This window comes from Phoenix dactylifera, chromosome 11 (genome assembly GCF_051530095.1).
Source record: "Phoenix dactylifera cultivar Ajwa chromosome 11, Ajwa_hap1_PhDact_Kaust_v1.1, whole genome shotgun sequence".
In the NCBI taxonomy this organism is placed as follows: domain Eukaryota; kingdom Viridiplantae; phylum Streptophyta; class Magnoliopsida; order Arecales; family Arecaceae; genus Phoenix; species Phoenix dactylifera.
The window spans coordinates 18,460,463-18,519,259 of record NC_143200.1 but is presented as its reverse complement, the minus strand read 5'-3'; the positions used below and the strand labels follow the sequence as shown (position 1 = coordinate 18,519,259).

Sequence of the window (58,797 nt, the reverse complement as noted above, 5' to 3'; positions counted from 1 at the left end):
TTTTTATTTAAATATATTTGCTCGACCTTGTGAGAAAAAGAAAAAAAAAAGAAAGGAAGCACAACCGAAAATAATATTTAAGTTCTACAAAACAGTAGTAGGAGATGCAAGCTGTGAGGCCTGGGGCCAAGGTGTATCTCTGGGGACTGCCATGTAACATCACTGGATGTCTTCTTTCTTAGGCTGGCCAAGAGGGGAGCGGCTGGGGATAAAGAGAGGCGCGACGCGGGACGTACGTCCGCGGCCTGGCCGGGCGGTTGGTCCGAAAGCGACACCTGAGCGGGGCTAACCTTATCCTCGTGGTCCTCCGGTGCCCACGCTGCGCTCTCCAATTCGCCCGTCACCCAATCATTACTCGCAGCCCTCGTACTACCGATACATACCACCTCGCACAAAGAACGATGATGACGAGAATTTCCATAATTTAGGCTTTACATGTACATCTAACGTGTGATAGCCGGGGGATAATGATTTACCGAGGCCACTGTAATTTTAGATATGACCATCAAAAACTACTTTCACAATCATCTTGGTGCTTGAAACAATAAATATATGGATCCAAAAATTGCTTTATTTTGACCTGGACGAAATACTAGAGAAATCTAAGGTGATCAAAATATCCGAGAAATTCATATAGTAACTAATAAAGAACAAGAACGGTTGTTCATTATTAGAAGAATTAATTTTAATATCTAGAACTAAGAAACTTGGTAAAAGAAAAAAAAAATCCCATGGAATTATCTGTGTAAAATATATCGATTCCAAAATCAAGGTTAAGATCATAACTAAAAGTGATAAATAGTGCTATCATTAGTACATAGGTCTTTGTCGTGGCGTAGATGCATGCTATCTAAATCCTTCTCCTACCGTAATAAATTTGCCGGATCAAGAACCCTAAAGCCGTTCGTGTCAAGGAAGATAACGTATCGAAATGGGGTGCGATGGAGGAAGTCAAGAGCTAAACCTGTCTGGCTTCATTGGGATGAAAGCGTGCCCCATGCGTGCATGTCTGCAAGAAAAATTATTGGTTGGACTAGAAGTACCATTAACATGATAGAAAAAAAAAAAAAAGGGATGATATACATGTATTTGTCAGTATTATTTTATGAATGAACTAGTTTACCAACTCAACACCGAACTTGATCGAATAAAAAATTTCACTCTATAGAGAGGATATAGCCGATCCGTAAGTATGGGTCTATTTCAAATGTATCCCCCGTTCCAAATGACTATTTCTACGTCTCATGATTGCAAAAAAACTTCTCACGCAATTTAACAACCAAAAAGAATTTCCTTCCCTTCCATGCTTCTTCTCCCTCCTAAAAAACTTATTTATATATTTTAAAAATTTTGCATTCTGGATGCATTATTATATATATCCTTGTAATATGGTATGACTCGGTGAGGTTAGACATATATTGTCATGATACATACATTTTGGGACGTACCTTGATTGATGAGCTCTTTCTCCCCTTTGTTTTTTTTATTTTTTATTTTACTACGTTTTTGCTAACCTACCTTCCTTTATTTATTATTTTCTATACTCCCATACTAGCGAAGATGTAATTGTTGGTAGGCATCACTTTCCATTTCATCACACATCCCTCTCTTTCACCCCACCTGGTCATTTAATCCATAGAAACCATTGTCAAAATGAAGTTGCAAGAAGGCATATATAAGTAGGAAATTGAAAAGAAACAATAATTGAGTGGAAACTAGGACCATAAGAATCATAAGTATTAAAATAACAGAGATTTGTGAACCGGGGCTTATCCTGATGATCACACCTCTTTGCTGAGCAACCAAAGATTACTTCCTCTTTAAATGATTACTTGACCTATATACCTCTATAATTACATCAGGGATTCTTATTATTGTTTTTTCACCCTCTTACAAGAGGATAACTAGATTGGTTCCCTATTGTTGTGAAAGGTAATCTAAGTATTATTGATAAAATTTAGGGTAGGTTCTAATGTGGCTTAGTCTCTCCCATGTTTGTCTACAAGTAACATAGCAGCAGCTTCCATCCAAGTTGCAGCGCTTTTTTTTCGGAGGTACAATTTGAAGAAAAGTCCAGATTCCAATTTTCCTAATATGCTAAATGCAGCCTAAACCAACTAGTAGAGCTATTAGTCTATTATTGGTTCTCCCGACACATGACGGAAAACATAGACAGATAGATCGATGGGTGGATAGATGGACATATCGATAATTTGTGCCGCATAACCTATATTGCCCATAGGGACTTAAATGACATGATTATGGTGCAGAAAAGACCCAACTTAGAGCTCGTTAGATTGAGGTTCGGATTTGTATTAGAGGGTAAGTAAGGAAGTAATACTATTGACAATGTTAACAATATCCTATATAAAAAGTAGAATTTTTTGCATGAATACCCTCCTAACTATCAGATTTTGCATGAATACTTTTTCAAAATTGATATTTGCATGTATACCCTCGTAAAACACTTGTTTTGTCATTCTACCCTTTTTTATTTTTGTTTTTGCATATATAGCCGTGCTATCTAACGATGTTAAAAAATTAACGGTTTCAAATTAAAATGACTAAAATACCCTTAATGAATAGACATGCAAATAGATCGTGATCCCGAGAGCAGGAGAAGAAGACACGGACAATAACGTAATTTTAATATTTTATTTTATTTTTAATTAATCTAAATATGATTTTTTTTAATACCTTTAGAACAACCGTTATATTACGGGCATTTGTATAGTAACAGAGTTTTACGAAAGTATACATGCAAATATCAATTTTAAAAGGGTATTCATGCAAAATTTGATATTTAGAAGGGTATTCATGTAAAAAATTTTAAACAGTACGATGAGGGTTTTGAACAAGCTAAGCTTTTGTTGCCTGAAGGTAATCGACAATAACAATATGTTTCCACTAGGATTGTTGGATGACCATTAGGCTTGTATATGGGACTAACTAGTGTTATAGGGATTGGTGGTTGGTCATCATCAACTTATTTAACCGAGTTTGGAGCGTAGAGAAACACACTGCATGGCAGAAGGTTGACGTGTCCCTCACGATAAGGTATTTTGTACTCCTCTTCAGATAGCCACAGAATGTGGAGCTGCGGATATAAATTTTGATGCGCCATTTGGCCAGTTTCTATCATTCCATTTGACTCATTCCCCGGGGCTGCTCGCATGGTGCCAGAGCCCCTCAGCCAGCATCTAACAAAACAAACCACGAAAATTTTTGGTTCGCGAAAAGTATTTTTTATTATAAAAATATGGTTCTTAGAAAACAAATTTCTAAAAAGAATATACCTAGAAAAGTATTTTTGGCATATTTGGTTGATCATAAAAAAGTGACAGATTTCCAAAATACTTATATTTGGTTGACCATCCACTTTCCTGAAAAAAATATATATAATTCCTATTATACCCTTAATAAAAATTAGGTTTTTAATACCTCTTTAATACTTCTTTAATGTTGAAAGATTTTTTTGGGAAAAAAATAAAAATAGAGTGATTTCCGCCTCATGGGAAAGTAACTTTTCCATTTTTCTCATGGGAAAGACTTTTCCATGAAATATGGGAATCATATTTCCGTGGGAATACAACTTTCTCATCTCTCTACTTTGAAAACTCCAACCAAACAAGAGGCATCTCATTTCTTTCCCATTGACCACACTTTTCCTCCTTCTTTTCCCGCGAACCAAATGAACCCTAAATTTCTCCCATGTCAATATCTAAACACTAGATGTAGCAAAGATTTATTGATTATCTACAGTCAAACCACTCGTTTCTCAAAAAAGTGATGCAAAAAAAAATTGGCTCAAATTAATTATATCAGTATATATAATCTAACTTTATTGATCTTAAAATCGATTACAAATATTTAAAATCAAAGGTCTCTACTATTGATCATGATTTATATCACTGAGAAAACATTTATGTCACTAAAAATGCTTGGAAATTGGAAATTACATATTTTAGTGATCTCCAATATTGGCACAAATCAATGTAAAAAGTAAAGGATTAAAATGATAAGAGAACATCTTTTGTCATGATTGAAATGTTAAAATTTATTGATTTTCATTCTGTACCTGTTGTAATGTATATAGATAAGATCAATTGAATAGGTGATGTATGTAGATTATACACCACTAAAATGTATAGATTCTTTGATTTTGAGACATTTTTAATGATATAGATTATGATCAACAGTATCGATCTTCGATTTGAATGTTCTATTATTAATTTTAGAATCAAGAGGAATAGATAACTTCTTCTCCGGATCCAAACCTCCCAGTCCTCACTAATGCGACAAAGACACGACATGCAGAATTAAGATCAGATTCAGTCAATTAAATTCCTCAATTTAGGAAGTATAATGTGTACATACTGAGTCGCAATTCGGGCCAAATGCAAAATACCAATCAAATGATTAATCTTTCACGGAGTTGTTGTGATCATGGGGCATCTGATTTCATTGTTGTTGCATCATGACAGCATTGTGCTTTCCCCCTTAATTGGCTCACATACTGATCTGAGTGATGACATTAACTATAAGAAAGGTTTAAGAACAAGGGACTGACAACTAATGTAGCCTTTTGTCTCTCACGACCATCCTGATAGATTTTTCAGTTACCAAAGATCAGTTCATTCAAAGAAATGTGGGGCTGTTTAGCTGCAACTAGGAGGCAACAAGTCACTTCATCAGGATAGATAGTCACCACTAAGACATAGGATGAGAATCTAAATTAAGCAAAGATGATACCCCAATGATATTATAATTCTACAACCTACTCGGGCGATGCGACATCGGTAATCTTGATTCTAAGTACAATGATTTTAGTATCTGATAAACAACCAACCTTGAAGGGCATATATTAGGATGCAATCCTTTTGATGATATTTTGAGCATTAAGAGAAGGAAATAGTATGCATTACCTGAAAGCTGTTTGAGCATGATGATTAACTACCCCGGAGTGTGCACTCACTCCCACTGGTGAGACAAACTGTTTGACAGAAACATTGTGCTGGGAGGAAGATATAGAAAGAAGTGCAATGAAAAGAATTCAGTTGGATAAGGCACTTCCAAGAAGCTTTCTTAAAAATAGTGATTTCCTCTTTTATAGGTGCAGAAGGACTCTTGAAAATTCTATCCTCAGATTACAATACTCAACTCAAATGTGATATAAAATTGCACTTCTCAATCACCTGTAATCAAGAATCCACATTCAAAAAAATGAAGTGTAGAACGAGAGCTTTGAGAGAAGGAAAGTATAAACTGGAAAGTCACAATAGGAAAGCAAGTTGTTAGTCTCGGTTTCTTATGTTCCGATAATTTATAAGAGTCCAAAGATTGCATATGTCCGAAGTGATGCAACTTTTTGGAGTCTGAACATTGCGTACGTTCCTTTTTAGAAAAGATGCAACACTATCGAATTTTTTACTACAGTAATGTTCTTTCTTATACTGGACCTGTTATTCATTTGCTTGCTTCAGTAGTTCTCTTTCCTACTGGGCTTAGATTAGTCAGTACTCGTCAGCAGGAGCATAGCTTGATAAATCATGTAAAGAGGGAACAAGTAATAAGAATTCAATTTTATGTGCTCTTTCTTTATATAATTCCACCATCATGTGCTAAATCTTGTAATCGAAGGTTTTCTTGGCTGAGGCTTATCAATGGTTACCTTCAAAAGTTCTAAACACATTCCAAGTTTCCTTTCATCATTTTTTCCATGCAAAATTTATTTGTTGCACTCGGAGACATATATACTTGTCCATTACTGTAAGTTCAGTTCTTCATTCAAATAAATGGCAATTGGGGTACGAAAGCCTCCTTGGGCTTATTGGGAGCAATCTCCCAACTTTTCTCTAATTCGGTTTCAGGAAATTCCAGTGAGAAAATGCCGGAGAAACATCATCTATCTCTGCCAATTTCAGATTCGGATGCCTCTGCTTCTTCTCGTTCAGAGTTAAAGACCAACATCTCATGGATTTTCTAAAGAATTCAAAACCTTGATTATAATACAAAAATGTGTGATTCAAACCCACAAAGCAAACACACATAATAAAATTCTAAGTTCACTAACTTTTAGAGCCCATGTTTCAAATATTTATTCATTGGTTATGAACCAGAACAGCAAAGCAGTAAAAGCACATGAACTGTATTGAGGAAATTATGACGCAAGACCTTAGGAAAATCTTAAAAGAGGATATTAGAAAGGATACACTCAGGCTAGGAAGCAGATGCATAGATTAAGTTTCCTCTCTTGATGATAGATGCATAGGTTAAGTTTCACAATCGGAAGGGAGAACAGTTGAATCCTCTCGGTCCTAGAAAAAGAGAACCAGTTTGGAAGCTCAGAAGACCCCAAAATGACCAGGTTAGCAGATGAATCTTATATCTTATTCTTTGAGTCATCAAGACAAATGAATTTGCATGGCTGTGTAACAATACATACTAATAAACCCTGTTAATGAAACCAACTTGTAATTTTAATAGAATTGTTTTCCTGCATGAAACCTGTTATGGTTAGGTTAATATATACATCATGTACCTACTATTGTATGTCTGTGACTCCTTTTGGAGAAGGGACTCCTTTTGGTGGGGTGGTTAACTGCTAAACTTTTACGGCACGTGATATTAACCCTTTTCGGGGGTTTATGTGTAAAACATTTTGGATTCATTTGGTTTGCAGAAAAAAAAAATTCTCACTGAATTTTTTTTTCTGAAAAGTTAATTCCTGAAAATATAATGCCTGGAAAATTTTTTTTGGCCTATTTAGTTGACCATATAAAATTGGTACATTCCAAAGTGGCATATATTTGATTGAGTATGAAAAATTGTATGAAATATCTATTATACCTTTAATAAAGATATAGATTTTATCAATGAATTTTGATGGGTTAAGAATAGTTTTGAAAAAAAAAAATCTCAATTTCTAATCTGAATGAAAGCAGCTTTTTCATGTTTCCCATAAGTTTTTATTTTTTATGAAACATAAAAACCTTATTTCTATGGAAATACTACTTTTTCATCACTTTTTTTTTAAAAAAACTCTAACCAAATAAAAAGTTTTTCTTTCTTTTTTATTAACCATATACTTTTTCTCTTCTTTTTCCGCGAACCAAATAAGTTCTTTGTATTTCGTATTTGACCTAATCCCGGCATTGCAGATGCCGGGACTTGTTGGCACTTTTTATCCCCTGGATTATGTAGATGTTGCCATTAAGATAGAGTTTGCAAAAATTCGACTGCTCGACCAGGCTCAAACTTTTAGATGGAATATAGCAAATTAAATTTTCACTCTATGCTGTTGAGGTGGAGCTTTTATCAAGGAAGAATAAAATAATGCTAACGATGAAATTTTATATAAAAATCTAGGTTGGTTTGAGCAATTGATTCAATTTAACATTTCAACATATTCACCACCCATCTAAATTGCATCAAGAGCTATGCTACAGTAATGTAATCCAAGTGAACCATGGCTCCACCTTCTTGATACTATGAATCATTATAATGTAGAAACATTTCTTGGGTTCTATTTGATCACAGCCTTCTTTTCTTTTCTTTTTTTCCTTTTTTTTGGGCAAAAAGACAGACATACCACTTATATTAGTTTACAGCATAGAAACTAGAAATATTACGCCAAACAAGTTGCATGTTTTCATATATCTATCATGAAAACTACTCCTTATATTGGCGCAATGCAACCATTGCAATATCGAATAATTCTAAAAAAGATTAATTATATCAAAAACTCTGAGCTGTTTAGACGTTTTCAATTTCCTCCTGGGCTTCAATTTAGTACAATTATGTGATCAAAATTTCAAATTTTTTTTTTAATTCTGACCCTAGCTATTAATTTCATTTGGCTTCTGTGACAAAATGGTCACGTGCTATCATGCGACTTACTAAAAATTGTTGATCAATCTTTTCCTTAGGTAATGTAGAAGAAAAGTCCGAAATTCCTTCTTCCCTCTTTTTTTCCCTTTTCAACTAGGATTTCACTTTCCAATTCGATCCCTCCTTCTCATCCTGTAAGAGGAGATCCATGATGGCCACAAGGCGAGCAGGAAGAGTGAGAAAGAGAGAGAAGAGTTGGAAGAAAAATATGACACTTATAACAGTCTAACCTAGACCATCTCCAAGGCCACAATCTAGCCTTTAATACTATCACTATCCTTATAAGTCAGTAAGAATTAAAAAGAAGGAAAGGATAAGCAAAAGATTAATTTTTATAGTATCCTTGATCCCTACAAACTGAAATGCTTCTTCCTTTCTCATCCCAAAGGACCCAAACATGAACAATAGAATCAAAAAATCAAGAAACAAAAAAAACAAAAGCAGAGAAATATGACAACGGTTCCAATCTGTTACCTAGGGGCTCTTGAAAGCTAACTCTTTTTTTTTGACTTGACAATTTGTATGACAATATTCAGATCATAGGAAACAGTAACTCGATACAAACATTTTGAAATTCCAACAAAGGCTACCAGTAAATTTAATACTTGTTGCTGGAAATTGGACCCGGGGGCGACCGTCGGCCGAAAGGGGGAGGCTTCGCCGCCTGAGTGGTGGGTGGCAGTCCGTCGGCGGGTGGCGCCTTCCTGGAGACCTGCAAGAAGCCGGTGGCCGGGTTCTCCGGCGCCGGCCCTCCGATGCCTAAGTCAGAACAGGGGCAATATGTGGAGAAAAATGGACCGAGAGAGAGGAAGAGAGAGAGGATTCCAGTCGGAGAAAAGCCCCCCTTTTGAGTGGAGCAATACTCCTTTTATGGGGAGGGCTAGTTCACCTGTGATGTGACAGAATCTGTCGTACGATCAATCTTTTAATGCCCTATCATGAAAGTCAATGCCATCATTGCAGGAGATTAGGCCGGAGCCCAAGTCGTCATGGAGCCATGCCGTCATTTATAGGCATGTGAGTTTGCCGTGAAAGGCTTGGTGTCCGTAAGCGATGGAAGCCATACGCCTTAATTGTTGAGTAAGCTGGGGGCCTGCGAGTGCCATACGCTTTGATTGTTGAGTGAAACGAGAGTCTGTACGACTCGTATTCATCGGCTGTTGGTGAAGTCAACACGTGATCTCCCGACTAAGCTGCGGGAGGACGTGGCCTCAGGACGTGGTTTGGGCGTTCTTGGGTTGGCCAGGCTAAGTATTGCTTGGTCGGTCCCCGCCTAGAGGGTCCGCTCGGCTGGTCCCTCCTCAGAGGAACATGCTCAGCCGGCTCCTGCTCGGAGGAACGCGCTCGGGCGGTTCCCGCTCGGAGGGAGGCGCTCGGCCGGCTCCCGCGCGGGGGTTTGCTTGAGCGGCTCAGCCTGCTCGGCTGGCCTCTGCTCGGCGGAACGCGCTCCTGCTCGAGGAATGCGCTCGGCCGAGGACGCGGCAACACTTCCCCCAACACTACCCCCCGACTTCCAAGCTCGAGCTACTCGGGAGTTCGAGCGCGGGAAGTAGTTTCGACTGTGTTAATTGTGGCTTAGGGGGATTTTCGAATTTCCGCGCGCTCCAAGGCGCTAATAATGGGCAGTCGCTTCGTCAGCCCCTTTTCGCTTCTCGAAGCGTCCTCGCGTCGTGGGCTCATGATGAGACCACACGATCCGACGCGACGCTCCCGTACTCGAGGTGACGGTTCGGGTTGGATGCGGCGTCTTAATTGCTAGGGTTGACACGTGTCACGATCTGGTCGGTGGGCAGCGCTCGGTCCCGCGGATCCGGGCCGTTGGAGGGGTATATATATAAGTCTTCCTCGAGTTTCTTCCTACCTCCTTTCTTCTTCTTCTTGCTTTCTTCTCAGTCCGGAGTGACCGATTTCCGGCGAACTTCCGACAGGTCCTTTTCTTCTTTTTTCTTTTTTCGTCCGGAGTCTCCTTCCTTCTTCCCCTCCTTTCCAATGGGTTCTGGTCCAAATGACGTTGCGTCCGTCATGAGCGAGGTGGAGGTCGAGATGGTCGAGGAGTGGTTCTTCCCTCTGCACGGGTTCCGTTTGGAACCCGCCAGGCCGGGGGACCGTGTCACGAATCCCCCGGTAGGCCGGATCGGAGTGTATTTGGAGGCACTCTGGGCCGGCCTACGGTTCCCGCTCCATGGGTTTGTGAACGAGCTGCTCACGGAGTACCAGTTGGTCCCGGCGCAACTCGCTCCAAATGCATGGAGGACCATCATCGGGTTCCTGTCGCTATGTCTGGCGTACGGGGTCCCGTCTTCTGTGAACGTCTTCCGGCGACTTTTTATGTTAAAGTCGAATCCGGGAGACGGGGAGTGGCTCTACATCGCCCTTCGGGCGGGTCGGCCACTCTTCCAGGGCGCTCCGTCGTCCATTCATGATTGGAAGAAGAAATTTTTCTTTTTGGGCTCGGAGCGGTCGTGTGGGTTCGACCCTAGGTGGAGGCCGAGCCGACTCAGGAGCGCCAATAAAATTCCCAAGCTTACCACGCGCGAGCAGGGGATCCTTGATGACGTTCGCAGTCTTGGGGACGGCATCCTCCTAAGCGGCCTCATAAGCGAGGACGCTTTGGTGAATGTAGGCCTGAGCTCGGCGCGGCCTCATGTTAAGGATAATAGTAGGAGGTTTGTTTTTTTTTGTTTTTTTTTTGTCCAACTCATCCTGCTCGCCCTTGCAGACATCGCAAAAATGGTGACAAAGAGTGAGGTCATATACGCTCGGTTCCGCAAGAGGGCCGCCGAGCTCTCGGGGGAGCCACTGGAGCCAAAGAAGAAGGCGAAGATCGCCGCTCCCCGAGACGGCCCTCCCAAAGGCGCGAGGGGGGGTCGGAGCTCCGAGCTCGGAGGCTCGGGGAGTAAGACCTTGGCGCTGGCGTGTCCTGCGCCTATTTCACAATTATCGGGCCGGCCTGCAACCCGGCCCGGGAGCTCGGCACCTGAGCCGAGCAGCAGCGGAGGAGCTGCGAGGCCGCCTTCCCCGGTGGCGGCGAGGCCCGGCCCCCCTGCCCCGCCAGAGGAGGAAGAACAAGGGGAGCGGACCTACACAGTCGAGTGGCGGCTGTCCGAGAGTGACTCCGCTCTCGAGAACATTGAGACGGCGCGGCAACTCTTCCGCGTCGCGATCCTGCCTGCCGATAGGGCGAAGATTCAGGCTATGAGCCTGAATCAATTTCTTGATTCGGCTCGTCTCTCGGCTGTCCGGGTAAGTTTTCCTTTAGCGTTTCCATATTCCTAGTCCTTGTCTTCGGCCTGACCCCTGTTTTGCCTGCAGCATCTTCTCGAAGTCGACACTCTGATCACTCTGGGTGCCGATTACAAGGAACGGGCTCGCCGGTGCATGCGAGCCCAAGAAGAGGCCGAGAAGAAGGCAAGAGGACTAGAGCTCCAGAAGGAGGAGCTCTTGCTCAGAGTGGGCGCCGCCGAAGATGAAGCCAAGCTCCTGACGATGGGGCTTGACGAGGAGAAGGCTGCCCATTCCCCGGCCAGGTCGGAACTGCGAGCCTCCGAGGCTCGCCTGGCCGAGGCGCGGTCCTTGCTCACCATGCGTGAGCAGGCAATAAGAGAAGCGGAGCTCAAGATCAAGGAGCTCCAGGCTCAGCTCGGAGCCCGGGAGGAGGAGGCCCAGAAGCGGGCCTCAGACGCTGTCCGGCTCTTCAAAGAGTCGGAGGAGTTCCAAGAGCTACTGGAGGAGGAAGCTGTCAATGGCCTTGTCCAAGGGTTCGACGACTTCCGCAACCAGCTGCGCCGGCTCTGCCCCGAGTTCGATCTAGATCTGCTCCAGCCTGGAGCTGGAGTCGAGGGCCTCGAGACGGAGCCTGCCGAGGCGGCTCCGGAAGCCCCCGAAGAAGAGGAAGCTCGGGAATCCGCCCCCGAGATTGCGCCCGAAGGCAACGAGGTCGGCGAGCTCGGAGCTACCGCCGAGAGAGCCGAGGCCGAGGGCGCTGAAGTCGAGCCCGGGGAGATCCCGCAGGCCGTGCCCTAACTTGGATATTTTTTCCTTTTTCTTTTGTAACTCGGGGTCGGCCCGCATCTGTCGCACGGCCGACCCCCAATTTTGTACTTTGGCCTCTGGGCTTTTTTAACGAATATACTTCTTCCAATCTTCCGGCTCCTTAGACGCTTTAGTCTAAGCCACTAAGGCATTTTAGATCGGACTCGGACCTACCGAGCCCCTGAGCTTTGATGCAGTTTCACAATCGTAGTTAGGGAGCGCCTTGCTCTAATCACCGAGCCCCGAGCTCAGGACCAAACCTTAGTGGGCGGCCGTAGAACCGAGCTAAGGTTTAAGTAGATGCATTCGACCAATACTTTAGGCCGGAGACCCCGATATCAGTCGGTATTTATCAGGAACATGAAAATGTATGGAGCATATGTATCGAATAGGGCGGGCGCTATCAGGGCGTACCTTTTCGGGGCTGTGCGCCCCGCGCCGCGAATGTCCATAGAGGGCGGCCCCGAGCCTAGCCCGAGGCACGGTGGCGTAGCTTTTGGGCTCGCGCACGGAGCAACCACAAGACTCGGGACCCCGAGTCTGACATCGGGACCAAAGTGTCGATGGCCGACAAGGATGAACTGAGCCCGAAGGCTGATGGAGAGAGACGAGCTCGATGGTCGATGGAGATCGAGCCGAGCTCGATAGGTGATGGAGATCGTGCTGAGCACGATGGTCGATGGAGATCGAGCCGAGCTCGATGCCTGATGGAGATCGAGCCGAGCTCGATGCCTGATGGAGATCGAGTCGAGCTCGATGGTCGATGGAGATCGAGCCGAGCTCGATGGTCGATGGAGATCGCGATCATGTTTTCGGGGGAGACCACGTAGGTACTGCCCCGTCATCCCGAAGCATCGGGGCATCCCGACCGTGGTCGAGGTATCTGATGGAGGTCGATCGTCGATGGAGATCGAGCCGAGCTCGATGCCTGATGGAGATCGAGCCGAGCTCGATGGTCGATGGAGATCGAGCCGAGCTCGATGGTCGATGGAGATCGAGCCGAGCTCGATGGTCGATGGAGATCGCGATCATGTTTCCGGGGGAGACCACGTAGGTACTGCCCCGTCATCCCGAAGCATCGGGGCATCCCGACCGTGGTCGAGGTATCTGATGGAGGTCGATCGTCGATGGAGATCGAGCCGAGCTCGATGCCTGATGGAGATCGAGCCGAGCTCGATGGTCGATGGAGATCGAGCCGAGCTCGATGCCTGATGGAGATCGAGCCGAGCTCGATGGTCGATGGAGATCGAGCCGAGCTCGTTGGTCAGTGGAGATCGATAGAGGTATCGGCGTTCCGGGTTTTTCGCTGCGGCGCCCGGCTTTGCCCGGTTCTATTTGCATCCGAGCAGGGTCGTATATACGAGCTGGGCCGGGTCATCTGGAAGTATGTAGACACCAGGAGAAATTTAGCAGAGTTAAAACAATTGCAAATGAGATTTACAATTGGTACGGAGGACCCCTCGGGGCATTATTGGTAGTACACCCGAAGGTTTTTGGAGCTCCAACTCCGTGGAATGGGAGTCCCGTCAAGAGATTTTAGCTTGTAGGCTCCGGGTCGCTGGACACGCGCGATCCGGTAGGGTCCTTCCCAGTTCGGGGTCAGCTTCCCTTGCTCGGTTGGCTGGGAGGCTTCCGCCTTTCTGAGAACGAGGTCCCCCTCTTTGAAGGATTTGATCTTGACTCTGGCGTTGTAGCACTACGTCGTCCTTTGCTGGTACTTTGCCATGCGAACTCGGGCGGCTTCTCTTACTTCCTCGACTAAGTCAAGATTATTTCTGAGCTGCGAGGAGCTGGAGCTGGCATCAAAATGTTCTACCCTCGAAGAAGGGAGCCCGATCTCCAGGGGAATGACGGCTTCTGTCCCGTACGTCAAATTGAAAGGAGTTTCGCCGGTGGGCACCCGGAATGTGGTCCGGTAGGCCCACAGGACGTTGTACAGGTCTTCGACCCACCGTCCTTTGGACCGATCGAGCCTAGCCTTGAGCCCCTGCAAGATGGTTCGATTTGTTACCTCGATTTCTCCATTTGTCTGTGGATGCGCGACCGAGGTGAAGAGGTGGTCGATGCCAAGTTCGGAGCAGAATTCCCTGAAACGGGTGTTGTCGAACTGTCGACCGTTATCTGATATGAGGATGCGGGGGAGCCCAAATCTGCAAATAATCGACTTCCAGACGAAGTTCCGCATCTTCTGCTCGGTGATCCGAGCAAGCGTTTCGGCCTCCACCCACTTCGTAAAATAGTCGATGGCGACAACTATAAATTTCCTTTGTCCCGTTGCCAAAGAAAACGGTCCCAAGATGTCAATCCCCCACTGGGCAAATGGCTAGGGGGAACTGATCGAGGTCAGCAGGGCCGAGGGTCGTCGTTGGATGTTGGCGTTCTTCTGACACCGGTCGCACCTCTGGACGAAGTCCAGGGTATCTTTCTGGAGCGTCGGCCAGTAGTATCCTTGGCGTAGAATCTTGTGCGCCAACGCTCGTCCCCCCAGATGGCTTCCACAAATCCCCTCGTGGACTTCGCGCATTGCATAATCCGCCTCGGACGGGCGGAGGCACCTGAGGAGGGGAGAGGTAAAAGATCTCCAATAGAGTTTACCTTCGTACAATATGTACCGAGCAGCCAAGCGCTTGACTCGGCGAGCCTCGCGTTCATCGCTGGGGAGGACTTCATCCCGCAAGTAGCTGATGAGCTCGTCCATCCAGCTCGGCTCAATTTCAATGCAAAGAGCCGGCTCGGGCTCTTCTGTGCTGGGTATTTGGAGGTACTCCAGCGCTGCTGCTTTCGGGAGCTCGCTCATGCGGGAGGACGCCAACTTCGATAGTTGATCCGCTCGGAGGTTCTCCGTCCGGGCGATGTGTTGGATGTGGAAGGAGCTCAGGGTCGAGGTGAGATCCCGCACTTTTCGGAGATACTCCTGCATCGTGGGTTCTTTGGCTTCAAAATCACCCAGGACTTGGTTCACGACCAGCTGGGAATCACTAAAGGCCCTCAGGTCCCTTACTCCCAGCTCGCCGGCCAATTTGAGCCCGGCGATGAGAGCTTCATACTCCGCCGCATTGTTGGAGGCGGAGAACTCGAAGCGTAGGGCCTGCTCGGCGACCACTCCATCTGGGCTGGTGAGGATTAGGCCCGCTCCGCTACCCCCCGAGTTCGAGGAGCCATCGACATGTAAAGTCCAGATCGGACTCGGGGTCTGCTCCACTGGAGCTGGCCTGGCTTCGGGCTCGTCCGGCACTGTGCACTCGACTATGAAGTCGGCGAGCGCCTGCGCCTTGATTGCTGGCCTGGGTCGGTACTCGATGTCGAACTCCCCGAGTTCGATGGCCCACTTCGTAATTTGACCGGCGCGATCTGATCGCTGCAGGATCTGCTTCACCGGTTGGTCGGTCAGCACGGCCACTGTGTGAGCTTGAAAGTACGGCCGGAGCCTTCAAGCTGAGACGACCAGGGCATAAGCGGTCTTTTCTAGCTTAGAGTACCGGGTCTCGGCGTCCCTCAAGACCCGGCTCGTGTAATATACCGGCTTTTGGAGCTTGCTCTCCTCCCGGACCAGGACCGAGCTCACTGCTACGGGAGAGACAGCCAGGTACAAGTAGAGGAGCTCGCCTTGCTGAGGCTTCGTGAGCAGCGGGGGAGAGGCGAGAAGGCGTTTGAGCTCCTCGAAGGCTTGCTGACATTCGGCCGACCATAAGAAGTCCTTTGGCTTCTTGAGGGCCGCAAAGAACGGAAGGCAGCGCTCGGCCGATCGGGAGACGAACCTTCCGAGAGCTGCAACTCGGCCCGTAAGCCGCTGCACTTCCTTGATTGTCCTCGGAGGCATCATTTCCTGGAGCGCTCGGATCTTCTCGGGATTGGCTTCGATTCCCCGCTATGTGATTACGAAGCCAAGGAACTTGCCCGAGGTGACTCCGAACGCACATTTAGCTGGATTAAGCTTCATCCGGTACCTCCGAAGTGTAGAGAATGCTTCATTGAGGTCGGCCACATGATCTTGTGCCATCTGGCTTTTCACCAGCATGTCATCAACATAGACCTCCATGTTTCGACCTATCTGATCTTTAAAGATCCGGCTGACCAGCCTCTGATAAGTTGCTCCGGCGTTCTTCAAGCCGAAAGGCATCACCTTATAGCAGTAAGTACCTCCGTCGGTGATGAAGGCCGTCTTCTCTTCATCTTCTAGCGCCATCCGTATCTGATTGTATCCGGAGAAGGCGTCCATGAACGTCAGCAGCTCGTGCCCCGAAGTGGAGTCCGCGAGTTGATCAATGCTGGGGAGGGGGAAGCTGTCCTTTGGGCAGGCCTTGTTCAGGTCGGTGTAGTCCACGCACATGCGCCATTTTCCGCTAGCCTTTTTGACGAGGACCACGTTGGCGAGCCACTCCGGATAAGATATTTTCCGGATGAAGCCGGCTTCGAGGAGTTTATTAACTTCCTCAGCTATCGCCCGTTGCCGCTCTGGGGCGGCGTTCCGCTTCTTCTGTCGCACAGGCTTGCAAGGTTTCACCTGGAGTCGGTGGACCGCGACCTCCGGGTCTATCCCTGGCATGTCTGCGGGCGACCAAGCGAAGACATCCATATTGTCCCGCAGGAAGCTGACGAGGCGATCTCTCTCGCGGGCGCCGAGGCCAGAGCCGACCTGCACGGTTAGCTCGGGAGAATTTTCTCGTAAAGGAACTTGGATGAGTAGCTCACCAGGCTCTACCCGATTTTTCTGAGGGCCGACCCGTGACTCCAAGGCCTCGGCCGAGAGCTTTTTGTCTGCTGTCGGTTGCTTCGCCTCACGGGTTGCCATGTAGCATCGTCTCGCTACCGTTTGGTCTCCTCGAACCTCGCCGACCCCTTGGCTGGTGGGGAACCGCATAAGCAAGTGGCGTGTCGAGACCACAGCTCGGAGGACGTTGAGGCCTGGTCGTCCAAGGATGGCGTTGTAAACCGAGGGCAGGCGCACCACAAGGAAACTCATCTTCACGGTGCTCTCTTGGGGGGCGAGGCCGACCGTGACCAGGAGGTCGACCTCGCCCTCTACTGGGACCGAGTCCCCAGTAAAGCCAACCAACGGGGCGTTCATCCTCCGCAGTTGTTTTTCCGCCATCCCCATTCTGGAATAGGCATCGAAATACAAAATGTTCGCCGAGCTTCCATTATCAATCAAAACACGCTTTACATCAAATTTGTTCACGACCATAGAGACGACCACAGCATCGTCATGGGGAGTTTCAATTCCCTTCAGGTCCTCATCTGAAAATGAGATGGCCTCCGAGGCGCGCAAGCGCTTTGAGGTGGTTCCTTCCTCTGGAGCTCCTCCGGCCGAGGGCCCGCCTCGGATGGTGTTGATAGTGCCGACGATGGGCCTGTTGGCATTTGGATCTTCGGGCTGCGAGGGATTCTCCACCGGCCTTCCAGTGGGTTGGTTCCGCACGAACCGATCAAGCACTCCTCGGCGAATGAGCGCTTCGATCTCGTCCCGAAGCTGGAAGCACTCCTCTGTATCATGGCCGTGGTCTCGGTGAAAGCGGCAATACTTCCGGGGGTTACGCCTAGCCCCAGGGTCTCGTCTCGGGGGTGGGGGCCGGAAGTAGTCTCGACCCTCGATCTCCATAAGGATTTCGGCCCGAGGAGCGGTAAGGGGAGTGTAGTTTTCATACCTCCCGTTGGATGTGCGGGCTTGTGGAGACCTCGGGCGAGGCGGGGACCTCTGGCGAGGTGGCCTCCGCAGCCGGGGTGGACTCTTCAGGCGGGTCGGATTCTTGGCTCGGCGCGGGGACGGGCTCCTGGGATGGCCACGCTCCTCGCGGCGCCTTTTCTGCTTCTTGGAGGCCTGCTCGGCCCCGCCCCGTTTGGAAGCGACGGCTTCTTCGGCCTTCGCATACTTTCGCGCCCGAACCAGCATCTCGGTCAGATCAGCAGGGAAACTCTTCTCGATGGAGAAGAGAAATCTGTAGGACCGGGCTCCAGTCTTTAACGCTGACATGGCGATTGACTGGTCAAGTTCCTGGACCTCCCATGTTGCGGTGGTAAATCGGTCTAGGTACTCTCTGAGAGACTCTCCCTCCTTTTGTTTTATATCGAGGAGGGAGTCAGAGGTCCGCCGCTGGGGTCGGCTAGCAGTAAAGTTGCTGGCGAACTGCCTGCCGAGCTGCTCAAAGGATGAGACGGTACTAGGCTTCAGCCCGGTAAACCAGAGCCGGGCTGCTCCTCGGAGTGTTGCTGGGAAGGCTTTACAAAGCAGAGCCTCCGAGGCTCCCTGCAGGGCCATTAAAGCCCGATAGCTTTCCAGGTGGTCGAGAGGGTCGGTCCTGCCATTGTAGGGCTCCACCTGGAGCATCTTGAACCTTGGCGGGACCGGCTCATCCTCGATTTGCTGGGAGAAGGGGGATCTCGTGGTGAACTCGAAGTCACCATCGCGTCCCGTCTTCCTGCCGCGGAGCGCCTCAATCTGACGTTCCAGGTTCTCGACCTTTTTGTCGAGCTCATCACTCGGAGGGACCACCGCAGCGGTCCGCCCCGGCGCAAGTTGTCCTGGGACTGGCTCGACTTCTGACGGCTGTGGCCAGTCTCCAGGACCCCTCACCGGGTGTTCCCCCCAGGGGGAGGCCGGAACACGGTGATCTTGACCTGGGAGAGGCGGTCCACTCTCAGGGGGCGCCAGTTGAACTGGGGCCGAAGGGGGCGGCACCATCGGGACGCCCCTGGGTTGCAGGCCCTGGATAGCAGCGGCCAAAGCCTGAACCTGCTGCACCAGGGCATCGAACTGCTCCGGCCGGACTTGAGGAGTCGAGTCTTCCGGAGGCGGCGAGTTCTGGACAGAGCGTCCGGGGCTTGGTGGAGGACGTCGGGAGGCGTTGGAAGCTCCCTTGCTTCTCAGTTTCATGGTCGCGACTCGGGCCCTTCCTCTAGCGCCAACTGTTGCTGGAAATTGGACCCGGGGGCGACCGTCGGCCGAAAGGGGGAGGCTCCGCCGCCTGAGTGGTGGGTGGCAGTCCGTCGGCGGGTGGCGCCTTCCTGGAGACCTGCAAGAAGCCGGTGGCCGGGCTCTCCGGCGCCGGCCCTCCGATGCCTAAATCAGAACAGGGGCAATATGTGGAGAAAAATGGACCGAGAGAGAGGAAGAGAGAGAGGATTCCAGTCGGAGAAAAGCCCCCCTTTTGAGTGGAGAAATACTCCTTTTATGGGGAGGGCTAGTTCACCTGTGATGTGACAGAATCTGTCGTACGATCAATCTTTTAATGCCCTATCATGAAAGTCAATGCCATCATTGCAGGAGATTAGGCCGGAGCCCAAGTCGTCATGGAGCCATGCCGTCATTTATAGGCATGTGAGTTTGCCGTGAAAGGCTTGGTGTCCGTAAGCGATGGAAGCCATACGCCTTAATTGTTGAGTAAGCTAGGGGCCTGCGAGTGCCATACGCTTTGATTGTTGAGTGAAACGGGAGTCTGTACGACTCGTATTCATCGGCTGTTGGTGAAGTCAACACGTGATCTCCCGACTAAGCTGCGGGAGGACGTGGCCTCAGGACGTGGTTTGGGCGTTCTTGGGTTGGCCAGGCTAAGTATTGCTTGGTCGGTCCCCGCCCAGAGGGTCCGCTCGGCTGGTCCCTCCTCAGAGGAACATGCTCAGCCGGCTCCTGCTCGGAGGAACGCGCTCGGGCGGTTCCCGCTCGGAGGGAGGCGCTCGGCCGGCTCCCGCGCGGGGGTTTGCTTGAGCGGCTCAGCCTGCTCGGCGGAACGCGCTCCTGCTCGGGGAATGCGCTCGGCCGAGGACGCGGCAACACTTCCCCCAACACTAATCATCAGACAATTTCCGATTATAATACAGAGGATGAAGAACCCCAAAAAGTAAACCCAAGAAAACCTTACACCTTAATCCATATCAATATAACTTCTTGAGGGAGAAAGTGAAAGGAAAGAAAGAAAATAACTAATAGTTAAACATGTGCCGTTCCTCTAAATCAAAATCATTCAATCGTTCACCCTAAAATCACAAGCTGTGACATCGAGAAACCAAGAAATAAAGACAGAAAAAAATTTAAAAAAATACTGAGATCCAATCACTTGAACACTGTCATCCTTATTAATGAACAATGTTTTCTTATCTAATCTGTCTCTTTATTTTTTTTTCTTCTATTGTCAATTGATCATTGCTTGTCGCTGAAGGGAAATACCATTACACTCATAGCTATTTTTAGCATGAAGAGATTGGATTTGGATAGAAATCAAAACCAAGATCCTAACAGAAGAGGGACACTAATAGGGGACAAAAATTTGTCCACATTAGTCTCTTCGATCAAGGCAGGTAAAAATAAAAATTTTTAAGTAATTCAAGCATTTTGGCGCCATCTCGTTTTGGTCTGTCATGTTCGATTGGACGGTTCTGATCTGTTCCCAGATTTAATGATTCCCTTTCACTTAGCGCATGCCCCCATTTTCCTTGGAGAGCGTCATCTCACTCTCTCTTAAAATACGCCTGTGGATCATCCAACCGTGGTCAAGGTCCTCGTTGATCCCCCTTTCGAATTTCGATATAATTCTTTTTCCCTTCCTTCAAATCCAATCCTCGCATCCCGTCGTTCTTTTTTGTTCCTCTCTCTCTGGACGGAGCCGACGAAGGAAGACGACGGCGATGGATCTATGGGAGAAGGCTAGGGTATTCGCCGGGGAGGCGGCGAAGCGGTCGCAGGAGCTGACAATTGGGGCCGCCAAGTTCTCCCAGGAGTTCGTCTCCGAGACCGCCAAGAAGTCCAAGGAGCTCGCTGCTGAGGCCACCAAGAAGGCCGACCTCATCCGCTCAGAGGCCTTCAGGGCCGCCGACCAGATCAAGACCCTCGCCGTCGACCTCCCTAGCCTCCCCATCTCCCCCCTCGTGCCGGGCGGATCCGCCGTGCTGGACCCGGCCTGGGATCTCGAGCGGTTCGGCATCACCGAGGAGCTCAGGGAGTTCGTCAAGGGCATCACCCTCAGCACTTTCCGTGATTTCCCCATGGAAGGTACGTCTATTGAATGAATCTTTTTTATGCTATCTACTCGCTTTCTTCGTTGACCTTTTCTATTTTATGTAAAACATGCCCCCTCTTTTTTTTTCTATATATATATATATAGATTGTAGGTGATGTTTCTTATTACTTGAAATTCTCTGCCGGAGGGATGCTGAAGAAAGAGACAATTTTTGATCAGTTATCATGTTAAAGTCAATGTTTTTTTACATTTTTAGAATGTAATGGATCTATGAGATACGTTCATTTTGCTTGGATTTATGTGATTAATTTGCATAATTTCTGGGTTATTTGAAGTTTTGCAGCAGTGGTAATCTTATAAGGTCTTGTAAGTTATGAATTGTGAAGTGAACTGCTTTAGGTGTTCCTTCTGTTTGTTGTTCTTCTGTTATAGCTTTTGGGAATTGGCTTCTAATATAAACAGCGTCTGTTTTGGTCCTTTCTTCGTTCTTTTGATTTTGGATGGATAATCATTCAGTCTTTTGATATGCTTTGTGTATAGATGAACCAGAAATGTCGGAGGTTCCCACAGTGTCAAATGTTAGGCAGGATCTTAATGAGTGGCAAGCGAGACATGCTACACTTGTTCTCTCAACAGTTAAGGTACTTGGTCTTTTGTTACCTTTTACTTTATAGAATTCATAGTTCTATTTTATTTATTTTTTTCATTTTATTTTATCCCTTTTTTGGGGGGTCGGGATGGGTTGCTCAATTGATGCTTTTTTTGTGTGATGATTCAAAATGAATGGAGATATGAATTTTTTCCTGACTAGCTATGATAGTCTCGTTGCATTTTTGGTCAAAACTTAAACAAAGTTATATTGCAAAAGACATAATCAACCTATACTAATCATTAGAGGTCAATATATCTGACTCATAAAAAATTTAATACGAGGACCAGCTGCATGAAACCACTAGAGGGCACTTAGATTGGCATGTTCATGTTCCACTTTGGTGGCAATATCTATAACCAGAGTGTCTGATATCTTACTATTGATTAACTTTTCTGATATCAGAATGAGCATAAAGCAACTTCACAGTTATGTAATGATGAATGTTTCCACCAGTTTTCAAGATACTATAGCCCTACTAGCTGCTCCTATTCATATCGAGTAAGTCTGTGTTTAATCCATATTGCTCATTTTGAAGATATTGAGACATTTATAAATCATTATGAAACCCATGCTCTTAATTAAGATGGGATGCAATACACTGATTGTCCCTATTGGAAAGTATTATGAGGACTAATGAGGCTGAGCCTGATTAGTCATTAGCATTTTAAGTTTGCAGCTAGGTTATAAAAACTGGCTTGAGTGCAAGTTAATCTGTGTAATACTTTGTAAATTGAAAGAATGCTGTTGGTGCACCTTGGTCACATAGGAGAGAAAGCAGATTTTAGTGATATCTTACAGAGAATTTTTTAGGTCACATAATGCCATGGTATAGTGGTTTTAATGAGATATGGAATTTGTGCACTTGTAATGAAATTGTTGGTTGAATCTCTTGGTGTGTTGGAAGAGGGAAGAAGTAGGAGAAGAATTGATGGCCTGCTACTATTAAGTTGGATGACAGCCTTTACTTGTCAGTTAACTGGATTGGATGCGGGTGTTAGAGTGGATCAGGATTGCCAGAATGGTAAAAATATAGATCATAAAAGATTATGGTACACATGTGGTCAGAAAGCTATAATGTTTATATTATATATTTGCTAAATTTATTTATTTAGTGATTGCATTTTTAGTAAAATGCATGACATGAAAATCCAATAATAAATAAACTAGTGAAGGCGCATATCTTATTTTATCAAGATTGTTTTTGATAAAGTTAACAATAGAGATAATGATACTTCTATCAAGATGTCTTGGAGTCCTAGGGATCAGGTATGGAATGAGAGTGAGGTTTAGAGTGTATTAATCAAGTCGAAGATTCTAGTTTATGCGGAATTGTTAAGCTAGTAGAACTTGGCCTTTTAATTTTGAAATTGGTTTTGATGAATGGCATGGGTCAATCACTCATGAGATCAACTTGCATACTTAGATTAGGTTATCAGCTTTTTCCTTCCTTTTCCCCTTTTTCGTTATAAGGGTTGTGGGAGTGCAAGCATCTTTTACACAGTAAAATGAGGCAAGATTTATCTCCTCTATTTACATGCTGACCTTAAGATTAAGTGTTTGCATTGTGCTTTTCATTCTTGTGGTTTCATTTATATTTGACATTATATGAATTGAGCAGATAAATGACTTCTGTATTTCAGGAAATCTCCAAGTTTCGATATGATCTATGCCCACGCTATATGAAAGAGAGAAAATTCTGGCGAATATATTTTATGCTTGTAAACAATTATGTGGCTCCGTAAGTATCTTGCCTTTCTGTGTCTTCCATCTGATAGCTTTATATTTTTTTTTTTTATTTTTTTTTTGAACCCATTTTTTATCAACATTTCAGGTTTAATGTCTGCCTCACTGATACCGAAAAAATGGATATTTAGGCATTCCAAAATTTGTCTTTGCTTAGGCATAAAACAAAAATAAATTGCCATAAAAAAATTTCTTTTTGGCTCCCCCGGTTGAAAAGGACTCTCCTTAAGCACCCGTGTCACTCATCTCTATTTATTTGACCCTGCACCTCTTCCTCAGGCTGAAATCAGGAATCACGCACAAATATATGTTGCATCGAATACAATTCTTGCTTGTGTTTTTATGTATATATATAGTATATGTGTGTGCGTGCGCATGTATACACATACATATGTATATATACTTACATACATAGATACATACATATATATGTGTGTATATGTAGATACATAAAAATGTACATACCTTGTACCGCTGTCGCCATCTAAATAGCTTGTTTTGCTAATTGAAGAATAATGCAGTTCTCAGATGTAGATATATGTTAAGATGTAGCATCAATTCTCTGCACGTTATACCAGATCTGGTGGAAAGGTAGCGGTGTTAGAAAAGATTTAGGGCATTTCTAACTTTCACTGTGCGAATGAGGAAAAACATGCAGTCATTGTTAATGGGAATGCTGCTACGCTATCTAGATGAAGAGAGTTAAGGAAACTGTCTAAATAACATGAAAGGTTTACATGAAGCTTCTAATGAAACCTCAAATGTAAAGCGGGGGTGCTGTATAGCTTGAAGTGAATATTGAAGAGTGTAATGTTCTGATGCAACAGCTTACTCTTTAGCAAATGCATATTCTGTAGGATGACTTTTGCTCCAGCTTGTTGAACAATTTCTCATATCATGTTTTTCACATTTTGCTTTCTTGATAGTTTACACTTTAAGCTTGCTGAACAACCTAGTATCTTTTGAATTAGGTATTCTTCAAGATAAATTCTGTTATGATGTTCTAAATGCCCCTTTCCATTTGGTTTTAAAATTTACATCTTCATAACACATCCATGTTGGTATTACTTAGTTGTAGCCACACATTTTGCCACTATTTGTTCTTTACTGTTCTGGTGTATGATTTCAATGATTTAAAATAGCAAACTTACATTTACTTAACACATTAGGTGTCTTTGACATCAAGCCAAAGCTTGGAAGCTTTAACAAATGCATGCCAATTTATTGTTAGGAAGAATTTTTGCTTTTTATAGTATAACCATGCTACGGTTTTCTTTTTTTTAAAAAAAATGCAGTTACCTAACTGAATTTAATTCTGTGTGGATCCTATTAGTTATGAGAAAAAATATATGGAGGAATTAAAAACAAAGGTGGAACAGAAGCAAAAAGATAGTGATAAGGAGAATACAACTGCTCCACCAGCTACTACAGCAGGAGCAAAAGAAACAAAGTCGCAAAATAAGACTTCCACCTCATCAAATACAGAGCATGATTTGGATATGTTTCTTCTGGGGGACCTTGGAAGTGATGATGATGGTCCAGGTAGGCGATTTACAATTTCATACGTGTTGTCACTCATTCATCATAAGAATAAGAAATGTAAGCAGTAGTTATACTTGCACTTTATTTTTGACTAGGTGTGCATGAAATTGTCATTAGAAACTGCTGGAGGAAATCATTGAGTAGTATAATTTGTAGTTAAAAGTTTTTGAGATAATACATGATATGCTACATTTTTCAGATGATGGTGCTGACAGTTTTGATGACGATTTTGATAAGATTGGAAGCAACTCGGTAAGATAACTCATTCAATATCTTTTGGAATTTCCATTTCAACTCCTTGAATTCCCCGTGTCATGCATGTACTTCACATTGCAGCAACGGTTTGTGAGATTCTCACTGTGTGATACAGCAAGATTGTTCTCTTGGAGAAAGTAAGCAATAGTAGCTTGCTTAATCTTTTAGGAATAAATGTGATAATATACTAAATCTGGATAGTGATATGCAACCTATATGTGTATTATCTCTTTGATTGATGCTTGAACAATTATTCATGATATGCTTACTGTATCAAACTACTTTTAGTATACTATTACTTCTCTTCTGTATCATAACCACAGCAACAAGCAAGCAAGCTAGCCCCAAAATTCAGGGATCTGTTGCATATGTTGTTTCACTATTTTTTCCTATCTAAGACCACCCAGCACTATTTCAATTTTCAAAGAGGTAACTAATTCCATTCATATCTTCCATCTTCCAATAGAATGTATGTACCTAAAAAATTTTCCCTTCCCCAATTCTGTCATGATCTTTGTTGAGTTTGACAAAGCATTCTTGCATATTATGTTTGGTGATATTGAGGTTCAGTGTTTTAAAAGGTAGTTGTGGTATGAAGCTGGTCATAGTGCATATGCAGTATATGGGCTGCATATGTGGGTGAACAGTTAGTATTTTTAAAATATTTAGAAATAAATAGAATATATAAAAGAAGTCTAGGGAGCGATGTTTGGCTTCCTGTGTCCCACGTCCACACCTTAAGCAACTGACATGTCCTGCTTTTCTTCAAGATAGTTTTTTATTTCCAAAAATACCTTCTGCTATCCAAGTCATCCTAGGCATCCATCTTGTGCAAACATCCTTTAATTTCCTCTGCCCTTCTCCTAACACATCATCCCTAATCTAGCTAGGCATAGAAATACTAGTTTTATATGATTCACACCTCTATTTTCACTGACTGTTATTTATTTATTTTTTTCTTTTTCCTGGTTAGTTTTTGATTAAGTACCGTGCCTGAAATGAGAGTAGTTCTTCAAGAAAGGAGACATGCTCATTTTGAATCTGGTACCAAAGGTTGGAAATATTGGGAAGCCTGCTGTTTGGAATACCTTAGAGCCCTTCCCAACACACACACACACACACACACACGAAGGAAGAAAAAAAATAGAAAAGAAAAATATCCCTGTTTTGTGATTCATTTACTCTTATTGGATATCAGATTTTTTTTTGAAGTCAAGATCTTTTCTTGCTTTGAGTGTTTTGAATTTGAGATTCTTATTTCTGATGGATTTTTGAGTTTTTCTGGTGGCCTGGTTTTTGTTGTTGCTTTTCTCCCTGGGCCTCATGGGCCTAGAAGAGAGGGAGAGGAAAAGGGGTAGAAGGAGATAAAAGGAAAAGGTAAAGAGGAGAGCTGCTCGAAGAATTAGGGCTAGCATCCATCTCACAAGTGGAATCAATACACATTCTTTTCTCCCTTTTAATTTTCTTTGTTTTTTTATTGCTAGGTTCTTCCAATATTTGTGTGCCCCTTGTAGATGCGTAAATTTGATGAAAGTTGTTTAACCAGAAGCCCCATACATTGTTTGTACCAGTCTAAGTTGCAGCATACATTCAAATGCTGACGCTATCTTGTATACAGCCACCCATACACAGACCCATACAGAACATGCATACATAATGAAGGCAGATGCTGAATCATTATAAACACTAGTTTTGACATTTATACTCTTTGATTTTTCATACTTCCCCTTTGTTTTCCCCACTCTGAGCATTAGTTATTGTATTACAAAACTCCTGTTTTGACTTGATTTCCTTGAAGCATTTGACAAATTATCAACTTTTGTTTCAAAATTACAAATTGAAACATGCATTGCAAAAAAATGTTGTGTTTGCCAGGGCTTAGATAGCGGCGATGATGAGAGAAAATCCAAAGCAATCAAGTAAGGCAGCCAATGCAGCAGAGCAGCAAACATCTGTTCGATGGGAAGGAAACCTCAGCTCCGGTGGCTCAAGAATTCTTGCCTGGCGACTAGCAGTGCCTCACCGGTGAGAAGCCTGCGGTCCTGTGTATATCTCATTTCATTAGTTTATTGCTTCACTTCACGTGGAATTCAAATTTATGCCTGTAGACCATGTACCTATTGTTTCGCACCTTTATGGGCCAATTGTAATCTGGCAGAATGGCAAGACTACGTCGTATTGTTGATTGGTGATAGATTAGGACTTAATTTCTTGTACCAGTCTTTCCAAGTAAAAGATTTCTCATGTGGTTTTGTTTTCTCGTTGATCTTGCAATGACCATCTCGCAACCATAGCCCCAGTTTGCTGAGAACGGTTTGAGCTGTGGTCTGGTCCAATATATACCCGATGTCTGATGACAATTTGATCTATTTTGGCTTGACAGCTGAAGTTGAAATGGGTGAAGTGGAAGGAAGCTATTTGCCTCTCCGACGCCCCCGCGTTGTATGGATGGTTAATCATCTCTGCCTTTCTGCACCTCCTCGGTGCTTTTTAGGTGGCCTTGACACGCTGCACTTTTAAGTCACACCACATTCTATTGCATTCCCATCCATGGCACTGTGTAGCCTTTCGAAGCATGCAGCTTCTGCCAAAATAAGGCATTGCAGGTAGGGGGCCTTGAGATATGATTCACCTCACAAAAGATGAGGCTTGGTTGTGCCTGATGTTCCTCTGCCTCATATAGGCGTGGAAAGATGAACTCCAAATGAATAGAAATCACTCTGCTCGCTCGCTGACAATCTTACCTCGACTCATGTTGGTTGGCCCATTTGCAATTGACGCTGGGGAGGTTCTACAGTAGGTTGGCATGACCTATAATTAACAACATTATATAACTCTTGAGCAGGTTGGTGAGCTGAGCGAGCCAATCATGTACAACTCTCACAAATTATGTCGGCTCAACGTCTCGATAGCGATACGTACTGCACCCATTGGTCTGTTTTTTTGGAGGGTAAAAAACTTATCCAAAAATAAGTATTTTTTTAGATAAAATTATTTTTCAGACAATATTTTAAAAAAATCAATTTACTTATATACTTTTATGTATTGAAAAATAGTTTCGGAATCTGTTATTTATATTTTTTTACATTGCTACTTTTTCGGATAAGTTGCAAAGTTCCATCTGTATTTTTCATAATATCCTATATTATATAAATATTATTATATATAACAATAATTAATATGTTATATTATATTATATTATTAGATTATTATATTATTGTATTATACTTTTATTATAGGGTTAGGGGTATTTTAGGAATGAAATAAAAAGATTATTTTATTTTTTGGCTTGCGGAAAAATGGCTTACCCATCTTTTAAATGGGTAAGACTTTTACTCTATTTTATGAATAAATACTGTCCATGAAAAAATAACTTACCTACTTATGAAAAAATTGACCAACATTTCCGCAAAATTTACCTATCAAAGAATGGCCCTGAAAGATGGGCATGGCTTGCATAGCCAATTAACCCTCTTCTATGCTATTGTATTGCCGACTCTTTTTCCTACTCTTGCTCTTCCTTTCGATGTGGAACCATTTTTCGGATACTTCCACCTTCTCTCTCGTATCTCTCCTTTTTGCTTCCTAATTTGTATTCCTCTTCTACTGACTACTGACCCGCCATGCATACGTATCTATATGTCTGCATATGTATGTATGGATGTATGTACGTACACTGTATTCCTGGCATTCTTCAACATCTGGTCCTTGGAAACCTCTTTGACTTGTGCTGCTTCAATGTTCTGTATTTTATCTACCATTTATACGCTGAACTTCTTGGAGTGCTAGTTGATTATGTCCTGTTCCTTTTAACTATTAGCTGATATAGATAAAGTCTCAAATTTTGATCTGCTAAATACAATGCATGATGAGATGGTGTCAAAATATATAAACCCAATTTAATTTCAAGTGCTATCATTGCCAATACAATGTATACTATCATTTTATCATGGAGGTGGAGGAGATTTTCTTGACATCAGGCTGGCACCAGATAATGCAGGTTAAACCCGACTAATGATTTTGCTGCAGGTGGCGTGGACCTTGTCAATGAAGGTTCTGTTTATAAAAATCGGCTTGGTGCCATTGGCCTTGTGTTTGGTGCAGCTATCAATATGTAAGCCTGACTTGTTTTGTGCTGCCAATTTGAAGGTAATTGTTGTTTTAGTCCACAATCATATCCATTCGTTCAAAAGACAGTGAGCTCATGCATTTCCTAAGATTCTTTAATTCTACGATCAGCTGCGTCTTTCTGTGGTATTCTTGCAGTGACACTGGAGAGGAGACATGAGATATGCACACAAGAAGAGAAGATATGGCAAACTGAAATGATTTATATTAAGTCAACGGTGACAGTGTTTGATTTATTTTTCTAGAGAAGATGGTGGAAGAAAATAAGAAATTAATGGTGGTTCTTTGCACTAGGATTTATGTTGCATCTTCTGACCATCCTATTTCTTTGTTCAGGCGGCAGAATGAGTAAATAAAACCATGGCTTCTTTAATTTTTTGGAAGAATATGTACTTTGAAAATGTTGACCATATTCCTATTGGTAAAACAAAGAAAAAAAACCGGGATTTTTAAAATAAATTTCATTTGTAGCAATTTTCTTGCTAAGACTGAAGGTAAATGAAAAAGGTTGATGGAGAATAATAGGATTTTAAAATCTATGAAATATTACCAATTCTCGTCTTTGGAATTTTCATAATGTTTGTGGCATACTCGAAAGTTCATTTTAATAAATATATATACCTTCTTTTTCAGAAAACAGCAAAGCCACTATAGTGACTTAATTTTTGTTGGATCATTCTTTTTTTAAAAATATTTCTAAAATGTTTCTTTCCTTTTGCATAGAGATCATTATTTACATGGAAAAATGCATAGCCTGTGACATGTATGATGGTATTGTGATGAGTTACAACTAGCCTCTCTTTGGTTGTGACTTGATGCAGGTCCATTTCTTAATATCTGCAACACAATGATGGATGGCGCCATGGCGGTTTACCTCTCACCACTATGGACTACGATGAGTTTGGTGAGCCTAGAAACCAAGGTGACTATGAGCTCCATTCACAGGTATTCTCCATATGATAACATATCTCCATGGCTTTGCTATCCTTCAGTGCATGCTAGTTACAGCATCTTTTCATGACTCATAAGGTTTCCCAAGTTTTCATTCCCTTCAGATCCCTTTACTGTTTTCAAAGGTATTTTTTGGTTTATTTTTCTTTATTTTTTAACTAATAACTGTTGATTAAGTCAAATGATAAATTGCGAATATTTTTCCAACTTGACCTGGTTTTAGGAAGAGATCGAAATAATAATATAATATCAATTTTCTTCAATGCTCCCTTGTAGGTTCTTTCAAGTATTTAGCTAAGATGGATACATGTAAACAACATGCTGCAATTTTGGACCCCATATCCATGTTAGCACTGTCTCAAACAATGTCAGATGATCATGCAGTCTAAGCATACTAGGTCCCTCCAGGGAAATAAAAACAGATGATGAGTAAAGGAAGAAAAGAAGATGGGGGAGAGAGGAAAGAAGGTCACCCAGGGGAATTAACAACAAAGGAGAAAAAGGGAAGAGAGAAGGGAGACGTGTTCCCATGATTTAATCTATGTGGCATCTCTTCCTCAGGCAATGTCTTTAGGCAATCACCTGCGAGGTCAAAAAAATATCAGTCCGTTAAATGGTTGATCTCCCATACACTATTTTTACATCCGAATGCAAGTTGGAATGCATATATATCTCCCATATGCCCAACTTTGAATCGATAGACTCATTCCAAGAATATTTATGGTGCTTCATTATGATGTCTTATTTGATTTTCTGAGTCTGCCAAATCCTTGCTTTCATTCTGAAAAATAACAATTTACCTGTTTCTCGATTTTCTTTCACCTTTCCATTTATTTCCTTCTCCCTTTTTCCTGCAGTCAGCACTTATTGATGAGAGTTTTTACTTTTCAGATTGTTTTCTTATTAACATTATTCAGTAAAACGATTGTTATTCTCCTAGTCCACTTTGATTTTAGATATCACCTCAAGCTTGTAATGTCGTGCTTCTTCTGTTTGCTTTTTGTTCTTCAGGGTAGGAGAAGGTGCTAACTGATGGCAAAAGTGAGAGCTAGGACATGCTCCACTTGTTCGCGGTTGGTCATTCTGAAGACAAACATGAGCAGTGGGCATTTTCTGAGGGTGGCCGTTTCATACATTGTGAGTATGCATTTCTAATTAAAGCAACGAGAGTGCTTGATGATGAGAAGCAAGCTTGAGTCCTCAAGAGAAACCTGTGTAATTTCTTATTATCGGAAAGATGGTGTTCAGGCTACTGAAACTAAAAGTGCCTGCTCAACTCCTTTGTTTTTTTTTTCCATGCTTGATCCATCTTCATCTGAAAGAAATTATCGCCCCTTTAGTGAAACATATGTGCTTATTCGATCCCTACATGGGACATCTAGAGCCATAAAGTATGCCACATTTGGATGTTTTAAATGTAAAAACTTAATGTCCATGCGACTCACTTGGCTGCAGGGGCTCTCTCTCTCTCTCTCTCTCTCTCATAGAGTGTGTGTTGGAGTGTGGGAGTTAGGAGGCAGAAGGGCTTTAGTACCGTTACTGTAAAATGTACTGTACTACATTTCCATGCATAAATAAGCCTCTCATATTTCCTGTACTAAATTAAAGAGTCTTTGAATGTCATCCATCATATATTAAGTCCATTTTAACCACTAGGTCACACCTTGAGATCTTCTCTTTGCTCTTTCTTCATGTGTCTTCGAGTTAGTATCAACTCTAATTCTTGTCCATTGTTGTCTGTCAGTTTGTTCAGTTTTCCCTCGGCTTTATTGTTAATCTTCTGAGGGACTATAATTGTGTCAAGACTGTACTCCATATTTTTTGGTCGAGCAATATTGTCTTTGGTAGATATTGATAGTTATCTTAGTTCTTTATGTTTTTCAATCATTCTAGTTATTTCTTGTAGCTGAATGAGGAATCTTGTGAGTGCTGTAAGCCAGTAACGTGTCCGATTCTGTAGGCATTGCTTCCCCACTGCCATATTCTCTTCTTATATTGTGTTACTGTGGTTGTTTTTCTGAAAAATACAAGAAGGATTTAATTGGACATCAATGAGTAAAGGATTGATGTGACCGTTATCGATGATACGTCCTATATTGTCCGGCAGTATAGTTAGGGGCCCGGCCCACTTCCAGCCCGAACTCTGCCCGAGCCCGGCCCAAAATTTTTTTTGGGCTTCGGCTGGACTTAGGCCCAAAAAAAAAAGGAAAACTCATGCCCAGCAGCTCAAGCTTGGCTCGAGCCCAATTGGGCCAGCCCAATGGGAAGAGAACATGCTCGAGTCCGGCGCGAGCTCAAATGGGTTGGGGGTTCTCGTGGGAAGGGGAAGGTCCTGGAAAGATGGCGTTTTGTGGGGGAGTCGGGGAGATGTATAGCTTGGAGGAGCTGCTGAAGGCGTCGACAAAGATGCTGGGGAGCACATACAAGGCCGTGATGGAATCCCAGTTCATTGTGACGGTGAAGCAGCTCAAAGACTTGACCTGACCGGGGGTGGAGGAGCTCTAGCGGCGGGTGGAGGAGCTCGGTTGCCTCCGCCACCCCTACCTGGTGCCCCTCTAAGCGTACTTCCAAGCTGGGGTTGGGGGAGTTCCAGTGGTGGATGGAGGAGCTCGACCAACTCCACGATCTCAACATAGAAGGTGGTGTGCTATCGACAAGCGGCAGAGGAGGCGTGCCGTCGTCGTGCGGGACAAGGTCCCGCGGGTTGAGGAGGAGAACCCCACAACAAAGCTCCGGTGGAATGAAATCTCACCACTGTTGTCCTCGTCCAAGACCAAGACCGGCTTCACCGCCTTGTTCAAGAACTCGGGCCTGTATTCGGGCTCAATTGGGCCTCATCTAGGCTCGGGCCCGGGCCGTGCCAATAATATACTCGGTCCGAAAAATAAATTGGCTCTGTAATTAAACTCGAACCAGTCTTGATTTTTTTAGGCTTAGCCCATAGCTCGGCCTGGCCCGATGGGCTTCGAACCAGCCCAAGCCCATTTCCAGCACCAATTATAGTTCTTTTTCTAAGAAATTTGTGAGAACTGAGAATTAGTTTTTTGTCTTTGTAACAAAACAGGATCTCATCCAAAATATTGGCCGGAAGATATTTTTTAGGTTGCTTAGTCATATATAAGTATCAAAAATCTTTCTGATGAATAACGGATGTAGAACTAAATACACTTCCACATGAATCTTCATAGTCTTACTGTACTTTAAAATGTGCAGTAAGTTTTGGTCCCTTGTGTCAAAATTTTGTTCCTCAGCTACCTCTAGCAGTCTTGTATAACTTGCATAGGATCAGGAGCAGCTGTGCTTGCTTATTCTTGCAGCAAACTAAACATTATCCATCCATTCTCTATGGACATACTCCTGAGAGCATCCCTTTGCCACTCTCTGGCAATTTGGATCTGGTTCTATGTCAACTGAATGATAGATCGTCATGCCTTCTATATCTTGTTTTAGAAAAAGATAAACATGATTGAATAATTTAAGACGGAACGGATGCAGTCATTAACTACCTTGACGAGGTCGCTGTGTTCTTTTCTCAATACATTCCTTTAGCTCTCTACTAATGTTTCTGACAGGTATATCGGTTATCCGATGCTGTGTTCTTTTCTCAATACATTCCTTTAGCTCTCTAATAATGTTTCTGACAGATATATCGGTTATCCGATGGAAGTCGAAATTTATTTATAAATTCACTTGAATAGGGAAATTTAAGTCCAAAATTTTCTGGTATATGAGATTAATTTATCCATCAAATATTTTCTTGAATTCAGTAAATCAAGTAACCGATGATGGGACAGTATCCTAGTCCTCCATCAAACGTTCCTTTGTTTATCACATGCATTGCATCACTGTACTTTACATCATTCTATTAGTGACATATGGTCAATTTTTATGAATCAAACTGTGATCCATGAGTTTGGCGATAGTTTGTTCTCAGCATGATAGTACATTTCTTAAAAAAAATAATAATAAATAATTGATATAGGATTAAATATATGCATACACGAATCCTCACATATTCCTTTCATTTAAGCTTCAACGTTTTCATCGGAGTAAGAGTCAAAATTCATTCAAATCTAATCACCAACATCACGACTAGCCCATGATTAGCCTTAATGAGTAGATGTTGCAGTGTTTCCTAATCCACATGAATCATGGACCGGGTCTATTTTGATACCATTTGTCACAGCCCATGATGACCTCAATTCAAAAATATTAGCCGAAAGATATTTTTTGAATTTCTCTTAGTTCTTTATAAGTACCTAATATATTTCCGACATAAATATATATAGAATTAAATATATGCCGGCACACGCCTCAAATGTTAGTTTTCAAGCTCAGAGAGCCCTAGGTAGATAAGAGACCTACTTTAGTTTTGGACTTGCACTCCCCCATTTTAATATCAGGCCATGATCTCAATCTTCCATCCACACGATCCAGCACAGCATGCACACAATCCAAGTAAGGTTCATTCCATTCACCATCAATGAACAGCATGGGTCACAGATAGGAAGATGGACCATTGAACCTATCTCTATGGATCTGCAAACCATTAAATACTTGTGGAACAAAGTGCATTCAGTGTGAATGCATGCACCAGATTTTTGGTGAGTGCCGACCCCTGTGCGTGTTAATTTCCTCGCATTTAATCCCCTCATCAATGCTGAGAACCACAAGAAACAGCAACAGATGCCTTGTGGTGCCTTCTTTCTGCTCCTCTTTCCACTCATTCTTCTTTTTCTTCTCTTCTGATTCTCTGAAGATGGATGGGTTGCAGTAAAATATCGGACGAATCCAAATATTAGACTCAGAGAAATGTAATCTTTTGGTTCAGAAAAGTATATATATGTGCAGCCAACCAAAACGGTCCCGCCATCGATGCCGGCGGTCGGCTTCTTATGTTATTATTCGGCAGCTTGAGCAACGGCTAGCTTGCTTGTATTCAACTCATTTATGTACTTAACCATGTCTTATAGCTAAGAGAATTCGATCATTAGGCAGGCATCCAACCACTTGGACGGGTGCAGCACGACATGGCATGAGACCATACTGGCCCCAATACATCCAAGTTGATCGATCAAACGACAATGATATTTTAATATGATACCAGATGTGGGGTATTTTATCAAGTGGATGGAATTTTATCTGATGAAATGATTGCGAGTACGATGAATGTTACAAATATATATATATATATATATATATATATATATATATATATATATATATATATATATATATATATATATATATATATATGTTTGAGGCAATTCCATTAAGGAGCTGGTGCCAAGAAGCAACTCAAGTCCTCTTGGTAAGCTTGACCTAATGTTTGGTACTCTTCAAGCTTGTGGTAAAACCTAATTACCCTGTAGGTTATACCAAGTAAAGTTGCTATGCAATTCTATGGCGGTATATTTTTCAGACTTAATTCTCATGGATGTTAAAATTCTTGTTTTACGTATATTTTAAACAATCATGTGTATATGACAACAACTTAGTTGCAACTTATGTCCGAGACTATTCTAAATTGACGTGTTATGTGTTAAAATTCTAATAAGAAATAATGGAAGTGTATTTTGGAGCCCTTATGTCCAGGTTTATCGATCAAACAACTAATATGCTAAAATGAAGACAGGGTTATGAGATTGCGTGAAATGAGTGAGGTGATGAATTGTTATGAGTAGCTTCATACTAAGTCAGATTTGAAACTTGTTTTGATTCAATGATAAGCTGTTAATTTTAAGGTTTAAAGCTATATAGTGAGCTGGGTGCTTTCACAAGCCTCTGCTTAATAAGTGGTGGTCCTTGGTATGAGGACCGAGCGATGTATTTCCAACCACTTGCAATTGGCTAATTATAAGGCATGAGGAGTCTTTCTCCTTTTTCCTCTCTCTTTAAATGTTGCATGATAATGAAAATATGAAGTTCATGTGAAAGATATCCTTGGACATTGAAAGACTAAAAGGAAAATTATAAATAAAATCATAGATGAGATCTTGAAACCTATCTACTAATGGTTGAGTCAAAGCCAGAAGGGACAATCCGAGGTGCCTTTGGTAATGGGTAGGACAAGGGAAAGGAACTAGTGGTGCCCATGCATCCGACCAAACAACTAATATCCTAATATGAAGACAGCAGTGGGCTAGATTGCTCAATGAACCGAATGGAATACCTAACAAAAAGTTTGTAAGCAGCTTGTATTTGACTTGCTTGCTATTTAGATTTTTTTTTTTTTTAGAAATATGATGTGAATGTCCTCATTCAAACTCGGAACATGAAACTTCTCCTCGGCAAAGGAGTTAACCAACAAAATATTTAGAGAGATTGACCTAATTACTACTTTTGGCAAATGTCCAGCTTCCCTTCCTCTCAGGATTTCTAATCACCTTGTGACAAGCGAATCATACTATCCATATATATACTTATATGAGAGAAAAAACAAATGTGGATATATTTAAATTGATTTACACTCAGATCTAGTCAAATCTAGATTTGATGCTCGTAGGCAGAAGAATGGCTGCGTCCCTCGCAAGATATTGTTCGCTTTGGGAAGAGGTTTCATAGTCTCTTTCCCCCCTCACGATTTTGCCCCACAAAGAGTGCCTTGCAAGGGAAAGGATTCTCCCATCCATTTAAGGCACAGACCTTTCCGCTACCTAGCCGATGTGGGACTAAGTTCGAGATCCTTTATTTTCACAACAGATACAATTTACTATACCAAAAAACACATGATATAGGAGACTTCTAGCATTAATCATGTTGTCAAATTACTTCATGTTAGTTAAACTAATTACTTGATTCATGGATTAGAATGCTTTTAAATCACATAATTTTTTTGTACATTACCAATTTAGAGGTAAGAGATTGCATCCAATTGCGCACACCCATTGACATAGGATATTGCCAAATCTAGCTTTGATCGGATTTAAGTAGAGATCAACTCAAGCGTGACCGAGTCGTTAGGATCCAGTACCATGCTATCCAAATGATTTGAGATTGATGCCGTGCATTTAAAAAAATAATCTGTCTGATGCGAATCATCCTCGATCATCGAATGAATCGAAAGGAATTACTAAAAATGAGTGGCGGACGATATCTTGATTGGTGCCCATCCACCAACCAGTAGCTGGGTCAAACCCAGAGAAAAAGAAACAGAAGGGATGCTCACGTGTTAAAGAATGGATACCAGGCTCGGGCTGGTGACGGAAGGGCCGCGCCAATGGGAAGGAAAAGGGGAAAGCGAGACGTCGTCCGCATCTTATTTCTCTCTCTGTGAGCCTGACGCGTCACCGCATCATGGGAACTTCCTTCCCCCGACGTTGGCGGACCACCTTACAGTCTCCTCTATTTGTCTCTCTCTGGATGGGGTCCCACCGCAGGCTCACGAGCACCCACAAAACGGCCCCACGGAAGCTCGCCGGGTCCGTTTGGGTCCTTTTCGAACGTTAGATAATGATTTTGTCGGTACTCTAATCCCTCAATTCCCCCGCTAGCTCCTAATGATGGAGTCAATGCTTCCCCAGGATTTATGGCAGCTACTAAAATCTCTGAAGCTTGAAGAGATCGGATGAGCTTCTTCTTCTTTTTTTTTTTTTTTTTTTTTTTTTTTTTTTTTTTTTTTGATGAAAAAAAGGGAGCAGGGGGAGGAAGGAACAAGCCCAACCCCGCGTAGCAGCCCCCACTGGGCCTCCCACCCCGCCAGAAGAATGTTCGATGCGGGCAAACCGGATCGTGTGTTGGGCACGCCGACCTATTTTACTTATACCCTCCCCACCCGTGAGCCGGCTCGGTTACCCGACCCGACCCTCCGTGTGAGTACGTTACACCTGGCACCACCCAGGCTATCAGCCGACCAGTAGCACTTCTAGACCCCGTGTCCAGGCGTGGAGCATTCGGTCCCCAAATTTAATCGACGCCCGCGCGTTTCGAACCTGGAACCACTTGGTTGGAAGTAAACGCCCCGTTCCAACTGAGCTACCACCTTGGTGGTGATCGGATGAGCTTCGAGCTGAAAAAAATGAGCTGATAAAAGCTATGGACAGTAATTATGCTCCGAGAAAAGAAAAAAAAAAAAGAGTTGATGTTAACTATCTAACCTAAAAATAAGGAGAAAAAAACAAGATACCTAAGTTAAATAAAAATTTTGAAAAAATAATGGAGATTTGAATAAGAATAGCAGAGTGAGTGCATAAGAGAGCATACCTGAAAATCTTATGAGCACTATTTATATAGGATGAGAGTTGGCGTATGTTGCCAAATAAGGCGGACATGTGCCTTAACTATTTAGTAACCACCTGCATATAACATATTACGCACGTTAGGGAGTTTAACTGCGGGAGATCATGAGCTTAGCAGTAACCATCGCCCATTGGAGAAGATTTTAAGAGCTGCCATTAGTCGACTCAGATGATATTAGTAAAGGTCGAATCCGACGTATATGAAAATTAATTGTTTACTATTATGTGATTATTTTCTATAAAAAGGGCAAAAAATCCTAAAATAACACTAAATTAAAGATGTTTTCCATTATTAAAATCCTATAGTTACCGGGTACACCACTTTTAAATGTGAGGTGAACTTGTATTTGCTATTTATAAATTATCACTTGGGGGTTGCCAACAACTGGTAGGTTAGTTGATTAGCACCTTAAGTACGAACGAAGGTGAATAATTGTTATATAATCAGAAAACTACTATTATTTATCTAATAATTTTTTAATTATTTAGAAGCAACATAAAAAGGAGGATAATTATTTATCCTTCTAGGAATAATTCTACCGCAACTAATTTCTACTTCACAATAAATATTTAAGAGTCTATGGACCAGATCAAGTCCAAGGGCCCAACATATTATAGCATAAATGATGAACCACTTCTTTGAATGTCTTGAATGTCTCGAATGCCTCTAATAGTTGAAATACTTTCCTAACCATTTGATAAGGATGTTTATTATATAAATCATACTTTTTTATTCGGGCTATAATTTTAAAAATAAAAAAAATTATTTATTATAAGCTAAATGTAATCTTGTTCATAAAACAACCAAAAATCAAGTTATTCTATCTCTTACTTTAAATAGTTATTCTAGAAATAATCAGGTGTGACCGGAATAATTATTTTTAAAAAAATCAGAACCAAGTAAAGCTTGTACGAGCCTAAAAGCGCGGTCAGAATTGACCAACGACGAGTCAGTCGTTGTTTTATGCTGGCGATTCCAATTTCGGATATGGACTCTTCAATCTGTGGTCCTCCGACGCGTATTGATCATACGAATCACTAGAAGATCCGACGGTTGTTGGCACGGGGAACGTCGTGATCAGGCTCCATCCAGGGATCTGCCGTGTTAAGTCGTGCGTCCCATTTCTGTGGCTTTCCGTATGTCCCAGTCACGACCATTAGATCGGAACAGGGCCCCACATGATGGGAATGGGCCATTGGCTGCCCGATTCCAAGTCAGTAACGGAGTGTAAGTCCTTCCCACCAATGAGTTTTTTTTTTTTTCCATGTCTCAATTCTTTTTATCTATTTGCCTTATTTATCAGAAAAGGGAGTGATGACTTTCCTTAATTTCATAATAAAAACATTTTTTATTGTCAAATGTGTAGGGAAAACCTATTTAGTTATTGATTTCGAAAAAAAAATGAAGTTGTTTTATGATGGATACATATTTAGTAGGTTTTCGATGATTTCTGTATTCCGCTCTAAATATAATACAAATACATAATTTTAAAAGCACCAAATCTTATTCATTAAATATTAATACATATATCTATTAAATATTGGATATATATTTGTTTAGATTGTCATGTATTTTCAAGTAAGATTTAGGAGCCAAATCAAATCTTTACATATGTATAATTTTAGGAAAGAATAAAAAAACAACAATCTTCACATAGAAAATAAATAATTTGGTATTTTTTTGCCAAATCCATGATCTTTCTTTTTAAATAAAATCTTAGTCACCCTTCCAAATTGATTATATTTTCTGGTCAGCATAAAAAATTTTAGATATTTATGTACACTCAAAACCACCTATGTATATCACTTTTTAGGAACCAGAAAAGAATAGAAGAAGCAACAATCTTTACATAGAAAATAAATAATTTAGTAGATTTTGTTTGCTAAATTCATAATCTTTCTTTTTAAATAAAATCTTAGTCACCCTTCCAAATCGATTATATTCCGTGGCCACCATAAAAAAAATTTAGATATTTATATACACTCAAAAGTCACTTTTTAGGAACTAGGAAAAAAATAGAAGAAACAACAATCTTTACGTAAAAAATGAATAATTTGGTAATTTGTTTTGCCAAATTCATGATCTTTCTTTTTAAATAATATCTTTGCCACCCTTCCAAATTGATTAGATTCTGTGGCCAATATAAAAATTTTTAGATATTTATATACACTCAAAACTACCTATATACCTCACTTTTTAGGAACCATATAAAAGTCGGGTTAAATAAAAAATTAAAAAGAAATATTATTTTATAAATTTTTAAAATTTAGGTAGATTGGATCTGATAATAACTAGGAGTTGTACTATATTCTGGATAGTTAATATCTATTATATATGAGTTGCTATATGATATTTTATAGGTTGTTTTTGATATTTTTATATTATATGATATTTTTAATTTTGTAGAATGTATTCATATTGGATTATTATTTTTTGTTTTGTTTTATAAAAAAATATATTAATGAAAACTGACAGCTTTTTTTCTGGTACAACGGCCGCTCACATTCTATAGATGTGGATACAGCCAACAAAATCTGAAAATAACAAACAGAAAGAGACTCCGACAGTGTGTCGCCCTTCCTCCAAATAAAATCTTCAGAATGGTGAGCCGTATAGGAAGCGACCCAATCAGCTGCACAGTTTGTCTTTCTGTATATGTGTATAACCTGATGGATGTCATACTTTTGCAGAAATCTACGAATGTTCAGAAGCAACAGCCTGCTCTCACCTGCACGACCCGATTCCGACCCCTGATCCAAAACTGACAGCCTTCAAGGTAGCGACGGCATCGGGAGGGGGAGAACAGATGGCCGTTTTGTCATGGCTAAGCCGTCAACCAACGGCGCGACCGACAGCTCCCGGCGCCCTCACGGGCCTCCGACGGAGCGGCGAATGAAGCCGTGACGGTCGTCACGAAACCGCCGCCGCCGCCTCACCTGGCACAAGAATTAAATCCTCGCCGCGCGATCCCAGCCGTCGGTATCCAAAGAGTCCTGCCAGGTGTCCTCCTCGGCTCGTAGAAGGGACGGTGGGCCGCTTAGGAGGGGTTTTTTATGGTGATTTGGCCGCTGAAGAGGCTGTCGTTGAGCGCTGTGCTGCCACGTACTAATTGGTTGTACCGCGACTGCCTACCGAGGGTTAGAATTTAACCGCGGTTAGCGTATCCGGTAGTACGGACAGCCTTGTATATACGCCACCGACGCACGAGGCGAGCAGCAGTCCTCCTCTATGGAAGGGGATCGAGCGGCCCCTCGCCTCCGATTTCGTATTCTTTTTCTGCACGCCCACCGAGCCTTGATTTCGCCAAAGATTCAAGCCGGAATAGTGTCCGGGATCCCCAAGTCCAGGATCTAGATCTCGATCGCCTGAGGGAGCGACGGGTTCCGGTCCTTTGTTGGGGGTCAAAACGACGGTTTTTGGCCATTTGGGGAAGGATATCAGGTGGGGGACCAGGATTGATCCGTGATCGGAGCGGGATTAATGAATGGATATATAAAGAGGCAAACAGCTGAGATTTCATTGGCAATTTGAGCGAGAAATTCGTGAGTTCGGCGCCTCAAAGTTCGGTTTTTTTTTTTTTTTTTTTGTAAAGAAATCTGGAGTTTTTAGGGGTTTCTTGACGGGTTCTAGCGTCTTCGAGGGTTCTAATTCGCCCTGTGATGCTGCATTGAGTGCAGTCGAGGAGATTAATTAGTTTCCCTTGTTGATTTGGCGTGCAAAGTTTGTCTTTTTTGCTTCAGGGATCCTCCTGAGGCATCGATGGGTCGCGTGGGAGGGGATTGGTGTTAGGTTCTTATGTATGGGGGGCAAAGCTCTGTGGTTCCCGAGGATGTGCCGGTTGGAGAAGTCAGTGGGATCTGAGTACGCCGGGGAGCGACAGGTGGGCCTGAAGGCTGGCGGCGGCGAGGTGAAGGTGGAGAAGCTCAAGGGCTCTATGGTGTCGAGGTCTCGGATGAAGCTTTGGATGATTCGGGCGACGACCACCGTGCTTCTGTGGACGTGCGTGGTCCAGCTTACGGCAATGGGGGAGATGTGGGGTCCGAGGGTTCTCAAGGGTTGGCCTTCTTGCTTCACCCCCTCCTATTCGCCTGTTCCGGTGAAACCCTCTTCGGTCGTTGAGAAGATCGCTCTTCCGCCCAAAAGTGAGTTCCTTGTTCATCAGAAAATCCCCTCATTTTTCTCAATTCTTTTTTTAAAATTCTTTTTAGAATTAATACGTTATTCATTAGTTCGTATATATTTGCAATTCTACGCTTGTGTTATATCCCCTATTTTTACGTTCGTTAGGTGAACAATGATTTTTAGATTCCCAGACTTTTAGCATAATATATATTCTGAATTTGTTTCTTGTGTCTTTTAGGTTATGCTGGGTTTTCTCATACCAAGATAATAATTTTATTGTCTGTTAGAAATTATTGCAGCTGTTGGCTATTGTTTCTCTCTTGTTAGTTGGCTAGGATTTGTTGACGAGCGTTCTACAAGTCTTCTATTTTGTTTGCTATGGTTGCTTAGTTTCTAAGAAAATTCAAAGATGTGCTCATATCTTGTGTGTTGTCTGGTTGAGAATTTTATGACTTGTAATGATTTTTCTCAATAGAAGCGGCAAGCCTTATCCATCAATTCGTGGTTGGCTATGTGCATCCTCTTTCTTTCTTTGTTTTCTATCCTAGGGCAATCCTTTTTCTTACTGCCCCTTTCCAAATTCTTTTGGTCTTACCCTTCTTTCTTTACTCACCAACCTGTCTTCAAGCCCCTTATTCACCTGGGTTGCAGAAGCCCAAACCATTTGATTAGTCCTCCTTCCTTATCATATAGGGGCAACTCTCAACGTTTCTCTAATGCATTTTCTTTTTCACTCATGATACCACAATGCCCTGGGTCTCTACTTCATGCATCTTATGCTTGTGGGACCTCGTCACCTGTCAATACTCTAAATTCATACAACTGAGCTTGTCTTGCAGAGGTTATATAATTTTATCTTGTGATAGTATTTTGATCCATAATGGTTGTTTTCAGTGCTGCTCCAGCAGAAATCATTGTGACATTCTTTTTTCTTATATGTATAGGAATATATAAGAACAATGGCTATCTAATGGTCTCATGCAATGGTGGGCTTAATCAGATGCGAGCTGCAGTAAGCAATCATTTCCTTTACTATGTTCTATTTTAAATGGCATTAAATTATTTTATGTGCATTCCAACTACACAGTTTCTTGGATAGCCTATGTTATAGGTTCTGATATTAGCTCGTCTTTTCAGATTTGTGATATGGTTGCCATTGCTAGATACTTGAATGTTACCCTCATTTTACCAGAGTTGGATAAAACATCATTCTGGGCTGATCCTAGGTGAGTCTGTCTTTTTTTTTTAATAGAAAAATAAAGACAAAGAAATTAGCTTATATTTTTTGATGGTTTAGTTTTAGAGTTGATATAATTAGTCCTCATTAAACTTTATCAATCTTCTTTCAGACTCTATTCTGTCATGTATTTTACTAAATATATAAACTTTGTTGATATGACAGTGAGTTTCAAGACATATTTGATGTGGATCATTTTATTACCTCGTTGAGAGATGAGGTTCGGATATTGAAAGAACTGCCCCCTAGGTTAAAAAGAAGGGCAGAGCTAGGAATGGTATATTCTATGCCACCTGTTAGTTGGTCTGATATTTCGTATTACCAAAATCAGGTAAATTGTCCTCATTCTTTCATGATAGAGATAATATCTTTATGGCAATTTCAAAGAAGAGGCTAATAGTTATGCTTATCTTGCACCCAGATTCTTCCTTTGATACAGAAGCACAAGATAGTGCATTTGAATAAAACCGATGCCCGGCTTGCTAATAATGACCTGCCTTTGGAGATTCAGAAATTGCGTTGTCGAGTAAATTATGCTGCTTTGAGATTTACCTCTCAAATTGAAGAGCTAGGTAGACGAGTGATTAGAATGCTGCAACAAAATGGTCCGTTTCTGGTACTCCATTTACGATATGAAATGGACATGTTGGCTTTCTCAGGCTGTACTCAGGGTTGTACTGAAGAAGAGGCAGAGGAGTTGACAAGAATGAGGTACTTTCTCTTTGTTTTAATTTTCATTAATCTTAACCCATTTTTTATGATGTGTAAATTTTTAATTTTTTTTTCAACTGAATTTGAATGATTCAAATCATTTACTCATGAGTAACTTCTGCTTTGATTTACAGATATGCATATCCTTGGTGGAAAGAGAAAGCTATCAACTCTGACCTGAAAAGGAAAGATGGTCTCTGTCCTTTGACACCAGAGGAGACTGCTCTGGTTTTGAGGGCGTTGCATTTTGATCGGAGTATCCCCATATACATTGCAGCAGGAGAAATATATGGTGGAGAAAGGAGAATGGCTGCCCTTACGGCAGCCTATCCAAATGTGGTCAGTACCTGCAAACAGCTGTTTACCTTTAATAGTTAATTATTGCAATATCTGTTAATCTTTCCACGTATTTATATTGCATAAACATTGTGAAATAGGTGAGAAAGGAAACGCTGTTGGAACCTTCTGATCTTAGGTTTTTCCAGAACCACTCATCACAAATGGCAGCATTAGATTACTTGGTTTCTTTAGAAAGTGATATCTTTATCCCTACTTATGATGGTAACATGGCCAAGGTTGTCGAAGGTCATCGCAGGTATTGTTTTGAATATCCTTTGCTTATGTATGTCTGCATTGTTATAACTTCGTAGCATCACTATAAGCTTTGCATGGCTGGTGTTTGCTTCGACTTGTTCCAGGTCTATGTTGTCCTACATTCATAATGAATAATTATCTCATAAACTGAATTTCTAACCACAAACTTCATGGCACTACTAGTTTTCTTCAAGTTGTATTCAAAAGATGCTTTTGCTTAGCTGCTTAATGACACCTCTCCTTTTTCATCTACTACAAGTTGAAAGCATTGTACCCTCCTATAAGTATGCTCTTGTTAACGTTGGATGCTTTTGTGCCTGCAGTCTTAAGTGACCAATCAATGAAACTTTCCTTTTAAAAAAGAACTAATCAAAGAAACTTAGATAATTATAGTAAACAGAAGCATGTTCTAGCTTGAATCCTTTTCTTCTTGAAACCGAAAATATATCTTACAGGATTTCTTTCGTGGTATGACGTTTCAGATTCTTGGGCTTCAGGAAGACAATCCTATTGGATCGCAAGCTCCTAGTTGAGCTGATAGACCAGTACAATAACGGTTCTTTGGGTTGGGATGAGTTCTCCTCATCAGTTAAGGCTGCCCATGTTCATCGGATGGGAAAGCCCACGCGGAGGATTGTGATTCCCAATAGACCCAAGGAAGAGGACTACTTCTTCGCCAATCCCCAAGAGTGCCTGCGTCAGCCTGATGAGCCATGGAGTTTGTGAATTGTTGTCATGATGCTAGCCCTAGGTTGCTATTCTTTCATGAACACAGTTAATTTTCATCCCTTCCATAAGCGGTCCCCATTGGATCCAACTGATTGAAGTGGAGAAGAATTTGTTTCAAAGGAGTGGGTTTGACAATTGGAGGAGATCAGCATGCGTTGGAGTTGTTTTTGGGATGCAGCTGGTAAATACACATTTATAATATGAAATAGCTTTATCTATATTTGTCAAATAAAAAGTTAATTCTTGTATAGAGGGTGAGAGACAGAGAGAGAGGGCCAGCCCATTGCAGAGAAATACCAGCTACATGTACAACACAGATTGAGAGATGTCAGCTATTCATCTGGATTCAGGGTTTCGTGGAAGGTCATTCCCTCTCCATCCGATCTCCGAGAATTTTGTCATTCGAATCTCTCTACTTAGTTTTCTCTCATGTTATTCTTTTTCTGTGTTTTGACTCTGATCTATATATATTACTTATCAGGAAAATTTTAAATGTCCTCACATTTGTTCATAAACTGACTCAAGTCTTGTTAACTGTTTATTGACTGCCTTTCTAACATTTTTGTGCAATCCTTCATGTACACTTGACATATCTTGAACTTATTACAGCATCAAGATTTGAGTACACATGTGAAACAGATCATATAATAAACACCTATGGCATTCTCTAGACGCATGCTCAACAGACTTTTCTAGACTCAATGAGAAAGAGTAATTGTTAAGGAGAAAGGTCCTACTCTCGTGGATTGGGTTGTACATGTAAACGAGGAATCTTTTATTCTGGTTATCTGTTTGTTAATTAATGCTTTATAGAATAAATCTTGCAGTGTGATAGGTATTGTGTTGGATGATTAGTTTATAAAATCAAGATGTTGGGATCCTAAAATGGCCATGGTCTTAACCCTGAACTACATATGGAAGTATTCTAGGGACATGGGATTGCGTGTTGTACTAGTTTAATAGACCGCCCAAGCCTTCAAACGTAATATGGTTAGAGGTGGGCAACGGGCCGTGCCGGGCCGGCCCGGCCCAGGCCCCCCGGGCCCAAAGACTAAACGGGCCGTGCCTGGCACGGCCCGTCCAGCACGGAAGGCCGGCCCGGCCCCAGGCCCCTCTATTGGTGGGCCGGGCCGGGCACGGCACGCCACGGGCCGTGCCAGGCACGGCCCGTAACGGGCGCAAACGGGCCGTGCCAGGCACGCCCCGCAACGTCTCCAAACGAGCCGTGCCTGGCACGGCCCGTAACGGCTCCAGACGGGCCATGCCAGGGATGGCCCGTCTGGAGAGGGGGGAGGAAAATAGCCGTTTCCAACGGCTATTTTCGTGAAAATGACCCTTTTACCCCTCCCAACAGTCCAATAACGGCTGAATTGAGGGGTATTTTGGGAAAAAATTTTTTTGGGGCTTCTATAAATAGCCCATTCCTCCCTCATTCTCACCACACCAAACCTCTCATTCTCTCCTTCTCTACTGCTATTATTTCTCTATTCTAAAGTGCTCTTCTAGCAATTTAATTTTTAGTTTGTTGAAGTGCTACACAAGAGGAGGTTCCTGTTGAGAAGAGAAGGTCGCTTCTGTTGAGAGCACAAGAGGAAGCTCGGAATCTCGGCTCTGCCTCTGCCCTCCGACCCTCTACTCAATTCCTCCTTGCGGTTAGTTTTTATTTTTTGAATTAATCATAGATATGTCATCTTTTGAGGAAAGTCAGTTTGGCATTCCTGTTTCTGAGGGAGAAGAAACTAATCCCCAACCCCCTGTTCCTAGTTCCTCTAGAACTGGTGAACCGAGTGAAGGTCAAACTTCTTCTCGTAAGAGGACTAGTACTGTATGGAATGAATTTGATAGAGTTATGGTTGAGGGAGTCTGGAAAGCTAAATGTAAAAAATGTGCCAAACTTTATAGTTGTAGTAGTAGTGGGGGAACAGGGCATTTAAAAAGACATCAAGAGAGTCATAGGATGCACGATTCTCATGCTCAAACTCAAAGTACCCTTAATATACAAGGGGGATTACTTGTAGGTAATTTTGCATATAATCATGAAAATCAAAGAAAAGCACTTGTAAAATGGATAGTTAAGGATGAATTACCTTTTAGTTTATGTGAATCTTTTAATTTTGAAGAATATGTTCAATTAAACCTACAACCTGCTTACAAAAGAACTAGTAGGCGTACATTTAGAAGAGTAGCTATGACCAATTTTTTAGCAATGAAACAAAATTTAATTGAAACACTTTCTACTTTAAATGTAAAAATTTCATTAACTTCTGATATTTGGTCAGCATCTGTAGGTAGTAATTGTTTTATTGCCATTACTGCTCATTATATTGATAATGATTGGCAATTAAATAAACGTATTCTTGCTTTTCGTGCTTTTGATTTTCCACATTCTGGGCAACAAATTTCAAATATAATTTATCAAACTGCATGTTCATATAATATTAATGATAAAATTATGTCTATTACTTTTGATAATGTATCTAATAATAATTCTGCTGTTGTATTATTAAAAGACTCATTGCATCCCATATTAGATGGAAATTTACTGCATATTAGATGTGCATGTCATATCTTAAATCTTTCTGTTCAAGCTGGCATGGGCATGATTCAAGATGTGATTTCAAAAATTAGAAATGCAGTTTCTTTTATTCATGCTTCTAGATCAAGACTTCAAGAATTTAAGGAATTATGCATAAATCATGGTAAACGTTTTAAAAAATTTAAACTTGATGTAATTACTCGTTGGAACTCCACATATAGCATGATACATGATGCATACCCATATAAAAATTTATTAAGTGCATATATTAATGATCGTGGATTAGGATTTACATTGACTGAAACTGATTGGAATAAAGGAAAAATTTTGGAAGATTTTTTGCTTAGTTTTTATAATGCTACCAATGTTCTTTCTGGTATTTATTACCCTACTTCATGTTCATTTTTACAACAAGCATATATAATTAGTCAAAAATTTGCAGAACATAGATATGATGATGTTTTAATGCCTATTATTGACCTAATGGAATCTAAATGGAATGAGTATTGGGACAGGATATGTCCTATGCATAACTTAGCTGCTGTATTTGATCCTAGAGTTAAATTAAATGGCGTGCTAATTTTACTTGATGCATACTTTGAAAATATGAATCAAGATGCTGAATCTGCTAAAGATGAGGTAAAAAAACTTCTTTATGATATTTATGCTATATATGATGAAAAAATTCGTGGATCTAGAACACAAATACAAACCTCTATTTCTCCTTCTAGTAGTTCTCGTTCGTCATCTATTTTTTCATTCATTGCACAGAGAAGACACACACATGCTTCAAGTTCCTCTTCATCTTCTTCATCTTTAAGTAGTGAACTAGAATTTTATTTACGAAATGATCTTCATTCTGCATATGATGAAAATCAAATAGAGAATCTAGATGTATTATCTTGGTGGAAGAGTGTTAGAAATCAATATCCTGTTATGTCTGCAATTGCACGCGATATTTTAGCTGTGCCGATGTCCACGGTAGCATCGGAATCCGCTTTTAGTGCAGGTCGGCGTGTTCTTGACGAAAAGAGAAGTAGGATGACGGGCGAAACGGTGGAGATGCTTCTCTGCTTCAAGGATTGGCTGGATGCTGAGGCAAGACTTCAAGATAAAGGTGGACATAATACAACATCCTCTGATGATGATGATACAAACACTACTGAAGACTGAAGACTGAAGACTGAAGAGTGAATACTGATTCACTGAATCACTGATGATTAGTAAGATTTCTTAATTTTTTATAATTGTACATTTTTATTGTATTCTGGAGGTCAGACCAAGGTCCAAACCTCGGCCCTTTCTTAGTTTCTTATTGTATTCTAGAGGTCAGACCAAGGTCCAAACCTCCCTTCATGTACCATTTTGATTTAAATTAATAAACTGGTAGGGGTCTATGCCAAACCCCCCACCATTAAGGTGGCTTTATATTCATAAATCATAAATTCTTAGTGTTCAATATTTATTAATTTATTAAAAAAATTTATGAAGCATTAATTTTTATCGGGCCGAGCCGGGCCCAGGCCCGGACCGTGCCAGGCCCGCGTGCCAGCCCGGCCCAGGCCCTTATGGGCCGTGCCGTGCTGGCCCGCGGGCCGTGCCGTGCTTGGCCCGCGGGCCTAGACCGGGCCGTGCCGGCCCAGGCCCGAAGCGGGCCGTGCCAGGCGCGGCCCGCTGGCCAGGACCCTCTAGCCCAGCACGGCCCTCTCAAAGGGGCCGTGCCAGGCACGGCCCGGCACTGTAGCTGGCGGGCCGTGCCAGGCACGACCCGCTTCGTGCCGTGCCGTGCCGGGCCGTGGGCGGCCCGGCCCAGTGCCCATCTCTAAATATGGTCCTCTTGCCACCTTTTGTCGTCATCACGGGGGACAATGTTAGATGCCAAATGGGAAAAAGAGAGAACTAATGCTCATCATTTGGAAAAATTATTTCTTACTCTCTGTATCACATGGCATCCATTTTTATAGCAGTGCATTTTATAGCAGTGCACCGAGATGGATGCTTGATGAGCAGAGACTATAAGAATGATCGGCTATGATTGATTGTACGCATGGGTAATATAGTGTATTACGGTGTATAGAATAATTTCTCAAAATTGTCAGATTCTGCGGCTGGCTGAGTCCGCTTTTATATAATTTATATATGTACGTATTTATCTATGTGCCCTTCCTTCCATTCCCACCAACGTGGTCCAGGTCCACGGTCTATTGGCATTGGCACGAAGGTTCAAGAACTCATCGATTGGCTGGCCAGGATCTTGCTTGTGGGCCCAGGAACTGGTCCATGGTGGGCATTGCAGCTTGCATTCATTTTTGGCTCGCCTTGCCAGCGGTTGGGATGTCGCCACGTCCCCCGTATGAGCTGGATGAGGCATCCAATAGCTTCACTGCGCGACTCTCGATGCTGCTTGTGCCGTATCCGCGCGCCGTCTGCGGTAACGCGGCCGGCGGGAGCTTGCCGCGTGACGCCGGGTTGGCTCTTTTTGTATTTATTTATTTTATTTAGACTCCGGCAGCTGGTGGACAGGCTTTTCTACGAATGGCACGTGGGGGGGATGTCGTCCGGTGGAACGGAGCTTGACAGAGAGCGACGCGTCGCATGTTGACTGATGGGAACGGGTGTGTCTGTCGTTGTTCACGGACTGCTGTCATAATGAAAATACAGAGTTCGGCAGCTGGCAATCGGCAGGAGGGCCGAAGCGCGTCTACATCTTTACGCCGGGTGGGGGTCCGAAATGAATGAATTGGCTTGAAATTGTCATTTTTTTGGGGACTTCCCAAGCTAACTATTTGTCGAGGGAGGTCATCCTACCTTTAAAAACAAATAATTAGAAGGATAAATAGGTTGGATCAGACTGAATTATGTATGACGTCAATCCAATTCGATTTCTTATTTAGGTTTTAATTTTGAATCCAAATTCAATCGAATAAAACATCGGGTCAGGATCTCCACCGTTACAATTTGTGACTCAACAGGTTATTCGGATCGGATCAGATTCATGTATAACTCAGATCCAATCCAAAAAATTTGGGTTCGGTTCAAGTCCGGATTGGGTTCAATTTAAGTCAACCCATTCATGACTTCATAACTTGTTTGTACCCCAGCGGGTTGCGGCCTGCAGATCCAAATAATTTCACAAATTCGGATCGGATCGGATCGTAGGATTGAAAAGTCAAAATTATTCAAATTTTAAATGGGTTGAATCGGATCGGGTCTGAATTCGGTAAACCCAGATCCGACCCAGAAAATGAAACGGGTCCAATATTAAAATCCGACCCGGCCCCATAGTCCTCTAAAATAGGTCAGTTCGGATCTAAGTGGGTCGGGTCGAGTCAACGGATCAATTCGACCCATTTAAAGCCTACAAATAATGCAACCCATATAGTCCGCAATCAACCAAGAAAACTATAGAATGACTCTAGCTATATGTTGTTGGGTGTCTCAATTCGCGGAGTCTTTGTGTATGTCTTAATGTCATGCTGTGCATCATGGCTGGCTGTGGTTAAGATGGTCGGAAGAAAGTGGATGTGGAAAGTAATGCATAGGCAGGTGATCCAAAGGGTCTCCAGGCTAAGAACACTACCTTGCATGTATGCATGTATGTATTGTAAGGTTTGATATATATGTATATATATATTGTAAGGTCTTGCAATATATATATATATATATATATATATATATATATATATATATATTGTATACCTATATATGTATATATGTATGCAAGGATGAAAAAATAAACAATTATGTGATTTACAACAGTCAAGGCCTGATATCTTGGGTCTTCAATTACCAAAGTTATCTTTTTAGAGCAATAATTACTCCGATGTGGCCCAACCAATGCAATATCCAGATCTCATGACTCTCCTACTATGAAAATCGGATTAGATTTTGGTTAGTCAAGTTAACTAAGGGCTTGTTTGGTATGCTTTTATTTTTAGGTTTTGTTGTCTGAAATCCAAAAGGAAAAATAACTAGACAGAGCAACATGTATGATGAAACTCTTTTATTTTTCTAAATTTTATTCAACATTTGCCTCTTGAAAGCAGAATAGGCTAACTCAGAGTGTCAATTTATTCTTGCACAATCCAAAATAAATTATTTCACCTGACATGGTAGGGTAATTTATTTCTGATATAAAAGGATTTAGAAAGTGAATAGTTGTGCACCAATTTTTTTGAAATACCTATTTTACTCTTCTCAGAAAAACGATGTCGCCCAAATGCTCCAATAAGTGCACGGCTCAAAAAGGATATAAAAAATATTTAAGAGCATAAGTCAACTCGGAGTAAATGGGTTAACTTACTTGATATTCTTTTTTACCGCAACATAGATTACTCCACGGTAAAATAATTTATTCCAAGACTAAGTAGGATACATAAGTTTAGAAGACAAAAAGTAATATGCCAACTTTACTTGTTTTGCCCTTTTAAAAGTGATCTAATCCAACGTTTTAAAAAGTGTTTGATTGAAAAATGATGGAGTAATTGAGTTAAATGACTTTTGTCCTCTCCTTATTCCGCTTTCAAATAGTCTTTGAGTTATTTGATAACAAAAATTTATTGCTTTTAAAGAGAATGAATGCCCATGCAAGGAATCACAACAACTGTCATCTTTTTTTCATTATACAATAAATACTTTCTTCAACATCAATCTCTATTTAATATTACATCAATTTGCAGGGAAAATGTTAAAAATAACAATAACACCAAACAAGCTCTAAGTTTTCTTTTGCTAATCCATCTGAAACAGGGTTGACCATTTTTTTTCAAATCCAAGCTCGACCCAAGTTTCGTGCACATAGACCTAACCTATATTATGGTGATATTTTTTCAACCCAAGTTAGATAGTTACGTGCGTATTGATCTAACCCTGATGGACAAAAAAATTGGGTCAGTTAGGCAAGCTTGTCTCTCTCCATCTTTTTTTTTTTTTTTTTTTTTTGCTAAAGCGGGTATTTCATACAACACGGGTACGAATACACCCAATAGAGTCAGAAAACAAAAGGTCCCGAAGTGCTCCGGGCATCTCTCTTTCTCCAGACCATAGGGTGCCTCCTGAGTGGCTCGCAACATATGCCGCCACCCAGTCGGCCGCCCCATTGGCCTCGCGGTATATATGCATGGCTCGGAATGTAACACACTCCCTCGCCATCTCAAAAATGTCGAATAGTAAGGGGTGGATCCCCCATAACTGCTTGAGCCCTTCCGGACCCAGCTGATCACAGTAGCCGAATCTCCCTCTAAAAGGATAGACCGCGCCTGAAGCACTCGCCGCGCGTAACACATGCCCATCCAAGCCGCCCGCAGCTCTGCCCCAGGTACCGAAGTATCAAAAAGATGGCAGCCCCCCGCTGCCACTGCGCCAGAGCTCGGCCCCCTGATGACGAATCCCGCCCCTCCTCTCCTACCTCCATCCAAAACTGAGCCATCAAAATTGATCTTGAGGAAACTCGGGGGTGGGGGCTCCCAGATAAAGAATACCCTATGTGGAGCAGCCGAAGCAGTGTGGGGGCCCCAGATGTCCCGAGCTGTCAAAGGTCTATGGGCTAGGTCTACATGTGTGATCTCTGCTGCCTGAGCTCGAGCCCGCTCCATCACAAACCGCGGAGATGGCCTGCCCTCGCCAAAGATCCGGGCGTTCCTGGCCAGCCATACCTGGTAAGCTGAACAGGATGCCTGAATAGCCAAGCTGCGCATCTGTGGGATACCAGCCCATCACCGAACCGCCTCCAAAAACCAATCCCTCCGGCTCCAAACCTCCTCCGGAATCCCAGTCAGGCTCCACACACCTCGCGCCCGGTCGCACTGGAAGAGCACATGATCCACCGACTCGTCCATCCCACAATCCGGGCATAGGGGGGAAATACTCACTCCTCGTCCACTCAACACTGAGCATGTTGGCAGACGCTCCCAGGCCACCTTCCAGAGGAAAAGAGCGACCCTCTGATGTAGCCCAAACCTCCACACCCAGCCACAGTCCAAGCCCGACGCTGACATCCGCTGAATAGCTCGAGAAACATCACCGACCCCAACTCTCGCTCTACTAGTAGTGCTCCAAACCCTGACATCTGGGCCTGCAGATCCCGGAATGGGGAGCGTCCGAACCCGCTCAGCCAAATGCTCTCCAAACAACTGGCCTAGTCTGTCACCATCCCACTCCGCCGTCCCCGGCCTGAGAAGGTCAGAAACCCGAAGCCCCTCTGCTCCCTTGCCACTAAACATCGTCGGCCATAATCTCAATGGGAGTGCATCCACCCACGGATCCTCAATCACATCAATGCTCCGTCCGTCGCCGATCAGCCATCTGGACTGCGCCAAGGCCATCGGCAAGTACCTCCCGATCTCTCGCCACATAAAGGAAACCCTCCGGCTGCCGACCGCCTGCACAGTGACTCCGCCTCGACCATATCTAGCAGTCATGATCTGGCTCTAAAAACCATGTGGCTCAAGAACAACCTGCACCGCCCGCCGTGCCAGAAGAGCCTCGCGTCGCGCCAGGAGTGACTGCACCCCGAGACCACCCTCACGCAGGGGCAAGCATACTCTCTCCCAAGCCACCAGATGTACTCCGTGGCCCCCCCCCCCCACAAGAGCCCCATAGGAAACTCCTCATGAGCCTCTCGATCTCCTCCAGGACCCTCTTTGGCACGACAGTATGTGCCATCAGATAAATGGGCATGAAAAATAGAACTGACCTGATCAGCGTCAACCTGCCCATCATAGAGAGTGATGATGCTCTCCAACCCTCTAGCCTGCTCCGCACCCTTTCCAACAAGGTAGAGCACTCCGCCACCCGCAGTCTCCTCCCTGTGAGGGGGACCCCTAGGTAAACCAGGGTCCCCTCGTCCTCCTGCATCCCCAAAATCGCCCGTACCTCCCGTCGTGTCCTCAGCTCCGTGCTCGGACTGAAATGTATGGCAGATTTTTGGAGGTTGACTCTCTGCCCAGACATCTCACAGTATCCTTCCAGAACTCCCTGAAGAGCTCTCGCATCAGTCTCTCTCGCCCTTGCGAGCAAGAGACAGTCGTCTGCAAAAAGTAAGTGAGAAATGGGGCGGGCACCCGGGGCTGGGCTATAGGCTGCCAACTCTCGGTTCCCACAAGCAACATGCAAAACACGTGAGAGTACATCAGAGCAAATGATAAATAGATACGGGGAGAGAGGACATCCCTGACGAAGACCCATGGTGGCTCGAAAGAAAGGCGATGGCGTGCCATTGATCAGAATGGAAAAACTAGGCCTGTGCACACATCCCAATATCCAGTCAATCCAAATCTGGTGGAATCCGAAGCTCTCTAGCGCTCGCCGAAGAAAATCCCACCGTATCCGGTCATAGGCGCGCTCCATGTCCAGCTTCACTGCCATCAAGCATCGCCTCCTCGAGGCGCGCAGTAGGTCCCCCATCATCTCCTGTGCTAGCAAAATGTTATCAGAAATGCTCCTCCCCCCCACAAAAGCTCCCTGCTCCTGGCTAATGATCCTCGACAATATATCTTTCATCCTCCTCACCATGATCTTCGCAACCACCTTGTACATAGTAGTGCATAAGCTAATAGGTCTATAGTGACTCGGTTCCGAAGCATCCTGACGCTTCGGTATCAATGTTATAAAAGTGGCCTTCCAATCATCTGCCATCACTGCCCGACCAAAGTAAAACTGTACTGCCTCCATCACTCCCCTCCAAATAATGCACCAATATCTCCGAAAGAAGAAAGGTGGAAATCCGTCCGGTCCTGGGGCCTTATCCTCGGCCAGACTCCATACCGCCTCCTGCACCTCCATCTCTGACACTGGCCGGATCAAAGTTGCATTTTCTGTCTCCTCAACTCTGACCAGCGGTCTAGGAAGCTGACCTGTAACATGTGTCCCACCATCCTCCGTCCACCTGGATCTGAAAAACTCCAACAACACCCGTCTCACTGCAGCATCCTCCTCCACCCGTGGACCAGCCCCTACCCTCAAGGAGCGAATCATGTTCCTCTGCCTCCTGATGACTGCCGATCGGTCGAAGAAGCTGGTATTCCGGTCACCATCCCTAACCCACTGAACTCTGGACTTCTGTCTCCAAAAGATCTCCTGCTGGCGGAGCAAAGAATGATGGGTAGCTAGTGATCGTCGTAAATCCACCATCTCCGCCTCCGTGAGCTCCTCTCCCCGATCCTCCCGCCCCTGGAAATCCACTATCTGAGCCTCCACCCCCTCTAATCTCCGAAAAATATTGCCGACGACCTCACGGTTCCATCGACGAAGACGCCGCTTGGTAAGCTCCAGTCTGCGCGACACCCTCTGCATGGCATCCCCCCGTACTGGCATGCCCCAAGCCTCCCTGACCACATCCCAGGTCTGGGGGTATGACAACCATAACTTCTCGAACCGGAAAGGACTGTGATGAGTGGACCCCGAAACTGTGGAAATCAAGAGAGGGCAGTGGTCAGATGCAATCCGGGCTAGATGACTAACCTGATAGGATGGAAACCGTTGAATCCAGTCCGGAGATGCAATTGCCCTGTCAATCCGCTCCCACACTCTAGCATGCCCAAGCTGATTGTTGCACCAGGTAAACCGAGGTCCTGAGAAGCCGAGGTCTACCAGCCCATTCCTCTCCAAGACCTCCCGAAACTCCCTTCTATCCACTGAATCTGAGTAGGCCCTACCTCCTCTTTTCTCACTAGGACTTAAAATGCAGTTGAAATCACCTACCACCATAGTCGGTACTCCCTGGGCCAACAGAGTCGTCAGTTCATCCCAAAGGGCTCTCCGAGTCCGGTAGTCGGTACTGGCATAAACCCCACATAGAACCCACGGAGGGTCATTTGGTTCCGAAAGTACCATCACTACCTGCTGAGAACAGTTGCAGATGATATCTACTGAAGCTATCCCACGCTTCCATAACACTAGGATGCCCCCAGACAAGCCCCGAGACTCAACTGCAAAAGATTCCCAATCTACTGCCAAGCGCCGCTGCACACGGCGTAACCCATCTCCGGACACCCGGGTTTCACAAAGAAAACAAATATCCGGGCAATGAATCTAAATTAATCTTTTAAAGGACGACGAGAAGGACGGCTTGGCCGCCCCTCTACAGTTCCAAGCTAGTACCTTCATTCAAACACAGAAGAAGAATTTTTGCCCTCTTGCCCCGGGCCAAACACTCCTGATGCAGCAGTCACTTCTCCTTCCATCGATGCCAAAGCATCTCCCTGGATCACAGCTCTCAGCAAGTCTACCACCTTCCCATGCTCCAAAATCGGTGAAGATGATCCCTGCCCCGAGCCCCCTGACAAACCTCTCCTCACCACTGCCCCTGATGGCGATGGGATGGAGCTCTTCAACTCCATGTTGTGCCCCTTCACAGGCCTCCCCTCCCCTGATGGCGTAGAAGAGGGATCGACCTGTTTCTGGGTACTCCCGGCCGAAAGCACATCAACCGTAGCCTCACCCGTTCCTGAAGCCGTCTCGCCCCCTTCCAACCCCTGTCCGTCGGCGGTAGCCTTCCCATCGCCTCTCCTCGCTGCCATCTGCAGCGGTGGTACTTCCTCCGCCGCTCGCCTTCCGGTCGGCACGGGGACGCCTTCCACCGTCGGTGTCTTCTCCGCCCGTGCTCCACCGGCAGCATCACCCGCCGGTAGAGGTCGGTTAGGGTCCCTCGCCGGGGGCAGGGAGGCGCTCCGGAAATGTCTCCTCCCTTCCTCCCTCCGGCGAGATGCCAAGTCGTCGAAGGAGATGGAGGAGGACGATCTGGGGAGGGTCGACCCAGTCGCACCTCGTCCCGCTCCGGAAATTTTCTTCATCGGGCTTCTAGCCCGTTTCATCGGGCTTGGGCCCTGGCCCAATAGCAGTCCGGTTGCATCGGCCTGGTCCGTCTCCGCCTGGCCCATACGACCTCGGGCCGCCGGCCTTGGCACCAGCCCATCCAACCCGGCCCGCCCCAGCTCCGCCTGGCCCGGCTCACCCAGAATCCCAGTAGACTTGGAGTGAAGACCGGGCCCCAACCCAGGATGAGTTAACCCAGTGTCCGGCGCCACCGAGTCGCCCACCACCCCCGTCTCCGGCGACCGCCGCCTGGCCACCTTGGTTGGCTTTTGCCACCCATCAGTGTCCGCGGGCGACTCCGGGGAGGTCGGCACCACGTGGGAGGGGCTCGGCACGGACTGAACAGCCGGACGCACCTGTGTTGGGTCGGCACCAGTACTCGTCGGCGCCGGTGGCACTCTGTGCGTGGCGAGCCACGGGCCATAGACTCGTCGGCCGCATTCGTCGTCCCCTACTGATTCCGACTGGCCACTGGACTCATGGCCAGCCTTCTCCCCCTCAGTCGTTTTGGCCCCCGGCCCCCCACTCCCGGAAGCCGACCCCGGCGTAGCGTATCGGCATCCGCTCCCTCCATGGCCAAGCCGACCACATCGGTAGCAGACCAGCGGCAGGAACTCATACTGGAAGGTCTGCCAGAGCTTCCCTTCCTTCCCCCTGATGAACACCCCCGGCC

General features: G+C 43.6%; 3 protein-coding genes across 8 annotated transcripts; 2 read left to right on the top strand and 1 right to left on the bottom strand.

Moving 5' to 3' along the window:
* The first annotated feature begins 20,360 nt into the window (after positions 1 to 20,360).
* LOC103721301 (uncharacterized) lies at positions 20,361 to 31,564 on the top strand. Of its 3 annotated transcripts, XR_015971225.1 has the most exons (10): positions 20,437 to 20,905; positions 21,414 to 21,514; positions 23,166 to 23,263; positions 24,602 to 24,810; positions 25,010 to 25,062; positions 26,941 to 27,090; positions 27,449 to 28,015; positions 29,095 to 29,214; positions 29,332 to 30,138; positions 31,156 to 31,564. XR_015971225.1 is itself a non-coding variant. In XM_008811454.5 (6 exons), exons 1-6 carry the CDS (start codon positions 20,542 to 20,544, stop codon positions 26,986 to 26,988), a joined length of 873 nt encoding a protein of 290 aa, XP_008809676.2. In that variant the 5' UTR covers positions 20,361 to 20,541; the 3' UTR covers positions 26,989 to 27,323. The 3 variants fall into 3 exon arrangements, 1 of the variants encoding a protein (XP_008809676.2); XR_015971226.1 differs by lacking the exon at positions 27,449 to 28,015 and having other exon boundaries at positions 31,156 to 31,553; XM_008811454.5 differs by lacking the exons at positions 27,449 to 28,015; positions 29,095 to 29,214; positions 29,332 to 30,138; positions 31,156 to 31,564 and having other exon boundaries at positions 20,361 to 20,905; positions 26,941 to 27,323.
* Positions 31,565 to 41,461: 9,897 nt separating this feature from the next.
* On the top strand, positions 41,462 to 46,290 carry LOC103721300 (rhamnogalacturonan I rhamnosyltransferase 1-like). 4 transcript variants are annotated; one of them, XR_015971224.1, is made up of 10 exons: positions 41,597 to 41,924; positions 42,123 to 42,524; positions 43,449 to 43,516; positions 43,642 to 43,730; positions 43,907 to 44,072; positions 44,163 to 44,452; positions 44,587 to 44,791; positions 44,890 to 45,047; positions 45,529 to 45,956; positions 46,027 to 46,290. XR_015971224.1 is itself a non-coding variant. In XM_088707039.1 (9 exons), exons 2-9 carry the CDS (start codon positions 42,182 to 42,184, stop codon positions 45,770 to 45,772), a joined length of 1,563 nt encoding a protein of 520 aa, XP_088563165.1. In that variant the 5' UTR covers positions 41,597 to 41,924; positions 42,123 to 42,181; the 3' UTR covers positions 45,773 to 46,290. The 4 variants fall into 4 exon arrangements, 2 of the variants coding, with proteins under 2 accessions (XP_008809674.3, XP_088563165.1); XR_015971223.1 differs by having other exon boundaries at positions 41,597 to 42,524; XM_088707039.1 differs by having other exon boundaries at positions 45,529 to 46,290.
* A 7,735-nt stretch (positions 46,291 to 54,025) lies between these two features.
* LOC148700689 (uncharacterized) lies at positions 54,026 to 54,634 on the bottom strand. Its single transcript, XM_088707910.1, has one exon. It carries the CDS (start codon positions 54,632 to 54,634, stop codon positions 54,026 to 54,028), a length of 609 nt encoding a protein of 202 aa, XP_088564036.1.
* Positions 54,635 to 58,797: the final 4,163 nt, after the last annotated feature.

Excerpts from the sequence above, each read along its gene's own strand:
- LOC103721301 (XM_008811454.5), top strand. The coding sequence starts at position 20,542 with ATGGATCTATGGGAGAAGGCTAGGGTATTCGCCGGGGAGGCGGCGAAG. Across the intron at positions 21,515-23,165 it reads TTGTTCTCTCAACAGTTAAG|GAAATCTCCAAGTTTCGATA; the intron begins GTACTTGGTCTT and ends TCTGTATTTCAG. Across the intron at positions 25,063-26,940 it reads ATAAGATTGGAAGCAACTCG|GGCTTAGATAGCGGCGATGA; the intron begins GTAAGATAACTC and ends TGTGTTTGCCAG.
- LOC103721300 (XM_008811452.5), top strand. The coding sequence starts at position 42,182 with ATGGGGGGCAAAGCTCTGTGGTTCCCGAGGATGTGCCGGTTGGAGAAG. Across the intron at positions 43,517-43,641 it reads TTAATCAGATGCGAGCTGCA|ATTTGTGATATGGTTGCCAT; the intron begins GTAAGCAATCAT and ends TCGTCTTTTCAG. Across the intron at positions 44,073-44,162 it reads TTTCGTATTACCAAAATCAG|ATTCTTCCTTTGATACAGAA; the intron begins GTAAATTGTCCT and ends TCTTGCACCCAG.
- LOC148700689 (XM_088707910.1), bottom strand. The coding sequence starts at position 54,634 with ATGGCCTTGGCGCAGTCCAGATGGCTGATCGGCGACGGACGGAGCATT.